The sequence below is a fragment of the Lycium ferocissimum genome, chromosome 9 (genome assembly GCF_029784015.1).
Source record: "Lycium ferocissimum isolate CSIRO_LF1 chromosome 9, AGI_CSIRO_Lferr_CH_V1, whole genome shotgun sequence".
NCBI classification, from domain to species: domain Eukaryota; kingdom Viridiplantae; phylum Streptophyta; class Magnoliopsida; order Solanales; family Solanaceae; genus Lycium; species Lycium ferocissimum.
The window spans coordinates 30,736,826-30,808,914 of NC_081350.1; the positions used below are offsets into that span (position 1 = coordinate 30,736,826).

At 34.5% G+C, this 72,089-nt stretch overlaps 5 protein-coding genes across 5 annotated transcripts; 2 read left to right on the forward strand and 3 right to left on the reverse strand.

The window, feature by feature from the left end:
• Positions 1–5,430: 5,430 nt before the first annotated feature.
• Positions 5,431–12,176, forward strand: LOC132030231 (ribose-phosphate pyrophosphokinase 1). The gene is made up of 8 exons (XM_059419762.1): positions 5,431–5,639; positions 7,142–7,306; positions 8,350–8,598; positions 8,843–8,986; positions 9,073–9,240; positions 10,255–10,324; positions 10,690–10,771; positions 11,380–12,176. Exons 1-8 carry the CDS (start codon positions 5,523–5,525, stop codon positions 11,558–11,560), a joined length of 1,176 nt encoding a protein of 391 aa, XP_059275745.1. The 5' UTR covers positions 5,431–5,522; the 3' UTR covers positions 11,561–12,176.
• Positions 12,177–13,137: 961 nt separating this feature from the next.
• LOC132030230 (type I inositol polyphosphate 5-phosphatase 2-like) lies at positions 13,138–18,065 on the reverse strand. Its single transcript, XM_059419761.1, has 11 exons — positions 17,552–18,065; positions 17,339–17,444; positions 17,163–17,249; positions 16,248–16,326; positions 16,042–16,146; positions 15,114–15,921; positions 14,756–14,946; positions 14,553–14,661; positions 14,316–14,464; positions 13,949–14,195; positions 13,138–13,682 (listed from the first exon to the last, which is right to left on the reverse strand). Exons 1-10 carry the CDS (start codon positions 17,585–17,587, stop codon positions 13,994–13,996), a joined length of 1,872 nt encoding a protein of 623 aa, XP_059275744.1. The 5' UTR covers positions 17,588–18,065; the 3' UTR covers positions 13,138–13,682; positions 13,949–13,993.
• A 15,526-nt stretch (positions 18,066–33,591) lies between these two features.
• LOC132030232 (tobamovirus multiplication protein 2A) lies at positions 33,592–44,083 on the reverse strand. Its single transcript, XM_059419763.1, has 7 exons — positions 43,968–44,083; positions 43,261–43,580; positions 35,510–35,609; positions 35,083–35,163; positions 34,901–35,005; positions 34,588–34,806; positions 33,592–33,890 (listed from the first exon to the last, which is right to left on the reverse strand). Exons 2-7 carry the CDS (start codon positions 43,503–43,505, stop codon positions 33,783–33,785), a joined length of 858 nt encoding a protein of 285 aa, XP_059275746.1. The 5' UTR covers positions 43,506–43,580; positions 43,968–44,083; the 3' UTR covers positions 33,592–33,782.
• Positions 44,084–64,024: 19,941 nt separating this feature from the next.
• LOC132069393 (nuatigenin 3-beta-glucosyltransferase-like) lies at positions 64,025–65,803 on the forward strand. The gene has a single exon (XM_059462750.1). It carries the CDS (start codon positions 64,168–64,170, stop codon positions 65,635–65,637), a length of 1,470 nt encoding a protein of 489 aa, XP_059318733.1. The 5' UTR covers positions 64,025–64,167; the 3' UTR covers positions 65,638–65,803.
• A 56-nt stretch (positions 65,804–65,859) lies between these two features.
• Positions 65,860–67,813, reverse strand: LOC132069394 (nuatigenin 3-beta-glucosyltransferase-like). Its single transcript, XM_059462751.1, has one exon. The coding sequence runs from the start codon at positions 67,545–67,547 to the stop codon at positions 66,012–66,014; it is 1,536 nt and encodes a 511-aa protein (XP_059318734.1). The 5' UTR covers positions 67,548–67,813; the 3' UTR covers positions 65,860–66,011.
• Between the last annotated feature and the right edge of the window lie 4,276 nt (positions 67,814–72,089).

Here is a 72,089-nt window from a genome sequence, read left to right on the forward strand (position 1 = left end):
ACAGGGTCATCCTAACCGGATGTTGACCGTGGTCAACTCTAACTTGCTAACTTAACTAGGTTCTCCCTCAAAGACTCAATTTACACTCAAACCTTACGGAGACCAACCCAATGACTTCATTAAGTCATAGATCATATTAACGGGACTTGGGGAAAGGGTTAACAAGGTTAAATGAGTCAAAACACTATAACGACTAAACGGGTCGTTACAAAGGGTTCATCACCACCTACCCTTCCTTCTAAACCTCTATTGTTAGGTTATGTTTCATCAAATCCTATGTCTTGCAACTTCACCTAAAGGTACATCATCAGGGTTAGGTTGCCCTTTTTTCTCTCTTCTAGTCCTTCTCTTATAAGCCCTCCTTTCAGCCCAAAATGTTCTAACTCCCTCATGTACATCAGATCCATTATCACCATCTGGACCATCAAATACTGCCACATGGTTAGATTCTACATCAGAATCTGTTGAGTGAGAGTCAACATGGTCACTACTTACTTGCTTTGCGTTTTTACCATCGGCAGGTTCAGTTTGTTTGGGTGAATTTTCAGCAGCTTCTATTCGTGGGGTTGAAGAATTAGTGGGAAATTGAGAGGGTGAAATAGTAGTGGCTGCAGTTTCAAGTGGTGTATTTTCAGTGGCTGGGTTCTTATTAGGGTTACTTTGAGAACCATTTATTTCACATTGGATACCCTCACCAACTTTATTAAAAGCATCACTATTTATTTGGTTGTTGGGAACAATATATTCCAAAGGCAATGGAGGCACATCTAGTTCATCTACCATGTGGCAGACAAAAATCTCCACAATGTTCCCATCTTTCAAACTTAGGGAAAGGTCAAAAATATCCTTGTCAGTAAGTATATCTACAAGAATGTCACTATTAGGGGGCTTCACCTTAAAACCACAACTTGGACTATATCCTAATTCCTTTATGTAGTCCCTAGGCTCAAAATATGACAACCTATCAACATCAACATCTAAGAATTCTGTACAATTACCATTCTCATATCTTGGCACACCACTACTTAAATCAAATACCCCACCATAAAACCATCTCAAAGTAACATAAATAAAGTCAGTCATACCTGAAAGTTACAAAGCAACAATACTTAACAAAACCCCTAAATTACAAAGCAACAATACTTAACACAAGCAACATCAAAGGGAAAGATATGATTTTTAACAAAATAGCAGCAATTAGTAACAAACCCCTAAAGTTACTTGTTCATTTAAGTTATTCTACTAAAAGAACCCTAAATTAACAAACAACCCGATTCAAAACCCTAGAATGCAAGCAAATAATTTAATGTGTCAAAACCCTAACAAGCAAACTATATCAGTAGAGAAATACACTACAAAATACACAAAACGAAAAAAAAAACCTGTAAAATCACGAATGATACCTTTCTTCAGCAAAACAAACTTCACCAAACTTGAGAATGCAAAAACGACCCTAGAAATCACTAAGTATTACGCGAATTAGTGTATATGGTGGAAGATAGCTTGAAAATTATCAAGGTTAATAGTGAAAATGCAGTGAAAATCGATATGAGAGAGAGAGAGGAGTGAAATTATTTTTGGTTTAAGTTTAAGGGGGTAAACGGAAAAGGGAGTTAAAATGCTGATTTGGAATTTTAAAAGTCGCGTGTACTACACGTGAGTTAAAAAAAATGGGGGTCACTAAACAATACCCACTTAAAGGTCACTAAAATACTGAAAAAATAAGACTGGGAGGGTTATAGGTCGCCCGCAAAGGTTGGGTGTATCATAATTAATCCGAGTAAACGTTGAGGGGGTATTTGACTTTTTTCTCTTCTATTAATAATAACCAAAATTAAAAACAGGAAAAGCTCGGCCGGAACAGCCATTTCCTTTTCTATCTGCAGAATGGACAGTCCCATTCTGCATTCAAAACAAAAAATACTAAGCCAGGTTCTATATAAAAACTACTCCCCTATTCTGATATACAAAAATATACAGAGAAGATACAAAATGTAAACTAATTCAGAAATTTGCTGGTCAAATAAATTTACTTTTCACAACCTTATGCCGGAAACTTGGCAAGTCTATAAGGGCCCCTTGCTTCTTTAGGTAAGTCCATGAAACTGGGAGTCATACAATACTAATTTTTAGCACACAGTTTGGACAGGGCATCTGCGACTTGATTACCTTCACGAAAGCAATGTCTAATTATGACTTGGTTTTGGATAGTAATCTGTTTTGTCTTTCATAACCTGACAAAGATGCCAAGGAGGTTTTGTTCTCCTTTTCAGCATATCAAGAACAACCATATAGTCGCTTTACAGAATTAGTTCATTAATGGAGTTGAACTGACACCACTTAAGTGTAAATAGAATTGCAGAGCCATGATCAATGGACTTGGACTGGCACCACTTAAACGCAAAGAGAGTTGGTGCCTTGATCCAGGTGAGTACTAAAAGCCATGATCAACTCCCCTTGATTATCAACTATAATTAAATTGAAAGACAAAATTAATGAACAAAAATCAATTAAACAAATTGCCTCCCGCAATAAAATCACTTTCTAAGTAAATTTTCAGAACTTGAAAATGCAATAGTCTTATGACGGGAAACTGATGGAGCATTAGAAATTTTGAGAAAGATGGCAGACTAAAGACAATCGGTTTAACATAGAGGAAGCCGTTTCTTGATAGAACTTTATGGCTTACTGCACAAAGCTTCTAATCTTGCCGATCATAGTATCCCATTAAAGCACCTAAGAGCTTTCCTTACACCACCAAAGTCTAAGTAAATTCCCAATTCAAATTCAAATGAAAATTTTCACTAATAACAAACTATGGCAACATCATACAGACTTAAAGTTCCAAAAAAGAATCAATTTCATTCGGGATCGATAGAGACATACATTCCAGAACGTGTTGCACCCAAACATACAAAGGTGAAAAGTAAACCTATATTGAAGGAGAAGCGGCAATTTTCATTCCAAGATCACGAGTTCTTAATTAAACCTTTATTCTTGTAAAAATGCAACCTATCAATCTACTAAATGGATGTAACTACTATTAAATCTGCAGGAAACTACTCCAACACTTTGCCATAACAAAGAGGTAAATCTCAGAAGAAACTTTAGAAAACAGTTGACAACCCGAACATAATGAACTCTACCTTTTCAATTTTCAATACCACATGTTTCTACTCAGGTGGGAGAAAAGGGAATATGACACTATATTTAAGACAAATGAACGATGTAAAAACAACACGCATTTGTAGTTAATTTCAAACTTTAGAATAATATGCAAAATTCCTAAAGTTCGAGCCTTATTAGGTCTTTGTCCTAAGAATTTCTAACTACTGCATATCATATCAATATTACAGTAAAATACTTAATGGAGATTGAGAACCAAAGAGAGTCAAAAATATTAAAAGAAAAAAAGAAATACTCAATAGAATACCAGCATATGGCATGCCTTCTTTCTGATGCACATAGGTTTTCTTCTTCTTATTATTATTTACTATTTGGTCACTTTTAATACGAAAATAAATTTTTGCCAGCTTTTTAAATTATTTACTATTTGGTCACTTTTAATACGAAAATAAAATCTTTAACAAGAATATCCCTAGTTAAACACAAAACAAAAATAATAGGAAATATTGAATTGACAAAGATTTGAACTCCATGAATTGTTCCTGGAGTTTAAATTTTGGGCAAAGTTCACGCTTAAATTGTACGAGTTTGAACCCATAAGCCATTCCTGAAATTTAAATTGATAAAGGTTTGAACTTCATGAGTCATTCATGAAGTTTGAGACGCTAATAAATATTCAAAATTAGAATATAATGTCTAAACTTCATGAGTCGGTCATGGAATTTGAAACTCCAGTAAATTTTTATGGAGTTGTTCCCTATTTTAGGAGGTGTATTTTTGTCCAGATATTATTTTCGCCTAAAAAACATTAGATATTTCTTAATCACACTTGATATTGTTACATAATGTATATAGACGCGATTCTTAGTAATGTACATAGCCACATTTAGGTAGCAAATTTCCAGGAATCCTTCTTTATTTCTTTCCTTTGTTATTACCTGATGTAGTGTACATACATTGCTTTCTAATTGGAATAATATAATTTCTTCCATTCAATTATATGGTATCAAAGTAAAGTCCTTCCCTATATGGATCCTCCATTAATTAGTGATTATTAGAATCTCACATTGACTGGGAACAAATTAGTGATCTTCTCATTTGAAATTAGGCAAGCCTCCACTCTTTAGTTAATTTTTGAAATTGAGTTAGGTCTAAAAATCATAAAATGATGACTAAATATTAGTAAGTGGTCCGAAAACTGATTATTGAAACTAGTTTTTACGAGAAACTTCTTCTCCTCAAAGTCAAATACTGACCAAGAAAACTGTTGCTCAACAACCTTTTGTGTGGACCCCTATATCCCAAAATTATGCACTTTTATTCCATGTGACTTCCCTCAACTAGTCTGATGTTAGATTGTTCACTAAATTGCAGCCAACCAAGAAAATAATTCTCAAAAACAAAACAAAAATAAAAAAGATATAGAACAACAGTTCCTAAAATGGAAAAAAGTAGAAGAATACAAAACCCAAAAAAGGTTTTCCTGTTTCCAGCTCACATTGAACCGCTATTCATTCACCTAAGAAACAAAATCGTAGAGAGCGCACACAAAAACAAAAGGGATAATTGCCTTTTTAGTCCCTTGATTATTGATGAATTTTAATTTTGGTTCTTATAATATTTTACTAAACACATTTAACCTTCAATTAACTGAAATATGTATTTTTTGGTCCCTTTATACAAGAAACATATGATTTTTAGACTATATCTCGAACTATGTTACTCTCAAATATGGTGTAACGTTACAAATTTCACACAATACATTGACAATTGAATGGTTTAAGGGCCCGTTTGGCCATGAGAATATTTCACTTTTTTTTCAAAAAAAAAAATTCACTTTATTTGAAAATCAGTGTTTGGCCATGAAAATATAAAATACAACTTGAAGTTGTATTTGGAATTTGAAACACACCACAAACCTTGTTTTCACTTTTTTTTTCACTTTCATTACATTCAAATAACCAAGTATTCTTTACAAAAATTATAATCAAACACAACTCCATCTTTAACTCCAACTTCAAAATTCCAAATAAAGTGAATAATTTTTTGTTTTCATGGCCAGACGCCTACTAAAATTTTGAGGATTCGTAGTCAAAGAGATCAAAACTGCATATATCGATTAATGTGCTTAACTAGAAATCACAACAACAACATACTCAATATAATCCTATAAGCTGGTCTGAAAAGGTATAGTGTACGCAGACCTTACCGAGGTAGAGAGACCGTTTCGTTTAACTAGAAATCGCAAAGACCAAAATCAAATTTTTTCAATATTTGAGGAACTACAAGTGCTAATTTCCCAAAACAAAAAAGGCAAACACAAAATAAAGCAGCACCATACAAATAGGCAAACAAAACAAAGCCATTTCCAAAACCTCTCAAATTCCTCATTTTCAATGGCTTCTTCTTTGGCTTTGCCTTACCCTTCTTCAACTTCAACTTCTTCTTCTCTATTTTCTTCATTCACTCACAAAAGCTTTGTTCCCAAACGAACCCGTTTTCCATGCTATGTTGTAAGTTCTTTTACACTCACTTTTCCCCCTTCATTCTTGAAATTTTGATTGGTTATGTTACACTGAACCCCTTTTAAATGAATTAATAATCTGGGTTCGACTTGTTTTTTTGTGTAATGGAAAATAATGGCTGGTCTATTATTTATAAAGGGGTTCAGAAAAATTGATTCTTTATATTCATTTTGCAGTTTAATGCACATAAATAATTGAATTTACATAATATTTCTATTCACTTTTTCCTTCATTATTTTAATTTTGCTGAATTTTTATTGGTTATGTTAAACTGAACCCCTTTTAAATGAATTAATCTGGGTGTAACTTCTTTTTTTTAATGGAAAATAATGGCTGGTCTATTTTTTATAAAGGGGTTCAGCAAAATTGATTTTGCAGTTTATTGCACATAAGGAATTGAGTTTACATAGTATTTCTATTCACTTTTTCCTTCATTCTTTTATTTATTTATAAGAAAACAATGGTTGGTCTATTTTTGATAAAGGGGTTCAGAAAAATTGAATCTTTATATTGATTTTGCAGTTTGTTGCTCATAAAGAATTGAATTTACATAGTATTTCTATTCATTTCCTGGTTAAAAGAAGTATTTCTTTTCTTTTATGATTCAGTTTTATCAGTTGAAACTTTGTTAAAGCTCCAATTTTGGTTGGTGAAATGTGTATGTTGCTTATGGGTATCTGTTTGTTTTATTAAGATGATATTACTATTAGTTTTTCTTTTTATAGAAGCTTTTATTGACATTAGCTGATAAGAATCAACTGCTGAAAATTATATTTAAGTGTTTAAACTGATTTGACAAATAAGAATTTACGTGTTTGGATAAAAGTGTTGGAGGTGATAATAAACCGTGACGTGTGTGGTTAACATGAGTAAAATTCTTTCAAAGCTATTTAATGTAAATTAAGAAGTGTCTTTACAAGGAGAAGGATGAATGTGGAAATGGAATGCTAAAGGAGTTAGGGGTTTGTTTTGGGAAGATTATTTCGGGGATTATAACTGTAGAAGTCTTGGTTAAACCAAAGTGCTTATACGCTAAAGAGTCATAAGTTGGCTCGGCCGACTTATGACTTTTTAACGGATTTTGATTTATTAGCGCTTTTGGTGTTTCCCAAAAACGTATAGATAAGCGAAAAGGTGCTTATAAGTTGGTTTAACCAGCTTATAAGTTATCCCGAACGCCCTCTTAGATATCTGTTTTAAGGGGTTGTAGTATTCTTGTACTGTTAAGTGAAGGAGAATCTGAAAAAGATAAAAGTGGCTCAGAAAAATTGACCCTTTATATGAATTTTACAAATTTGGCGCAAATTAGGAAATTGAGTTTGACCTGATAAAAGAAAAGGAAATTGAGTTTGCTCTGCCTTTCTGGCTTCAAGCTCCAATATTGGCTGCTGAAATGTTGATGGTACTTATTGCACTCCATACTTGCTTTCTTATTATAATACCTCTACAATTTGTTTTTCTTTATCTTATATCATTTGTTTGGGTATCAGAATTGTGAAATAAGTGAACCAGTTAATGGGAAGCCTCACGTGCCAATCATCAATGATGGAACACTTCCAAACTTCTTGCAAGCAAGGCGCCTACAGAATGCAGTTAGTAGAAACAATAATAGGCTGAAGATATTCACTGGAACTGCAAATCCTTCGCTTTCTCAGGTAAACCAGACGATTGTTGATGGAGTTATGTGTATATACTGTGTTTTCTTGAATGCTTTGCGACTGCCAAAGTCAGTTTAGTATATCTTTCCATCATATTTATTAAAATAACAATCAAGATCTTCTTATTTGTTTTGTACAGCGTGAACAATGGAATATTGAAATTTGCGTCCAGAATGAAACAGTTTTGTGCTTCCCCAACTTCAAAATAATAATTTAGTGGTTTAAATTTGTTATTAACTGATTACTGAAATTGGAACAGCCTTACTAGCAGGGAAAGAAAACAAGTCCTCTGGGGACTGCCTCCAGTTGTACATTGTTCTTGACTATTCTAGCCTGCTCAAGGATATAGTTTCGGGATTTGGGGTGGAGAATGGTTCGCTTTCAGGCTGGATATTTCAGCTTTAAATTTTCAGTACTGATCAATTATTCAGAATTTCTTCCTTTTAAGTATTGCATAAGAAGTGGGGATAGAATTTAATTCACTTATGTTCTTTCCTCTGTTTAGTCTTAATTTCTAGCATCTAACTGGTTGAATACCTGAAGAAGCATAGGAACAGAGAAAGATAGAAGATTAATGAGCATTTTCTTTTTGATAATCATGGTGTCCCGTGCACCTCGCCTAGTTCCAGGGTACCTACTACCTCCCACCAGCACAACTGCACAAGTACCGCATAACTCTATCCACGAAGACTTGGACAGATAGGAAGAAATTACCTAGAATTTTTGCCTCCGCTCGATTTGAACCTGAGACCTCATGGTTCCCAATCCACTTCATTAACCACTAGGCCACACCCTTGGGTGCATGAAAGATTAAGGAACATTTCTTTGTCTTCTCTGTTCTTGGGAAAGGGACACAATTACAAAGATATCTGAAACTTCCATTGTAAAGAATATCTTTTTAGTAATTATTCACTTTTCTCCTCAATCTTCAAAATATAAGAATCATTGCTACTTCTAGCCGTGAAACCCATCAGACTTCTTTTCAGTTTATTTATGCTAGCTTTCTCATTTCAACTGATGCAGCATTTTTTGTCACTTAGGAAATTGCTTGGTACATGGGCTTTGAGCTGGGAAAGGTGAACATCAAACGCTTTGCTGATGGTGAAATTTATGTCCAGTTGCAAGAGAGTGTTCGAGGCTGTGATGTCTACTTGATTCAATCCACCTGTCCTCCGGCCAATGAAAACCTTATGGAGCTTTTGGTAATGATAGATGCATGCCGAAGGGCTTCTGCCAAGACCATTACTGCAGTAATTCCATACTTTGGATATGCCAGAGCTGATAGAAAGGCAAGTTAGATTGTGTTGTAAAGTTTATGCTTGCAAGCTTCAAGTTTTTGTTGGTCAAGTTTCTCTGCCTCTTTGTTTGTTTCTACTCCACCTTGAGGTGGGAATGGGTGTGGCATTGACCTTTAGGACCTTGCAAATTCAGTCTCTCTGTGTCCTTTCAGTTGGCTCTAAGGAGTCACAGATAAGTAGACATTTTTAACTGCATTGTATTACGTTCTAAAAATCATAAATTTTCTTATCACAGACACAAGGTCGTGAATCCATTGGTGCCAAATTGGTTGCGAACCTTATAACTGAAGCAGGTGCGGATCGTGTTCTGGCCTGTGATCTGCACTCTGGGCAATCCATGGGTTACTTTGACATTCCAGTGGACCATGTGTACTGTCAGGTAATCTCTTCTGTACTGCTGAAAGTGGTTAAGTATTGCCCATTTTAAATTGGCAAATAAGCAGTCGCCATTCTTTGCATGCACAGCCTGTTGTCCTTGATTACCTTGCTAGCAAGAAGATTTCTTCTGATGATTTGGTAGTGGTCTCTCCTGATGTTGGCGGAGTTGCTAGAGCACGTGCCTTTGCAAAAAAATTATCTGATGCACCTTTAGCCATTGTGGACAAAAGGCGGCATGGACATAATGTCGCCGAGGTAGATACAAAGCTAAACCTTAGTACTGCAGTTTATTGCATTGATAAGCTCTTTTGAGGGTTTTCTTCTTCTTCTTTTTTCAATAAAAGTATGACCTAAAAATGGTCAATCACATAAATGCACTTGATTTTTCTTTTTTTCCTTGTGGAAACAATGTTTAAGTTCTGGTCTCGCAATATAGATGAAGTGAAGCTCTCTTTAAAAATTCTATGAAACTTAGCAATCTGTTGTCCTTATAGTTGTTTACCATCATTTAGCGACTTTATTTCTACTTAACGGTCAATTCCCCTCGTTGGCTGGACTACCCTACTCTTCAACAACCCCCCCCCCCCCCCTTCTTTTAATTTTTTGGTTTCTTTTTCCTTTCGTGTTCTTAAGGGAATGGTAGAAGGTGAAAAGGTCCTTTGAGAGTACTCCTGTCTTTCTGTCCAGGTTCAGGACTGTCTATTATGGCTTGCAAGTGACTAGCAGTCTCAGAAGTTTCTTTTCTGTATAGTAGGCTGTATTTCCGTGTTCAGTCTTAGTCTCATAGTTTAGAAGCATTCCTCCCAAGTCAAGTAAACTGTTACAGATTCTCTTCTTTGGGACAAGTAAGGTAATTCATTAACAGAGTATCAAGAAGGTACTGTAAATGTATTAGTTCTATGGACCTAACTCCTTTATGTTATGCTAAATATTGGCTATTTTCGTGGGTCACTGATTGTGTTGTGACGTGCATCTATCTGCGCTTCTTCTTTAGTCTACCTCAACATGATTTTGGTTCTGTTAAATATGGTTTCTTCTATGTGGGGATCATCTTTCTAATTATTCTTTTTAATTTATCACTTACATCTCTTGATTAAACATCCAACTAGAGGGGGAAAACCCATAGCAGATTTTCTTGAATGCAAATGAAACAGTGTTGTCGAGCTATTATACTACGCAAAGCATTAAACTGTGTTTGCGTTTCTTCTTGCAATATCGCTTTCAATGCATCCTATTGTGTCCTTGAGTCATTAATTTGTTGTGTTGTAGGTTATGAACCTGATAGGTGATGTTAAAGGAAAAGTTGCAGTTATGGTGGATGACATGATTGACACAGCAGGTTAGTTGGACGCATTAATCAAATAATCATGTCAATCAAAACCTGGATAACATAAATGGTTTATTAGTCCTCATTCTTTCTAATATCATGGGCACTAACTGAAGCAGTGAACTAAAACAACTGTGATGATCTACTGAGTATCCTCTACCTTTAGTTGTTCGCCCTGAAAACTTTTTAGTTTTTTATGTTTATCGTTCTTCCATTTCCGCATCTTCTTAAGATTATGAAATTTGCCTCAACTAGAACTTCCACTAGGTGCACACGTGCAATTTGGAGCTTCTTTTTTTTTTCGTTCGGCTCACTCTCTTGTTATGAAGAGGCCAGGTTTGAAAACTATTTGTTAACTTTCTGCTAATGGGTCTTAGGGACTATTGCCAAAGGCGCAGAACTTTTGCATCAGGAGGGCGCACGTGAAGTTTATGCATGCTGTACACATGCGGTTTTTAGGTAACATTTGCCATATAATTGACACGTTATACTGCATAAAGAACTCTATACGTATACACATTATACCCTTAGTAGAATGGTTAGCTGGGTAAATATGGATCTACTTCAATACAATCATCTTGTGCGAAACAGTTCTATTCTTTCGGCAGACCTTCAATCAATTCTTTTAAGGCTTACTATTCCATTTCTATTTTAAATGTTGTTTAAGGTTTATGGCACACCATTAAGAAAACCATTTAATAGCATTAATTATAAGGATTATTTGACTAGGCTACCCTCTACCTCTCTTCAAATTACCTTTTCTCTCTCCTCAGACCTTTTTAGATCATTAATTGGAGAAGGGTTGATTTGGAAAAGATAGTTAATGCCTTCTTGGTTTCCTAAAACAGCACTTATCATGGACCATATTTGAAAGGATAAACAATAAGTATTTAAAATGGACATGAGGTAGTATTAATTTGTACAATCATTGATTTTCAGACCCATAATGTGTTATTCTCTTAGCAACTGCTGTTCTTTTGTTCCTCTGGTTCCAACAATTTTACTCATATTGTGTTTGCTTGAGTTGCCTTTATATTAACTCACTTTTAATATTCCTGTTCTGACAGCCCCCCTGCAATTGAAAGGTTGTCAAGTGGCCTTTTCCAAGAGGTCATTGTCACAAACACAATTCCCGCGATAGAGAAAAACTATTTCCCGCAGCTGACTGTTCTTTCAGTTGCAAATCTTCTCGGTGAAACAATTTGGCGGGTGCATGATGATTGTTCTGTGAGTAGCATTTTCCAGTAGGTAGGAGAGATAGTGGCAATCCCTCAGGTGACCGGAGCTCTTGTTTAGCTTCTGTATTTTTTGTTCTTTTTTCTTTTGGTCCGAAAGGTATTTTTAATTCTTCAAAACATCTTAGCTTATTTCGCTCTTCCATCAGTTGACCCCTCCATTGGCATGCATCTTTCCTTTACTTAGAGGTGACTGGCATGCAGAGTGAACAAATTGTTCTCTTTTTTCACCTTGTTTTTTCATTGTAGCCAAACCACAGTAGGTCCTACATTTTTGGAATATTTTGTTCTTCTTTAAGTTATAAGTTAGACAGTTGGAAGGATAGGAAGATGGAGACCATGTGCTTATTTTTTCAGTTAGTATTGATTCATGCTCTGAAATCTGATGACTATCAAGGCACAGTATTAATCCAGAAAATGCTGCTGTGACATTGTCCCTCGTCTTCGCCAAAGGTCGATATGACACTCGTGTCGAGCTTCAGTTCCTGCCTGAATTTTGATTCTTGGACCCGTGTGGAGCTTCGTTTTATTATGACATTAATTTGTTTTAGTAGAAACTGGTCCATTTAGACCTATTGGAAGGAGGACAAGTTGATTGTAATATGATGTGCATGAATATTTGTTCAGAAGTTCTTGTTATTTTATTACTTAAATTATCCTGTAGGATATTTTATCAAATCGATAAAAGGACTTCGGAGATTATCATTGCTAGGTCTGGAAAAAAAAACAGATAGTATTTCAAGAAATCAGAAAAAGTTTCTTTTGAAACATTAAAAAAAAAAGCCCTCTAATGTACCGTAAAGAACTTTATTTTTAAACAACCAATCTAATTGTAAATACTTTTCCCCAAAAAACTCAATACTAGAACCTAAGACAGTTGTAACCTGGAAAAACTCCCCCCATTTTTTGGCTTGCATGATGGAGACAGCCAAAGGTAGGGGTAAGGTCCACATACATCTTACCCTCGTCAGACTCCACTTGTGGGATACACTGGGTATGTTGTTGCATGATGGAGACAGCCAAATCAAAATCTTAATATGTAATTATGGATTGAGAAAACCATATGTTTGATTAAGTCAATAACAAGGAATGTACATAATGGGGACTTGGCGAAGCTAAATTTCTGGCCTGATGTATCAAATGAGGATGTCTTTGAAGTGGTTTCCTCAGCTGGGATTGAATCGATTTCTTTATTCTACAAGAGGGCCATCTCAGACCAGTGAAGGTCGGAATTGACCCACTTAAGATTCCAATTCAAGGACGATTATCATTTATCATTAGTCTGTAAGTGTAACTAGCGCCCAAGCTGACCATCTCGATTGGAATGAAACCGATTAATACTGAACTGCTAAAGATGAAAAAAATGCAAGGTAGAAAGTGAGAAAGTCTCGTGACATTCAAATTTGATTTTCGAAATAAAAGATTGAGCAGCTGCTGAAGAGGAGTTGTAGAAAGTAGTTCTGGTAAGAGATAGAGTTTGACTGATAAGGGCATTCTGTGAATGAAGAAATTGACACAAACCTGTGCAGTGGGTGTCAGTCCATATGTGATGGACTTTGTGCTCTATATCATTTTATACAATGCTCTAAATTGGACTAAGAAATAAGCTCCAGCTAGAACTTTCCTTCATGAGTTAATGAAGGGAATGTAACTAGTAATTTTATTCAATATATTTATCTGTTCAATTAATCAGTTACAACCATAAAACTTCTTCTGTATATGTAAGAACTTTGAAATGGCTACCTAAACTGAATTTACTAAGCTATACAGCTATTCCCTTCTTTTCAATGGGAAATGTAAACAAACAAAGAAATAAGAAGAAAAATGAATACCTTTGGATGAACTAAAATTCACACTATGGGAAACAAGCCTATGAACTAATACAGTATAGGATGTCCCCGATCAAAACCAAATACAAGGGGAAAATCATTAGTAATTTTCTTTTTCCAATGACTATTTAGATTTAAACAACATTATACACATTCTGTCGTAGCCAGCTTTTCGTTGCTCGAGTATATGATGTTCATCCTTCAGAAGTTAACATTTTGGTCTTGATACAATAATTGCAGTCTTATCTTTTGTAGCTCTTCTCGTCCCGAGTTGTATTCAAGAAGTTTCTCCAATGAAATAATCATCTGTTAGAAAGAAAACCACATAACAAGGTAACTGTCAAAACTAATTTTTTTCAAAAAATATATGATGTTTAGGTAAACAAGAATTATCATTACTTTGTTTTTTCCAGTTGTGTGGTGTTAGTTAAGTGAAAGATAAAAAGTAGTTTAGACGAATACTCTTCTGATTAAGGATATTAAATGTTTCCTTTAAGGGGGTGTGCAAGAACGTTACTTTACAAATAATATGGACCAGAGGCAGTAATTTAATGGCATCAATGTTAACTCACCTAATTTCAAGTTTGATGACAAGTTATTTGCAGAAGCTTTAAGTCTTACTCTCCAATTTCTAGCAGAATGTCAGGATGAATTGCAGAACTTTTAACATTGAGAACTCTCTGGAGCTTTCTGTGGTCAAATATTTCCACTTCTACCGAGAACATTGAACTTACAGGCCGATGATCTGATAGTCTTAATTCTGCTCGCTTGTAAAAGAGCTGTTTTATACCTTTTCCCAACCATAGTATTCGATCACACCTGCATAACGTAAAGAAATACTCATTTCCATGTAACAATAAAATATCATGCATCTCGTGACCCTTGTTGACTCCAAGATTTTGCGAACTTGTTTGTTGAAAGCAATTTTTTTTCACTTACCATGCTGGTGATCTCTTCTTTTCCCCTTCTTTAGTAATTTCTCCGTTGTATCTATCACTGTTGAGTTCATACTTGTAAGTTGGTGCAAAGTTAATCAACCCTTCCTTCCAACCACCAAACACATGTCCATGTCTGAGTTCTTTGTTTAACTGTTCATGTGACGCAACACTATTAAGCTTAATTTTTCTAGGAGCTTATGCATACCAATGAAAAAGACAAATTTTAGTTATGACTCACCTGATCACTGTTGAGAAGTTCATCCCATTGCTTATTGGCAACAAGTTTCCGTACCTCAGCATCTGCCATACTGATTCGATAATTTAAATCTCCAAACCAGAATATCTGACTGTAGATATTAAAAGAAAAATATATATTAGTATACAAACTCTTAACAGTTAAAAATGTTAAATCCAACTTTAAAGTACAGCTCTAGTACTTACTCATGAGATGGAATTGTTTGTGGTTCATCTGTATCGGTGTCAAATAAGGATGAGAAACGAGTACGCCTCATGATTTCATTGACATCAGAGTTACGCCTTTGTTCAGCTCCATCCTTTTGTCCGGATGACAAATGAGAACAAACAAAGCATAGCCGCGACTGGAAAAGAGACATGCTCACAGAAACAGATCCCTGTACAGCAACATTAATAAGTCAGCTCTTAGTTTTATTCAGTGGCAGTAGCTTTAATTGGTTTGTGAATCATTTAAAATACTATGCAACTTGAACGACAAATGCATGCTGATATATTTGAGCATTGAATATATCTGTAAGACTGTAACTGAAAGAAGAAGTGATACCTTATTTCCCATGTATCCCATAAGTCCGATTCCAACAGCAGAGACTTGCAAGTTATTTATATGCCTCCTTAATCCTCTGCGTACCCAAACTGATACATATATACCAACCATCTGCTTGCTGACAATACGAACATACATTGGACGCGACTTCACTGCACAATCTAGAAGTGAACTTTCTTCTTTGACCTCTGGAAATTCTTCGAACAAGTCATTTTCCTCGTCACAAAATTGATCAGAGCCATCAGAAAGAGCATCAAGAACCACAGGTTCTTCTTGTTTATCCATCCACAGTAAACCTAAGTTTCCCGAGCTTTGATGCACCCTTTTTAACCCTCTACCGTCCAAACCATTGTCAAAAGCTAGAGGATTGTCTATGTTACCAAAGCCAACTCTCGCGGTACTACTCAACACTCTCCTCAACTTCAAATTAGAGGAAAGAATTTGAGGTGTTACATCCAGTGAACGTTCAGGCCAATCCAATCTACTGTCACAATCAATGCCATATATCCTCTTTAAATGGAGATTGTTTCCTAGTCTGATAGTATTATTTTCAAAAATCATAGCTGCGTTGAGTGATGCATCTGTCATTTGAGCCAGCGCAGGAGCATCAGCCACATCAGCAATTATGTCATCAGCCGAAGAAGTCCTTAAAACTGGAGAGGGTGGAGCACTATAACTCTTGAGCTTAGTTTCAGGTTCCTCCGTCCTGTTTAATGTTCTTCGGATGATCGCCTCCCATTTTGGAACTGGTCTTCGGTTTTCTGCTCCCAGTACATTTCCAGCACTCAGAGGGACCACCTCTTGGAATCTGTAAAGAGCAGACACAAATTCAATATAGGTTGAACTCATTTCTGTAATCTGATTCTCAACAACCAAAATATTTCAAGTCGTATAGAACTAATTATTAGCAAAAGCATTTTGTGCATACCCGAGAATATAGATATCTGCTGGTTCTTGCATACAAAGCCATTCATCGATGTCTAGATCCTCATCTGGAAGTCTTCCTGCCACATTCCAAGTACCTACGGTAACTCTGCAGAAAAATCAGGGCTCATGTAAATCTATAAACTCTTCCAACTGGATTTCAGGTCTCAAAAAGCCAACTAGCATGTAATTGATTGTATAAAGACAAACCTGACTTCTTTCGTGTTAATATACTGAGCTCTCAAAGTTTCTGATTTCCCTCTCCGGTGTCTCGGAGCTGAAGGTTTCCCTAAGAAATTAAAGTTCAACTAGTCAATATCATAATACAACTTTAAAAGTGGATTCCACAAAGATTGAAAGCACGGTGAATTAAACTAGTATATCCCATGCATAAGTATCCAACAAGTTAAGACCTTTCTAGCCATATATGAACAATACTTCAGATATTCATCTAATAAGGTCATTTAATTTTGGTTTATCACCAAGAAATGTAAGTAAGAGGAGGTTTTTTTATTCAGACAAAAATCCTTTAAAAAGAAATTGAAACTCTGCTTTTGTGGCGAAAATTGACATACTACTGATCTTTAGCCCAATGAAAAAGATTTTTGTCTGAACTATGCATATGAACATGAATGAAGAATTTCTCCAAGGAGTGAAACCGAGCTACAAATTAGGGAAGGAATTGATCTTTTCTCGAAGGATATAGGATTTAGGACACAAACTTAATGATCGAACTGGGGAGTCTCAGTTTAGTATAGTTTACTTGATAAGTCAAAGCTCAACTATAAGCAAAAATAGAAATTAAATATATGCAAAGGTTTTTTATTCAGACAAAAATCCTTTAAAAAGAAATCGAAACTCTGCTTTTGTGGCGAAAATTGACATACTACTGATCGTTAGCTCAATGAAAAAGATTTTAGTCTGAACTATGCATAAGAACACGAATGAAGAATTTCTCCATGGAGTGAAACCGAGCTAGAAATTAGGGAAGGAATTGATCTTTTCTCGAAGGATATAGGATTTAGGACACAAACTTAATGATCAAACTGATGAGTCTCAGTTTAGTATGTTTACTTGATAAGAAATATATGAAAAGGGGTATTCATTGGAAATTTTGATTAGTACCTGTAGTTTGAGTCTCACACTCGTTAAGCTTCCCCGGTTTTCTATGTTCATGATCTTCAATAATGCTTTCATCTTTGAGTGAGCAAGCTGGAAAATCACCAAGAGAACAATCAATCAATCCTAGAACATAAACCAAGAAACAAATTTTCATGTATAATTTATGAAAATTTGCATACCATCATCCTCACTCTCCGTTTCGGTGTCAACTTCATCTTCACTAAAATCATACACCTGAGGTGCAATATTTAGCCATTTCTTCATCACAATTGATGGCCAAAAGGCCTGTAACAAAACACCAACCTCAGCTTACCATTGAATTGAAATAAACTACTGAAAAAATACTAAGTACTAGTACTAGTACTAGTACTAGACGGAACATGAAAACACACCTGAGATCTCCTTCCCCTTCTTGCTTTCATTAGCATAGCACAAAAAATAAAGTTGAAAAATAAAGAGTAAAATGCTTCAAGATTTGTTCCTAAGAATGCCAACAGTGGCACAAAGGCTTAAACTGTTTGCAAGAGTTGTTGTGAGTTTAATATGTAGTACTATGTATTTAAGGGGATTGAAAACAGGTTGTCAATGGTCAGACTTCTCTACAAAGAAGATTCTTAGTAACAACAAATGGAAAGGACAGAAAAAATATTGGCCGAAAGGTTAACTGATATATGCTGTCCTCCAACTAGCATATCAAAATGTTTAAAAAAAAAAAATGGGAAGAAGAAAAAGAAAAATTGAATGGTCCTGAAGGTTGTCACTTTATGAAAAACAAAAGCTTGCTGTTAAATGTTAACTGAAGTAAACACAAATAATAAAAAGCATAAAATATTCAGGGAAGTTGGAAGTCACTGTCAATTACTACAAGAAATCTCCAGTACTAAAATATTGAAGTAATGGTTTGCACTCCTCAAAAATCTCAACAGGGAAAGTGGGCAAATATAAGCCATTGACACCAAAAGTTAGGACAGATTCTATACTAATAAAATATTCCATAGGCATATCAGTTGTTATTGCATGGTTGTAACTACAGGACAAAAATTAATCAAAAATTTCTAAATTAAACTGACCATATTAATGTGAAATATTTTAAAAAGAGTAGGATCTAGTTAAAAAATGTAGTTGATCCCTTGTTTAATTAAAGCCTTATTCAAATTCACTGTTGAGTGATCAAGCTACAGGTCTTGGCTCCTCACTGCACCTAGAGCTCAAGTTTGTTTGACCAACCAATTCTAATTAGGCTGCCAACCCCTTTTTCCTCTCCCTCATAATGACGGATTTAAGACTGGTTATGAGGGTTCAATTGAATTCTCGTTCATGTTAACAAAATAGCGGATCAAACTAAATCCATTACTTTTGACTTCGAAATTGTACACATATATGCAAGCAAAGACAGATCCAAAATCTTAAATTTATGGTTTTTAAAGTTATTATATGTATATATTTTAGTGGATTTCTATCGTGGTGAAGCCTTTTTTTTTTTTTTTCAAAGGGAGTCAAAATAAAAAGAAATAAACACACGAAAAAAAATAAAGAAAATTCAACATATAGTATATATATAGATAATATTTTTTACCTATCTACACAATGTAATTTTTCAGCAAAGGGATGTCAATTGGCACCCGTTTGAGCAAGGTAGCTCTGCTTGGATTTCTTAACACATATACAGAGCCTGGACCAAACCTATTGGATTCTGCCGAACCAATACTTCCTATGCTAGATACACCCTGGTATGCAATTAGAAAAATACTATACAAGTAAATTGATTAAACTCAATATTAAACCACGTACACTAGTTTGTGCAATTGCCTCAAACCCAATGTAGCCTTAACCAGAAACTTAAACATTTTTTAAAAAGGATTTCAATTCTTTTAAGTCAATTTGTTAAGTGAAGTTGTGACTGATAACGAGCAAAACCTAAAACATGAATTAAGAAGTGCAACTTGTAAAGAAAAGACACCGACTGAGTTGCAGAAATAAAGATAAGCAGTTAAATAATGACTTCATAGCCAAGATTCCAAGACCCCACGACCAAAAATATGTGGTTACCTTCTTATGAAAGGGAGGAAAAAAGAAAGAAATTCTCAGACTATAAAAATAACAGGATTAGTCAATGCGTCATTACTAATTTAAATAGTTTAGCGTTCACATTGAAACAGTTGTAGAGCTATAGGCTGGACGGAATAAAATACAAATAAACATACGTCCATATATACAAGTTACATAAATATGTATAAAATATTTGCATGGTGGATGGTAAACGTGACCAAAGGGATTAAATTTACAAGAAATGAATCATGAAATTAATCTGTGGATAAAGAAAACTGTGAAGGTACTATGCCAACTGTGTGGCTTAGTGGTCAGGAAATGAATAAAAATTATGAGCCAAAAGGAAACAGTATCTGACTTTTTCCTTTACATAGGTCTTTAACAGACTTAGGGGTCGTTGGTTAGGGAATAACTGGGATAAATTTTTATTTTCAATTTTAACATTATCTTTCTCCAAAAACTTTTGGAGAAAAGCTTCGAAGAAGGGTAAATTTATCAATTTGTTGTTTTAGCCCCGGATTGATAATTCCAAAATCATTATCCCACATAGTTAGCGGTCGGTGTAAAAATAGTACCACGATTAGGAGTCATTTGATTGGTTACAGAGTTACCTGGGGATTATAGTTCTAAAATTTTCATCCCCCATTATTCTATGTGGGATTAATAGTGCAGAGATTTTGAGTATAATAAATGGGTACCCAGAAAAATAATCTGAGACGCAGGGGGCGGCTTTTGGGTGAAGCCTCTAAAGCATAGCTTTAGGACCCCCTCATTTTTAGGGCCCCATTATTCATCAATATATGATTTTTTTGGAAAATTATAAAGTATTTTGAGTATTTTTTGTCATTAGAAGGAAATAGTTAATTAATTGACAGAAAATAAGGCCCTAAATCAGTAATAATAAGTAACGTATAGTATACAAATACTCAATCTACCCCTGATTGGTTTCTCTACAATACTCAATTGACTTTTACTCTCTAAACTTTAATTCAGTATGCTTCAACACATTTTTTATTCTCCTTTGTTTTCTTCAAGAGAGTCTTTGATTAAATTTCTATGAAAGACAAGAGCTACAACGTAAATAGCAATTTGCTATTTTTATTTTTTCTCGGCACCAAATCAAGTTATCAGTTTCTTGAATCAGGTTATATTATTTCAATTTTGTTAGTATTGTTTTCATCCAAAATTTGCTTGTTTTTGATATTTTACTACGTAATATATATTGTCTCTTTAACTATTTATTAGAATATAAAATATGTCAACTAGAAAATATGAATCCGATTGTTCAAAACTAGAATATAAAATATGTCAACTAGAAAATATGAATCCGATTGTTCAAAACTCAAAAGAGGAGAATTGAATCTTTGATACAATCTCAGAAAGGAGCTCTTGAAGTTAGTGAGATATCTGACATAGATCATCAAAAAGTAGACTTCAAATGAAAAAATAAATATGAATCTTTTTTCTATTCTCATTTTTGTTATTAAAAAAGAATAATAATAAGGTCCCTCATTGAAGTTTGGTTTTAGGCTCGTAACAGTATTGAGCCGCCCAGCTGAAACGTGACAAGATAACGCAGTCGACATAAATTGAAAAGTGTATATGTGGATAGTGGGACCAAATTAGAGGACACTAATTGCAAGAAATGATGCTATGGGTTGAAGGAGAGTACTGGAGATCAATATGGGTAGTGGGACAAAGTAGAGAGCACTAAATGTGGAGGTAAATGTAGAAGAATATCATGAAAAATAACAGTTGTCTTAGAAGGTGACTTTAGATTACAGCCATGGGAAGCCATAGAGTGGCCAGAAAGGTTATAGTGCTAGATAAGTAAAGATCTTTGGCCTTTGGGACCAAATAGGACATATGTACGAAAGGTGTACCTTTCCTTTAAAGAACAAAAAAGTGGCAGTAAGGAATCATTGGGTTGTAGCTGTTGTTATGGGACAAGACAAACACAGACTATTAAACCCTATTTCTTTATTTATTTGCTTAGATTTTCTGCATAAATATGCTGCTCTGAAATCTTAAATTTGTCAAAATTAGTTATTGGAATGATGTTGTAAAACGAAAAATGTGGGCGCCGAAATCAGAAACTATGTAGTCTTGTTGTATATCTGTCTGTTTTTTTTTTTTTTTGTAAATAAAATTAGAATTTTAATCTTAGTATAATTATATTGAGAGTAGAACATCAATAATATAACTCTTCTATTATTTAATCATTTTTACAGGTTAGTAAACATCAAATAACTAACGAAATTGTGTTGTAGAAGAAACATTAAATAATTGAAGAAGGGTTTATAAATTTAGTTATTTAGGCACAGGATACCTTATTAAACGCAGTCTCTCGTTGAGATGTTTGACCACAAGCTTTTCTGGAAAAGTTTGCAAGCTTTCTGCTTGTTTGTACTTTCTAAAAAATTTTTCCAGAAAATCAGTTGGAAAGACAGGGTCTAGGGACTTTTCTGAAAAGCTTTTGTTTGAAACTACAGACTTGACTACTTGTGGATACATTTTAAGGGTGTTTTAAGTACGAGAGAGGTTTTGTTAGAGAGCGCTTTGCTCCTAATGTACGATTTTCCGGCGCGAATTTGGATATAGTTTAGGTATCGAACACTGAATAGGAAAAACCAATTTTTCAAAAATTAAAATAATAATTCCGATAGGAAAATATTTTCTGGTGTTTGGTTATCATGAAAAACATTTTACTTTCCTTGCTTCTCGACGGAAGTCGTTTTCATTACGACTATCTTGACTTCTAACTTCATATTACTTGCTCCAACTAACACGTAGATATTATTATTAATCTTAGTTACTCAAAAACTTCATCGAAACACTCTCCGGATTGCCAATATTAATATATTTCTCTCTTTCTTTTCAAAAATATTTTACAGGCAATTGGTCATACAGAGTACACTTGAGTTTGTTAGACCAATGGTTCACAACTTGCCTGTAGTTTTAATGATAACAGAGTTTGAGAATTAAAGTTTTAAATCAAATTTAGAACAAAGGTAATTTTGTTGACTCAATTATAGGATTTAATATAACGAAGTCGTGTGACAAGAACTGCGATCAAATTTTATTTACTGTTTTTAGTGGGAACAAACTAGAAGAAAAAGAAAGTAAATTCTTTGACACTCATTCCTAATTTTCAAAAACAAAAACTTATCAAGAAATTGGAGGAAAAGAAGTAGGCATTTGGCCATGAAAATCAAATATTTTTTACTTTATTTGGAATTTTAAAGTTGGAGTTAAAGATGGATTTTGTGTTTGGTTATAAGTGTGGTAAAGAATATTTGAAATTTTCATTGTCAAACGTTAATTTTCAAATAAAGTGAAAAAATATCCCAAAAAAAGTGAAAATTTCTCAAGGCAAAACGGATGTGATAAAACTTCTAATTCAAAACAGCTTGTCCGGAAGACTTTCCGTAAAGGAAAATGGAAAACATGTGGATGTTAATCATAAAAGAGATGGTATATGAGGACAATTTGATCACAACAATATAATCGTAATAATTATGGTGTGGTTGAACATTACTGATGCATTTTACGAAAAGTAGCATAAGACTATTATCTAATCTATTCACAAGTAATATAAGATATTATTAGCTGTAGTCCACAACAATCTTAATAAATAAGTTGAAAAATATATAGGTCAAGTCTACATCAATGGATGGTTTTACAAGGAAAGATGAACGAGAACAAAACTCCTCTTCTCAAATATTAATCCTTCAAACACAAAATTAATTTTAATAATTAAGTTTTAAATTTTTCATTTTTTAAAATTACAAAATAGTAGGTTCAGTAGTAAGTTACTATTTAATTCTCACGACGGACCTTATTTTGATATATATATTTATCTTAGTGAGTAAAAAAAAGGCTAATCAAGAACTATAGTATTTCGTTAGGATTCAATTTCTCTTCACCGACTCCTTTTTTTTTTTTTTTTCCTTTTTCTACTAAAGCTCGTTTTAAAATTCTATTTGTCGTTTCCTCTTCTTGCTGTTTAAGTTATTTTTCTTTTTTCCATCCCTTTCGAAAGCCTTTTCCCCACTTTATTTATTTAATTAATAATACAATCATTTGGTTATTTCTTAGAATCGTAGTTGACTTTGCTTGTTATTAATTTCTTCGCATATCAAATCATTATCAAAGTTGAAGAATGCTTCTCACCGTGCCTTTCGCTTCTTTTGTTTTGTTTTGTTTTGTTTATCTTCATTTCCTTCCCTTTTTGGGATTGGGTGAATATTATAATGGTTACTATTTATGGAAAATTTACGTTTTTAGTCCCTAAAATATTAATAAATGTTGATTTTGATTTTCGCGGTATCTAAGCAGGCACATTTAACTTTTAATAAATTGAAATGCACATTTTTTATTCTTCTGCTCATGAAACTATCTTTAACAAATAACGAATTACTACCTCTTAAACGACCTAAGTACTGCCCATGCGTTATGTTAAATTTGTATTGTTATTTCATAATTGAAAGTAAAATGGTATAATTCTATCAATAAGGTAAATATAAAAATTTCATATTAAAGAAACCAAGACTTTAATTCATTCATGGTTAGATACGGTTAGTATTCATGGTTGGACATGTTTGAAACCATGAGATAAAATCATGATTTGAAATCATATTTGGACATGCAATTTGGATTTCTTAAGTTATATTTTTTCTTATAGACATAAAAAAACTCACAAATTGTGAAAATCATCAAAATATTCTCAATTCTTACACAATCTTACCAAATGAGTAAGTCATAGTTCATAACAAAATTAATACGCTACTAGAAGGCCTTTCTAAAAAATACAACATCAATTGATCAAACTTTAGTTCAATAAAAAAGAAATTTTAACATGAATAGTATTTTAACTACTCTTTAATATAATCCTTCCACATGATAGACATAAATAAAGCTTGGTGAGAGTAATTGTCAAAAATATCTACCAACTTATTAGTCTTTTTTAATAAAATATAAACTTATGCTGTCAAGTTTTATATTTAAATTTTTTGAAACCATGGTTTGAAACCCCAAATCATGCCTTTTTGGATGATTTGATATTTCAAACCATGGTTTCAAATCGCATGTCCAAACACTGATTTTATCTCATGGTTTCAAATCGCATGTCCAAATGCCTTCTAAATATCACAAGGACCAAAATTGTAACTTATCAATAACTCTGTGATCAAAAGTGCAATTATTCTGGAACTTGCAGTTGTGAAGTCATCTTCACTCTGCGACATAATTAATACTAGTAATTAAAATGAGCCATATCAAGCATCTAACTATTATTCACCTTAGTGATTAAAATAGCAAGGAGATGCATCCATGAAATCGCATGTTATTTAAAGTGATAAGCCTTATAGTTCTAGTAGTAATAATTTAGTAACTAAACCTCCTTAAATACAGTTGAGATGCATTCATCTTAATTTTATGTAGGTCGTTTTTCAACAATCTTAGGTCATCAAACCGAGAAGATAATTAAAAAAAATTATTTTATACGCTTACCTAATTACGCGTAATAGCAGTCACCAAAATTTCAGTTAATCTTCTTAATATTCATTGGTTTTGTAACATATATATAACCAGGGAAAAGAAGTAAAGTGGCTAAGGACTAAAGTGAAACGTGTCAGTTGCTAATAAATGATACAAAATTTTCCGAGTATACTGGCCAAAATGTGGAAAAGGGGTTGGTCAAAAGCTAAAAAATATACAAACATATGAGCGCAGTTTGCAGGATTGCCCTGCGCTAGGGGTGTTCTTAATTTTTGTCCCTCAAATCAGTAGTCTTTAATTTTGGCCTTTCGTTAAAAGTCTCTTGATTCCGGATTCGAATGCCTGCTCAATCAAAAATTTTAAAAAAAAAATTCAAGGCATAAGTTGAGTTTCAGACTCCTCTTTTAAGTTGAGTTTCAGACTCCTCTTTAAGGCAAAAAAAAAAAATTGTTGAAATTTTTCAAATCCTGCCTGAGGCCTAATTTTGGGTAAAAGTTGCTTTAGTTTGCCTTAAGGTATAAGTATGCCTTGCGAATCCCAACTTCTACCTTGCGAATCTCAACTTATACCTTACGACCTTTTTTTTTTCGACTGAGCCTCAATTCGAACCTAGGACTATTGAGTGTTAAGCGAAGGGCAAATATTAAAGACCACCAATTTGAGGGCCAAAAATTAAAGACCACCCCCAGTGCAGGCCAATTCTGCAAATTGCTCTCATATGTTTGTATACTCGAAAAATTTTGTATCATCTATTAGCAACTGACACGTTTCACTTTAGTCCTTAGCCTCTTTACTTCTTTTGAGGGGCAAAAATTAATCATTAAAATGAACCTCAAGAAATGACTTAGTTCTTCATATATATTTTATGATTAAAAAGATTACTTCTCGGTTACTCAAATTATTTTTTTTAAGATAATTTCATTGTTGACGTGTAACGGCTTCATTTTCAATTCTATAAGAAATTGCTCGTTAATGATTTCTGCTTTCATTATTTATAATACATCATTAGGTATTTGAAAAGAAATGAGTGAAATGATGAGAAGTAACAATTAGACGTAATAACAAAAATTTCTAAATGTATGTTTCCAAATAAATCTAATAATTTTATAAGAATATTATTAATAATAATAATAGTTCCAGAAAACTTATAAAATAATTTTCGTTTTGAATTATGCTTGAAAATGATTCATGAGAGATCTCTACAAGCACATGTATGGATTTAAAAAAAAAAAATTGAAAAAAACATGTATGGATGACGTGAGATATATTTAACTTATAATGACATTTGATAAATGGTTCAGTTAGAAAATAAGACTGGTAACATTGCCTAAATTTACGATAATGTACAAGGACAAACAAAGTAAAATGTTTATTCTTTTATGTGTCATCTTTATTAATGACAAAACTTTTACTACGGGTGAAATGGGAAAAAATAATTAATTTTATCTAGAACTTTTAAAACAACAAATAATTAGAGAGGATTATTTTCAATAACCATAACAAATAATTTGAAACGGAAGAGTAACAAAATAAGGGGCAAAGGTAGACCTACAAAAGGTTTCACTACACCAATAAAAAAGGGGAAAAGGGTCAAATATACCCCTCTACTTTGTTTTATTAGTTAAATATACTCTCCGTTAGTGAAAGTTAATAAAAATACCCCTGGCGTCTTCAAACTTCACACTTATGCCCCTATTTGAATGGAAATCCCCAAATCATTTCAAATTACCCAATTTCAAAAAAATTATCTACTTTTTTTGTTGACCCGCCCCGCCCAACCCGCCTATCATCATCATCAAGCTCTAACTTTATCTTCCTCCATGGAAAGAAAAAAAAAAAAAGGCAAGAACACATTCAAATGTGATAAAATCTCAAAACTCCCTCAAATTTAATCTTTAAATCCAACTCCAAATCTTGATGCAGCCAGTACTCTGGAGTTGGATTTAAAGAGTACTTTGGACGTGAGTTGAGTGTTTCTTCTTTGATGAAATGCATGTATTAACCTGTTGTCAACCTCGGAACTAGTCTAAAGCATCAATACAATTATGGCCTTTTTGCTCTGTGATTGTTATACTTTTCATAAATGATGTTGCAGTTCAAGATTTTTTGTGGTGTGTCTTTGTATACATTCCATACATCTTCTTTTCCTTATTTTTCATTTTAAAAGGAGGAGTAAAGGTTTGTGCTTCAAATATTCTGTGAGTGTTCTTGAGTTGGCTTAGTTTGGATTTGATTTCTGAATAGTTTTGGAAGAACTGTTTCCTCAAATTGATTTCCGAAAAACAATTGTACTTGTTTGGGTGGTTCTTGGGGAAAATGTTAGAAAACTCTAAAGTCTGAACGCCACTTTAAATCAAGTGCTGGCTGCACCAAGATTTGGAGTTGGATTTAAAGATTAAATTGGATTTAAAGATTAAATTTGAGGTGATTTTTGGGATTTATCATTTGAGTGTGTGTGTGTGTGTGTGTTTTTTTTTTTTGCTCCATGGAAGAAGATGAAGTTAGAGCTTAATGATGATGATAGGTGGGTTGGGCAGGGCGGATCAACAAAAAAACTAGATAATTTTTTTGAAATTGGGTAATTTGAGATGATTTGGGAATTTCCATCCAAATAGGGCATAAGTGTGAAGTTTGAAGATGACAGGGGTATTTTTATTAACTTTTACTAACGGAGAATATATTTAACTAATAAAAAAAAATAAAGGGGTATATTTGACCCTTTTCCCATAAAAAAAATGTCCAAATGGAAGCGCTCGGTTGTGTGAGGGTCTCTTTTGTGTGACAAGTGTCAATTGTGGGCCACACAGGTTGCACATTTCACCTGCTTTTTGCCTTCTTCCTTGGTGGTAGTATTGGGACCCAATGTCAGCCATGTGTAGCCACTTGATTGCATTAAAGAATCAAACAAAATTACTATCTCACTCTGTGAGGTCGACTGAAAACCCAATATCAGCGTTTATATATAGGAGTAAAGTAACTTCAAGTAGCTGTTTGTACCTGGCTGGCTATGAGCTTGTAAATACTGTTAGTTTTTTTTAAAAAAAAATCTTAAATTAAAATAATATTTAGAGATTATTTCAAATTAGATCGTTTATTAAACTTGAAATACGAAATTTGAAGTTTGAAAAACATATTATTTCAAGTTTTCACTCACAAATTCAGAAGTTAATTTTTTTTTTTTTTAGTAGTAATGGGTGTAGGCTTGCCAATACACTGCATACGGAGGCGTATGTAGCCTATAAGGTTGGGGTTCAATCGAACCCCAAACTTTGGACGCAGAGCCTATATTTGTGTGTAAAAAATTATTAAAATTGTAATAAATAGTAGATATGAACCCCTAACTTTAAAAATATAATGGGTTCAATGCTAAAAATCTATAGATTGAACTCATAAAATTTAAATTTTGGATTCGCCTCTGACTACATATGCCCCGTCTGCATGCGTGTGATATTAATAAGGCAACAATTAGGGATTCAACTTTAGCACTTAACTTTAGATTTTATAATACCTAACGCGAACAAGTAAAAACTTTAAATTTACATTAAATAGGGGTACATGGAATTCATTAATTATTTTTTTTCCCATTCATGTATGTGTTTACTTTTTCGCAAGGAAAAGCACCATATTAGCTTCATACATGCATCTAACGAAACGTTCTGAAATACTCCAATAATCTATCACCCTCTCTTATCAATTACTATGTATAACTAAATTTGGCATAAAGTTTGGCTTTGGTTTGCACATTTTCTGATTTTTTTTTTTTTGCCCAAATCTTCCTAGGGAACAAGCTGAATATATCCTTGTTAGCTAGGTTTTGATTCTTCTTGTTTTTTTTAGATTCTTTAATGCCTTTTTTTTTTTTTTTGTTCATTATTTAACATATGCTGCATTTATTTAACCTTAAATGTCGAAAAACACGTCTATGTTAAGCCCATACCGACTTTTCTGCTACTAGCTCCATTTTAGGCCAATCCTATTTCATAATATTAATTGGATCTGTCTATGAGTTTCTCCCAAATAAGGGACTGAATTAAAAGAGGCACATGATGACTGTTTTCTTTTGATGTTGAATGAGGTGCCGAGTTTCTGGTATCAACAGTAGTATTAGATTCCTAATAGAATTTTGTCATCACCTCCATTGAAAATAAAAGAAAGAATTTATTCAGCATATTTCACGAGAATTAAGTCAGCACATTTTACGTGAACGTCTTCAGCATAACAGAAATCCTATTTACTAAAAATAGAAATAGGATATATGTGATGAATCTAACTCGTGGTGCCAAAAAATGATTTCGTCGATAAGAGCTCTTGGCCGTCGTAGGCATATTATTCTTGGTGTATTTCTGATTTGTTGATAATGGTTCTTTTACACGAGACTTTCAGGTCATTATAGTTGAGCATTTTCTCTGTTTGGCTAGTCGGTCACACAATCAAAATACGCTTTATACCACTACGCTCACAAGCATAAATAGAGCCCGGTATTCACAAAGGTGGAATGAATCATCGTGATTCTGAGTTTGTCCAATCCAATAAATTTCTTGTTCTCTATGTATGAATATGTTAAAAGATCCCCTAAATTATAAGAAATAAAAATCGAACCTAGTAAATCCAATAGATATAATAGAATCCTGAACTTGTACCCATAAAATTCAATTCGTTGATCTGTCTCTACCTTTTCCACACGTCCTTCCACTACTTAGGAAACGTCACTTCAGATAAACTACTCACCTTTCAGTGTCCGGCCTCGCTCGAACAATCAGTGCAAGTACTGAAACGTCTAAATTTCTTTTTCCGTGTTGTTTCTCATTTTGTCCATTTCCAATTTCCACCAAAATGATAAGAGGGTCATAGCTGTTTCTCACATTGAACGATTTATCCAGAAAAAAAAAGGGTTCCACTCTAAGAATAATGTAGCTGGATTTCTGTCTATATTCTGCAGCGTTTTTGTCAAACTGATAGTAGTATTCTTCATGTAAGGTGTCACATCATTTCAAAAAGCAAAATAGGGAAAGGTAAACCAATCAAAACGAAACAGAGCGTTTGGTATTCTCAAGTTACATGAATAGTACGCAAATTCACCTATATTGGAACTGTATGGTACATCAACGTCCGTCCTTTCGATTAATACATAAAATGATAGAACAAGGACCAAAAAAGTACGAGAGCCACCTCCATGATAGCGATCTTCTCAAGGAATAGTGTTCGCTTGAATTATAGCACGATGCGCTGCTTCAATGGCTTTATATGAAAGACAACTGGCTCTACAACTTTTAGTGTCATATCTTCCAAAACTTTCCTACAAGATTAATAGGGAAAATGATGAAATGTGTCCTTTGAAACTGCTCTATTTTGTCCTCCGTTATGCTTGTATCATTGTTGCAGGCTTGCCATTAATGTGTGGACTTGATGTGTGGAATTTTCGGAGAAAAAAGGTTCAATTTGCACCTTCATTTTTTTTTTATTATGATTTAAAATAACCTTCAGGTTGAGCTCCATTTGGGTCGAGGACACCAACGAAATTGTATTCTAATGGTGAGAGTACTACATGCAAGACAAATTAAATATTTAATAAAGGCAAAATTATTCAATTTCGAATAGTATAGAAGCAAATTTCACCATTTTTTAAAAAAATAGCCCAAATCCATTCGCCATTATCAAACTTAGGAAAAAGGAAAAAGGGCAATATTGCCTCTTTTTCATCCTTTTTCCTTAACCCTTTTCTTTCAAAAGAGACAGCAGCTACTTTGAAACATTTCAAAGAACCCCTCAAAGTTCTTAATCCTGAGTGAGTCATCTAATTTTTGAATGAAAATTTATACACGATTTCTATTTTCTTTTCTGTTTTGGAAACATCTTTACAGATTTTGACAACATATAAAGCGCTACAAATTTCAAATACTTATAGTATAAGATATACTATATTTGAAAAACTCATAATACAAGAAAAGATTGTTGGCTTATTCATATTGTACGTAATTGAGTCGAATAAGAGTTGGTAGTGGACGTGTAGGATAAGGGTTGTTTAGCATATAGTCCAATTACTTTGGTGCATGTATAGGATTATTAAATTAATTATGTTCAAGCTAGAAATTTGTCTTTAAAAAAAAAAAAAAAAAAAAAAAAAAAAATCCTTTTTTGGGGGTATATGAAACTAGAGAAAGATGACTATAACAATTGTACGCTTGGCTCGAGTAGAATTTCACCGATTTACCAATTCATATTGTTAAAATATGATACTATTGTATTTTGCAGCCAATTATATTCTTCATTTTTGTGCCTATTTTCAAGAACCAACCATTTGTAGGTTAAATGTGCTTAGTGAGCTATCATAAAGACCAAAATTAGAATGTATCAACAATTAATGGATCAAAAGTAGTATTAACCCTTTTATTATTTATCAATTTCCCTAAAGAAAATTAAGAGGTTTCTTAGGAAGAGCAGTGTTCAACAATTTCAAATTGATGCTGAGACAAAAATTGGTAGGACCACAGATTCATTATTCTGGATAGTGCATGGATATGAATAGTCTATTTAAAGAGATTAATCATAGATTATTTTTCATGCATTAAAAAAATAGTGGAGATATGAAGGATGATGTTGGGCTAATGGAAGAGCTGGTACGTTGAAGACACCAATTAAAAACCATTAAAAAAAAAGTGAAAATGACATGCAATTGTGAAATTTGCCAGAAAGGACAGAGATTCACACGTCTACACTTTCAATTCGAATATGATATAACAATTACAGTAATAATTCTAATTATTACTTATACCATTAATAGTAACTCTCCTAATATTGAATTCATGTCTTAAACTCAGTTTGAGAGTTCTCAATTATTAGAGAAGGAAAGCTACTCCAAGTACGGAATAAATATTAAAAAGGGAGCTGTGTTAAATTTAATTTAACTTTGTCCTCTCTCTCTTTTAGAGTTTTCGATAAATTTTACCCATGTCATTAGGAAAAGTCTTGTTTTTATCCTTAACCCCCTAACAGAACTCCAACCTTAGGATAATTTTAAACCATAGTCTAAAGTTGAGATATAAATTTGAATTTTTTTCTGGAAAAGTGTTGAAGACGTGTGTAGTCCACCCATTTCACGCTAGACCTCCGTTAATGGCAAGGGTAAATACGAAACAATGTGATACCAAATATGTCCGGATCAAAAGTCTAACATAGAGCAAAATTGAGCAACTTCAAATAATACAAGAGCAAATTTAGACATTTTTCCTATTGCATATGGATGTTATAAAGTACTAGATATATACATTTTGTGCTACCTTTTTCCTTTTCGTTAAAGAAAAAAATAAAGAACGATATTCTTACTTGCTAACGCCAAGAAAAGGTCAAGAATCATCAGATTTAACATCACATCACGAAATTTATGTGTCAATTACTACATCATTTTGTAATGATAGATGCAACGGTTCATCTTCAAGTTAATGTACCCTCCAATCAAACAAGTCTCTCTCGATGCTGTTGAAGAAGTTCTTGAAGCAGACAGTTTTGATATGAAAATATGAAATAATATAATAATAATAATAATAATAATATCATGGTTATTTGGACCTGAATTCGAGTGACAACTGACAAGGTTTAAATTTTGATATGAGATTATTAATACAGAAATATCCCTCCCTCTCAACCTGTCCTAAAGTTCCAACTGCACACCTAACAGTTAAGGGCTATTTTGTTTAAAAACTACACGCATTAGAGAAAATTTCGTGTATTACTTTTGGCCCTCGGTAATTTAAACCAAATTGTTGACTTTGCATGGAGAGAGCTTGGGCATCAGTGCATTTGTTTACTTTCAGGTACTCTATACGAGACGACAGGATATATATATACTATTAATTAATTTTCAATCGTGAATACACACTACAAGAAAAAGTATACTCCTATTTGGCAACAAAATTATTTTTGTTGTCATAGATTAATTATTGTTGCAAAAAATACTTTTGACCAAAAAAAAAAAATTATTTTGTTGCATAGACTTTTCCAACGGTTATTATAACGACAACAACGTGCAACAACTTTTTTTTTTGTTGCCAAAGTCTTTTTTTTGCAACAACAATCAATACTATAGCAACAAAATTAAATTCTTTGGCAACAAAAATGTTCTTTGCCAACAATAAAACTAAGTTGTTGCCAAATATTAAATTTTTTGTTGCTATTTCTATACTTTCTTGTAGTGACATATGTATCTTAAGTTATTGAAACGGCAATCATTATTAGTATCAAACCAATAACGGTCCATACAAGCTAAATATTCTAAGTGATAACTAGGCCAAAGAAAAAACTTAAATTTAGTTAATTCTTTTTTCTCTTTATAAAGAGGTTCCTTTCATCCAATGATTAACTAGTTTTTTACATTGTTTTCATTGCAAAATACAGTACTGAATTTGTAAAGACATTATCCCAATTCAAAGAAGTAAAGAGCTATTGTTATGCTAATGAGGAGCATTTCATAAGCAAAATGCACCAAGCATATCCCACCAGGAGAAGACTTAAGTCTGGCATACAATTCCAGAGTTTTCAGTTCAAAATATATCTCGACAGAATATTGGTTACGACATACTTATTACTTCACCATAACGAGAGTTCACTTCTATTCCAATTTTGATTTGATGTACATGGTTGCATTATGCCATTTTCACTTTAATACTACAAACTTAAAAGAATGATGACTGAAATTCAAATGTACACTAAAACACATCTTCCACTATATGACCATCCGAGGGCAACCGGAATATGATATTTTAGGCACTATCTAGAACATGGTAATATCCCAGATATAGACAACTACTTCCCCCAAGTTTTTCATCTTCTTTACATGATTCTATCAAGAACCCCACACTGTCACTAATCATGTTAAGTCTTCAAAGAATGGACATGAAGAGTAATTATCCTTCAAAATGTACTGTTAACAAGTGAAGATCCTGAAAACTGTGTTTTGTACATAAGAAGACTCCACAAAGAGAAAAGGCTTACAAAAGACAACAAATACTTCACACCAGACTAAATTACACAGACGAGCACAATCATCAGTCCTCCCAAAATTACAAGAAAGACCCATCATCACATTATGGCACAACCCTTCCTTTCCTCTTGCGGCTGTGCGGCAGTTTGCGGATATCTGTTTGACTCCGACGGGTTGTAAGTGAACTCCGATGTATCAAGCCCATACTGGGGTTACAGCCATTCAGGAATTCAAGTCAGAAAAAAACTTAATAGCCGGTACTATCAAACGCACCAGACTCCGAAAAATCTAAGTGCACTTGCAAGCAGGATTGGCAAAATTAGCCCATGAAAACATGACCCAGCCAACCCACCCATTTATTTACTCAGCCCATCAAAAATTGGGCTGATATGTAGCCCAAATTGACCATGAGAGATCTTGTCAAAATATTTTCAAAAGATATTTTTTTATTTGCTATGTTATATATAGCCATAATAAAGAAAAGAAATAGTTTTATATGGTACTAAAAATTTATAAACGAGATAAAAACCATACCAAAATGTACCACAAACCAACTGAAACAATAATCCCATATGCTGTCACAAGAAAGCTTTCATTTGAAAAACTAAAAAGGAAATTCAATCTTCTCATTATCTAAAAAAGTCATGAACGATGCAAAAAGGTCTTGCTGTGATCGGATTTTTTGAGAACTTAGCGAAAGAAAAGAAAAAGCATCTCTGTGAAGTCTCGCAAAAAGGTCAAAAGAAATAGAGCACCACAAACAAGCACTAATTTTTAAAAAATCATAATGGTGAGTACAAAGTAACTGAAAAGACACTGTAGTTAGTAACGAGCAGTCGACCAAGAAGTTAAACATCATGATCCACATCAACATGCAAGAAGAGCAATTAACAGAGAGCAAACCTTTTCCCTCATACGCATACTCCACGCATCATTTCTGCTTGGACGATTATCAACGGTACCAGTAACAGGGACACCGGTTGCAGGAGCTGGTGTAGGCCTATTGTTGATCAGTGGCTGTCGAATTTGTTGCCTGGGACCACCTATGTACTCATCATCACTATCATAGTCTGCTGGTCTGTTTGCTGCCCTTACTACGAGGGCCAATAAGAATATAAGAGCCTGCAATTCACGTCAACGCTGAAATTGAGAAATACTGAGAGAAGACAAATGATTTTTGGGAACAAAAAATCATATATATCGTTCTTAACCTCACCTCCAAAATAACAGCACCAAGGGCAACCCACTTGATAATCTTCCAGTGGTCATCCAGAAAATCATAGATTGCATCAAAGTTACCCGTTTTGTCAGTTGGAATTTCCTGCCAAAGACTTTCATCACTTTTCTGACAACAAATGTATAGTTTGAAAGTGAAGTCGTGAGTTAGAAAACACTTACCTCTCTCCAGCTTTTATCAAAGAATATAAACCCAGCAGCAGCTAGCTCTATCAAGATCACCAAGAAAATCAACGCAGAGTACTGTTTCTAGTTAAGGTGCCAAAAATATGCTTCCTAGAAGACTGAGAAGAGAAATCAGATGAAAACTCTAGTAACTTGGACAGTCTAAAAGTCCAAAACGCCTATTGGAAATAAGGGTTCGGGGGAGTGTAGTGCAACAAGGGTAAGAGGAGAAACTGAAAAGGCGATTAATAGGAAAACAAAATTGGAAGCTATTGAAGATTTCGAAAATCTTAAAGAAAATGTTCCTATTGATCATAACGTTTTATCATTTCTACATATTGCTGAAAGAAGTATATCTCTTCAAAAATATATTAGGTTTTCCACAAATAATAAATCATGAAGACTGAACAAATGATAAGGATACACAACTCAGGCAGCAACCGTTCCTTGTTGCCGCTCCAATGCAACCACAACAAGATACAATTACAAGAACTGCTCCAATACCAATAAACAAATATATGAACCTGCAATATCAAATAGGTCAAGTTAGTTTTCCGGAGAACAAGTTCAAATGCAACAACTGAACATTGAGGGAAAATATATTTCTTATCCAAATATTGGAGAGGCAGCAGAATACCAGATATGAGTCATCCTTCCCAGCAAAACTTTATCTAAGCAATAAAAGGAAGAATAATCTTTGCATTTTATAATCTTTATAAATCATGTACTCAAGTTCTGAGAATTCAAACCCACACAAAACTAAGACATATTAAATGACAAAAAGGTTCTTGTCTCTGTTTATAATGTAATAACGGACACAAACAAACAGGTGCAGACCATATATAGTTCATTTTCTTAATTTGTACTTCCACGTTTCTTTCATTCTACACCTAGGAAACAGCCAATTCAACCTTTGCATATACTTTCTTCAAAAAAAAAAAAAAAAAAAAATTGCAAGTTTTCTTCCAGAGAATGCCAACAGCACACAAGAGGTATAATACTATTGATAGACTGGTTGTCAGAGGAGAAGCAGTGACAAATCCTGGTAACATTAAGAGGGCTATGGAGGATTTCTATAAGAACCTATATTATGAAACAGAAACTTGGAGGCCAAGTTTTGATTACATAGGTTGCCCAAAGATCTCTCAAGAAGAACAATCATGGTTACGAAGACCTTTTTCTGAAGCTGAAGTATTACAGATAAAGCAAAGTGCTCTGCACAAGGCTCCAGGTCCCGATGGTTTTTCTATGGGTTTCTTTAAAACATGTTGGGACACTATCAAAGAAGATATGCTGCAGACTAGCCATAACTTTCACCAAAAGGAATATTTTGAGAGATTCCTAAATGCCACTTTCATTGCTTTAATCCCAAAGAAGAATGGAGCTGAAGAGTTGAAGGATTATAGACCTATAAGCCTAATAGGAGGAGTTCACAAAATCATCTCCAAACTCATTACAGAAAGGCTAAAAACTGTCATGGAGAAATTGGTCAATGATCATCAGTTGGCTTTCATTAAAGAGAGGCAGATCCTAGATGCAGCCTTGCTAGCTAATGAGTTGGTAGATTCCAGGTCTAAACAAAACAGACCTGGAATCTTATGTAAATTTGATGTCGCAAAAGGCTTTTGATCATGTTAACTGGTCCTTTCTTCTGAAGATTTTAAGGGATATGGGATTTGGAGGAAAATGGATAAACTGGATATCTTTTTGCATTTCAACCGTAAGGTTCTCAATACTAATCAATGGAAGCCATGAAGGTTTCTTTCAGTCGAGTTAAGACGGGATCCTCTATCTCCTTTTCTCTTTTTACTAGCAATGGAAGGACTCAACCACATGTTAAGAACTGCCAACTCTAACAAATGGGTTAAGGGTTTTGGTTCCTTGAACAATCCTGGCAACAATCTGCCACCTACTGTATGCTGATGACTCTTTAATTTTTTGTGATGCTGAAGTGATTCAAATAAGGCATAATGTGAGTAAGAGTTGTCTCTATCCAGTTAATCAGGTTGTTGGGCTCACTACACTAGCTAGAAACCTAGGCTGTCAGTTGGGATCTCTAGCAACTAGATACCTAGGAATGCCACTTGGTGCTAAGAGCAAATCTGTGGAGATTTGGAATGAGGTCATTGAAAGATGTGACAAAAAACTAGCAAGATGGAAAAGCCATTATTTGTCATTAGGGGTAGAGTAACTCTAATCAGTTCAGTACTTGATGCCCTTCCAACTTATCTGATGGGTTTGTTTCCTATTCCTGTGAGTGTGGAAGAAAAAATTGATAAGCTGACAAGAGATTTTCTTTGGCAAGGCAACAAGGACAGAAGAAGCAAGAACCTGGTGAAATGGGAGAAAGTAACTCTCAACAAGAAGCAAGGAGGTTTGGGCATTAGAAATCTCATATTCCACAATCAGAGTCTGCTCCAAAAATGGTTATGGAGATTCAATTTTGAAGACAACACAATCTGGAGAAAGTTCATCTCCCAAAAGTATGGTATGACAAGGCAATGGACAACAGAAGTAGTCACATCCACTTATGGTACCAGCTTATGGAGAACAATCAGGAATCAATGGCCAACTTTTTTAATAAACACATATGCATCAAGGTCGGGAATGGTCAAAAACCTGATTTCTGGAATGATATTTGGACAGCCAAAGCCACCTAAAGAACCTCTTTGCTGAACTTTACTCATCAGTTTGCAACAACAAGCAAGGTTAACCAGATATGGGAGCAACATGGATGGAACCTGATTTTTAGGAGAGCTCTAAATGACAGGGAAAGTGATATAATGTAGCAAACTTGCTACAGACTCTGGAAGCTTTCAAGATCACCCCCAAAATCACTGATAAACTAAGTTGGAAGCTCAATAGCAAAGAAATTCTCACTGTTAAATCTGCCTACTGGAATCTGAATCATAATACCTTCATAACAGTGTTGGGGCCCTGGAAACTCATATGGAAAGTCAAGATTTCTCCCAAGGTCTCTTGTTTTACATGGCTTGTGGTTAGGAGAGCATGTTTAACACATGAGTCACTACAGCGAAGAGGTTTCCAGATTTGCTCTATATGCTCTTTATGTGGACTGGATGGGGAGACCAATGAACATTTATTCATTCATTGCAAGACAGCAACAAATCTGTGGAACATGTTCTTTTGTATCGTAGGCATCAGTTGGGTCATGCCTAGAACCACTTTTGATCTACTTAGTAACTGGAAGGAGATTGGGAAAAGACATGGAAGAGAAAACTGGAGGCAATTGATACCAGCCTGCATATGGTGGATAGTATGGGAAGAAAGAAACTCAAGAGTCTTTGAAAATACAAGCAATTCCATACACAAAACTAGGATGAAGTGCCTCAGTCTTTTCTATATTTGGTGAAAGCACAATCGTTTGGGGGATGCAGGGGATTTGATAGACCTAATTGGCAAATTGTAATATCTGGACAGTTTCCTTTTGTCTCTTATATGAGCATGTAAGTACCCTTTTCAGCACTACCCAAGTGCTGCCAGTGTTATTAAAAGCGAAAAGCGCAAAAAAGCTCTAAGGTCAGCTGGGGCTTTAAGCGCAAAGCACAAATAAAGCGTGGGCTTTAATGAAAAAAGGCGCAATGGTGAAAAGATACAAATATATATATATATGTGTGTGTGTAGTCCAAGACTACTAATAATAAGCATGAAAAACAAATATATGGACAAAGAAATTGCAAAAACATTACGATAAAGTGAAATATCAATTATCTAGTGTCACCTCTTCAAGAGAGGCTCATTGTCAAGGAAAAGTATGTCTTAGAGTCTTGTTGATGACACTGAAGCGCAAACAAAGCGAGGCGAAGTGCTCAACATGTTTTGAGCCTCGCTTCAGGGCTTAAGCGCACCTTTGACAACACTAAGTGCTGCCTTTTGCAATACATACAAGATTGTTACCTTTCTCAAAAAAAAAAAAAAAAAAAAAAATGCAAGTTTTCTCAAACTTATCAGCAGAAAGAGTAAAACAAAAATAATTGGTTATCATTTTAAAAGGATTGCAGCACAATTGACTAATCCATCCTCCTAGATGACAGAAACATTTAAGCCGTCAATAATCTCAAAAGGGTCCCAGATATCTTCATTTCAAAAGATGAAAGTTGCGGAGATGAAGATGCTGCAATGGATGTGTGGGCATGCTAGGAGAGATAAGATTAGAAATGAAGATATCCGGGACAAGGTGGGCATTGCCTCGGTGAGGACAAGATGTGGAAAGCAAGGCTGAGATGGTTCAGGCATGTGAATAGGAGATAACACGGATGCCCCGGTGCGGATGTGTGATAGGTTGGCTATGGACGATTTCAGAAAAGGTAGAGGTAGACCGAAGAAGTATTGGGGAGAGGTGATTAGAGAGGACATCGCACGGTTCTAGCTTACCAAGGACATGACCTTAGATAGGAGGGGTAGAAGGCTAGTAGGTAGTTGAGCGTTGTCACGCGTATTCTAGCATACTAGTAGTTGTAGTATTACTCTTGTAGTTTTTTGTCCATCGATTTTTGCTATTATTTGATCTTTCTGGTACTTCGATTATCGTATTAATTTGTGGTAGTTACTGTTCCTTTTTATCCGGACTGCTCTATCATGTGTTTAATAGTGTTTTGTCATGGTTTATTTCCTCTCGCTATCTTCTTTTTTTTACTGCTTTGAATTGCTTGTCCTTGTGCCAAGTGTCTACCGGAAACCTCTCTACTTCCCAAGGTAGGGGTAAGGTCTGCGTTTCACTTTACCCTCCCTAGACCCCTAGACCCCACCTTGTGGGATTTCACTGGGTATGTTGTTGTTGTTGTTGGTCATGACTAGTTTTAAATAAATACTCCCAACCAAAAAATCATGGAAGTATTAAAATATAATAGTTGTTCCTTATCCTTTTTAAAAAATTTAAATTTTGACTTATGAAGTCGGAGGTAATTTTTCCTTTTTGTTAGGGACATAATTTAATCCAAACTAAGCTAAAATCAACAAAAATAAAGTACACAGAATCGAAAATTCATTATACGACTTCTTCAACATAGTTCGGTTTTATAGTAGCTCCTTAAATAAAGTAGAACAGGGGCATGCTACTTCCTTGAGGAAAAAAGTCTCAATCATTTCCACAAAAACTAAAATTTCCCAATACAAAACAAACCCCTACCCAATAACACCACCGAAATTTGAAAGTGGAGAGAGTAGGGGGAGGGGGGTGGGGTAAGTAAAACAAAGTCCTAAACTCCAAGTGACCATTATTCCTGACATGAAGAGTAGAGTTTGAAGCTTATCAAGGGACGGATATAAACCTTGCGTACTTAGTCAAGACACTGAAGATGGAGAGAGAAGTTTGCAGTTCATATTCCAGCGTGAATACCCCAACTCTGCCACTTTAGATGTTAGAGATCTAAAATCCTTGAATATGAGAAGCACAGAAGCAGAGGAAATCTATTTCCTATTTGTATACGGTAAAAAAAGGGATATCATCAAAGTGGCGTTAAGAGTGTGGGGGCAGGTTTGGTTAGATTGGGACCATGACTAAAATGGTTACGAGTGCATGTAAAGAGAGATGAGTTAATACGACACAATCGTAAACGTTAAGGAAAATGCAGGACGGATCATTATACTATGGGATGAAAGAAAGATGGAAATGTTGGATAATAAGGAGTTTTAAGCAACATGGAGTGAGGTTACAGAGAAATGTACAAGCTAGTGGGTGAGGGATCAAAGCGGAAGTTATAGACTGAACTCTCAAAATTTTTGTCCAGTTGAAGACTACTTTGGGAGATTCAAATTTTTTTTTTTTTAACTCAACAAGGTTCCTAGGGAAAAAGATGGGGTGTGATTCTTTCTCTAGAGTAATGGAGGAGTTATCGGAGCTTTTATTGATAATCATCATTTTGAAGTAACTTGAATCTATTTGCTAAACACATGCGTGTAACTACTCGTTGTGGAGTTAAATTTCCTGTCAGTCACAATTGGATTACTTATTAGATCTTCTGGTGATTGGTAATAGGTTTACATCGTCCAAAACAAGGGGTCGAAGTCAAGATCTAAAATAGATTAGACAGATTCTTAGTGGCCGTTTGGCTATGAATATATTTTGCTTTTTTCTGGAGTTGAATTCTGGAATTTGAAAAACACCAAAAAGCTGTTTTCACTCTTTTCACTCCAAATCACTCACAAAAATTCAAAAGCAACTTCAATTTGTATTCATGGCCAAAGCAACTCCAATTTCCAAATACCATTTTTCACTTTGAAACAAAAACTACTTTTTCAAATTTCTCAATTTTCATGGCCAAACTTGCTTCAGATCATTTGCCTATTCTATTAGAAACAGCAAAACTAAGAAGACTACAAGCACCTTTTAAATATGAGAATATCAACCACTTTTTTGGCAAATAGGTGAGACAGTGGCGCAGTTACCAGGTTCAAGAAAATCTTTAGTTCAACCAAGTAAAGAAACGACGAAATGTAAAAGGGATCGCAGCCAATGGAAGCAGGATGTACCTGGAAGTGTAGAAAAGTCGAGATGTTAGTTTTTTCTTTTTGATAGGTAAGTTGAGATGTCAGAGTTGATGAACAGTTGGGGGATAGAAGGAAGGGAGGGGGTTGGAACTAGATGATCACTAAAAATGAGGAAACATGAAAGAGCTAACTTTAACGGCTATAGCAAAAGAAATCAGTCGGAGACAAAAGTCTAGGGTATTACGGTTGAAGGAAGGGGATTGCGATACAAGTTCTCCTACTGCAGGTTATAGTGAATGAAAGGAGAAACTTTGTAGAAAAATAGAAGTGGGATAATCAATCACAATGGAAGGAAATGGGTGGAAGACACAATTATGAATTTCTGAACACAATTATCAGTTGTAGAGGCCTGGACTTGGCAAGTAAGAATTTAGCCAAACAACAGCGAAGATAGGAATGGTCCAATGTTTGGACATGGTCTCGAAAAAGGAAGTGCGGTAAGCAGTTGAGACTTATAGAGGAGATAATGTAGAACCTAACAGCTTTACTTTACCCTTATTTCAACAGTGTTTGGACATGGTCAAGATCTTGCAGCGACGATTCAGGGTTTTCATCAGACTGAAATTTTTGAGAGCACCACCTCCTCTCATATAGCAATCACACCAAGAAGGGTGGTGCAGAAAATACTAAGGACTACAAACATATTAGTCTAGTGGAAAGTACATATTAGATTATTGCGAAGATGACATAGTAACCTCCCAGAACATATTTGTGAAAAGAAAAAGCAAGCAAATTTTAGACACAACACTTGTCTCATATAAGGGGTTGGACTCTAGAAGAAAGGAAGGAGCTACAGGAATTTTGTGCAAGTTCGGCTTTGGAAATGCTTGCGATCACGTCAATTGAGATATTTTGGACTTTGTAATGATGCAAGATGTGGTCGGAAGGAAAAAAGGAAACTTTCTTTAAGAAAGAGAAAGTGAAAAGGGTTTTGTCTATCAACAGTGAAATTCTTAGTACTGATAAACGGGATTCCAATTGGTTTCTTTGACAGCTCTAAAGAGTTGACGGAAGGGATCCACTATCTCCCACACTATTCATTTTGGCCAAAGCACTAAGAAGATAACGGATGAAGCAGGCATGGAGGCATGGAAATTTGTTATACCTGCCATGAAGAAAGACAAAAAGGAAGTAATATGCACTTGTAGTTCAATGAGGAGAAACAAATCCCATTGATACGCACAAAGTATAAAAAGAAACAAACCCAATGCTTAGAATTGGAGATCAACAATTGCATCTTCTCATAAAACAAAGTAAGAAGATATAGAGATCCTTACAGAAAGCAAGAGATGCTTCCCAAATTCAGTTCACGTTTATTTCATCTAAATGAAAAATACTCTTCTTTGTGGAAGAGAAATTTCTCAGTTTTCGTAAACAGAAATGCAACTGATTTTATCTTTTAAGTCTCTAAGTTTTTTGCCCTTATCCTTTTTAACTGTGACATTCCTCTAAAAAACAATAGAAAAACTAGCTAACAAGTACACAACATTACCAATTAGCAATACAACTTCACAATCATCTCAAAGGAAACTTCTAGGGTAACATGAAACAGTCAAATAAGATAAGCGTTAACGCGAACACAACATTACCAAATAGCAAATACAGTTAGCAATACAGCTTCACAATCAAATTAAATAAGCATTAACGCGAAAAGGGTATTCATACCAAGGTTTCGGAAGTTTATCAAAGATGTTTCCAGCCAACGAAACAGCCATCAGCATTGGACGACCGAACTCTAACACTTCAGACCTTGTAGGTGGCGCAACTGGGTAATCATCATCCCCGGAGGACGAATGATTTTTGTACTCAACAAATAAATAAATACCATACCCCACCATTGCCAAACCAACAAGGGTCAACAAGAAGTTCAAAAGCTTCAACAAACACTCCCAAAAACCTTTACACGCCATTTTCTACTGTTCCTTCACAAACCCTTTTAAAACAACAGCTCCTTTTGAAAATTCTCAGCTATTTCATCAAATTCCCTAAAATACCAACATACACAAACCCACTCATCAATACTTCAGTTTGTCCAAAAACACATAAAAATCTAAACTTTACACAAAAAAGACATAAAAAAACAACAATACATATGCATAATCATATTTAACAAAACATAAACCAGCTTTAAAGGGATTATCAAGATAATTCAACCAGGGAATATTCATATTCATATTCAATTATGATAAATATGAAATTTTGATTATGTATGGATCTGGGAAAACAATTAAAAGGGGTTAAAATTAACATGAAATTAAAACTCTTGGTGCAAGAATCTTGAAAATTTAATTACTATATACCAAAAATTGGGATTATCAATTGAGCTTATACAAAAAAGAAAATTAAGATAAATGGGTTGAAAAAATACTTACAAAAAAGGCAGAATAATGGAAGATTTGAGATCAGAAAGACTGAAAGGTTCGAAGATAGGTATATTTGGTTAGAGGAAAAGAAAAAAGGAAAAAAGGGCCAAGAAGGTTAGCTGGCTTTTAGTAATATTAATTTTTTTTAAAAAAAATTATCAACAAGTGTCGTGGTTCGTGGTAGAGTAATAAATACTTTTAACCAGAAGTTTTGGTTTGAGTTGTAGATATAGAATCACTTTTGTTAGGAGATATTTTAGCTCCAATATAAATTTTTGACGGAGCAAATTCAAATTTAATCTGATCCGATACATGTATGTGCAAAACCAATTTTTTTTTCATTTTTGCCTTTTTTTTTTTAGGGGGGGAGGAGTAGCTTAACTGTAAAGTTGTCTTACGAACCTATAGGTGTCACGTGTTCGAAATGGGCATGGAAAGCGATCAGTTTACATACTTTGCGTTAGACAGTAGATCCACACGACGCCTGCACGACCCTTCCTCGACCCTTGTTGTCCTTTTTCTTTTCTCTTCTTTTTTTTGGGTAGCGGGAGATTTTGATTTGTTATGGAGATCAAAATTCATTCTTTATCGTTTTAGATTTTAGAATTGAAAATTTTATTTTAATATGATTAAGATTAGATGTATTCCTGACCTTTTTTTTTCTTCAAATTCAATACGATTTACATAAAACTCTTTATGGATCACAACCTTTTTCTTTTTTTTTCTTTCTTAGACTATGAACTTGTTATATAAACAACATTACAAGAAAAGAAGGGCGAGGGAGATATTTGTCATGCTAAATTAAAATTAATAAAGACGTGAACAAAAATAACTTTAGCTTAAGATACATAATATATGATGGTTGGGAAAAAGATGACACAAAAAAAAATGTGTTTTTTGATCCTGATAAATGTCACAAGTTGGTATTATCTTGGATTTATATTATTTATTTGTTAAAGTTCTCGACTTTCTTTAACAGAGATATTTAATTAGTTATGTTTTCTTAAACATATCTTACTTAATAAACACTTCACTACTTGTCATAGTCAAGACGAATTTAAGAAAAAAAATTAATAATATCTTTCTTTATAAACATCAAATACATTGAGACAAATTTAGGTTATTCAAATTTATTAATATTTGGAATGAGAGATAATATATGTACTCTGATCAATTCACTTGAGTTAAACAGTGTCAGTGCGTAACTAATCCCGAGCAAAACCGAACCCACTATTCTTTGACAGGAATATTTTTATTAGGTGTTGGTGAATTGGCAATTATTTATTTGAATGCCCAAATAGAAACTTTAAGCACCACTAACAAGTAGCGACATCACCCTTTTTTCGAATGAATATATTACAGCAAATAAAAGATCATTGACTTTAAGCATTCACCCTTTAAATAAATAAATCATTGTCGACTTAATCCTTAGTTTGTTTATTTTTAATTAGTCCTATAATAAAAAAAAACAATGAAATATAGTAATCGTAGTACAAGTATATCCTTATCACCGTCCCATTGTTGCTGTTTTCTTCTGGCTCAACTCTGCCGTCCTTACTAGCATTTGCAATTTGTTTTTTGCACCTTAAAATTTTAATTCTGCACTCCACTCGTTTTCTAATGGAGATCCAGCTTGAAACTCGAATTTTTTTATTAAGAATGAAAAAATACTTACCACTTCTATTATGAGTGTTTGAATACGTATAAAACTAATATAACATTGTGATTTGGATTTAGAGGTGGATTCAGGATTTAAAAACGATGGACCACGTGTCTTGTTTAAAATTTTTATTAAACACCCGTAAAAACCAATGTGCTAATGTGTATAAATATATTAAATGGCACAATTGGATGAAGCTCGCTCCGCTAACTGGTGGTTCCGGCACCACTTTCGTATATATGGTATAGTCAAGACTCGAACTCAAGTTGCGCACCCGCACTCAAGGGCCAAAGGGGCACGCTGACCAAATGACCCAATCCAACAAATATGTTTGGAATTTTTTTTTAATATATATTATAGTTATTCAAGATATATACATGCACGTGCACTCCACCCTTCAACATGGGTCCGCCACAGCAGTGGATCTTGAGTAGTTGTAGTTTTGTGTAAAAAGTGGCGAGCATAGCAAAGAGTGACAAGCTGTACTCTACAAAAAAAGTGGGGTAGGACACCACCGTCCTCGTTGCCATATTTATGACCCTAACACTTCTCCTTTTGTGCTTTTGTTTGGTAGAGCTTGGAATGCCTTCTTTTTATATATATATATATATATATATATATAAGTAAAGTAAATAAGACTTTAAATTTATTAGCTCGATTAATTCAAATTCATATTACATAATATTTATTAAGGAAAGCTTTTCCTCTCAAAGATTTTTCTATGATTAGTAGGTGTTTGTCCATGAAAACCAAATAATTTTCACTTTATTTGGAGTTTTGAAGTTGGAGTTGAAGATTGAGTGGTGTTTGGTTATAGTTTTTGCAAAAAAAAAAAAAAAATTGGTTGTTTGAATGTACTGAAAGTGAAAACAAGGTTTGAAGTGTTTTTTAAATTTCAAATACAACTGGAATTTTCATGGCCAAATGCTGATTTTCAAATAAAGTGAAAAAAAAATCCGGAGAAAGTGAAAAATTCTCATGGCCAAACGCGTTAGAAGGATCTCATTCAACCCAACTATATCCTTAATGTTACCCAATCTGGAATAACTTCGCTTAAATTAATTAATTTAATCTTAAGTGTCACCGATTATTATGAAAGTATGTATTGTTAATTATTGTTAAGTGATTAAATGTTTATATAATAAATACATATGTTACATTTATTTATATGGTGTAAACACTGGATATAAATATAAAAAAAATTCCCATTTGCTATCACCCTCTCTCTATAAAAGGACGGATTATGTTAAATCTTTATTCGATTGTCTTTTTTCAATGTATCCTTACCATAGCTAATCATTACCAAAGCACTACTCACATTACCACCTGCATAATACCCCGCTTACATTAACTTATTTCATGATTGCAGGTACCTTCTCGTGCAATTGGATCATAAACTATTGTTACTACGTCCAGGTCCAGCCCTTAGTGAGATTATAAGGACTGCAGTAACGACTCAATAAAAAGCCACCCCTTAGTGTAGGAACTATTGTTACGACATCCAAGACCTACCCTTTGCTAACAGAATAATGACTTTCGATCTATCATTTTTTTGGAAATTTAAAGAAAATCCTCACCGCTACTCTTTCTTTGGATCTTGTTTTGGTCAAGCCACTATCAAGGTCTGCAAATTTCCTTGAATAAGCGGAGATGTAGTATAATTAGTGTTTTCCTTTGGATCACAAATAACCATTTTGATCATCTTTTATTATTTAATTAAGCCAACAAGTTCTTTTGAAATGCAAGGGACGTGGGAGTAGTTTCTTTGCCGCCTTCATTTTTGTTCATTAGATCTTGAAATCTTCTACCGATGCAAGATACAATTAGCAATTCAGCTATTATAATTTATGTCATCAACTAGTAAAATGATCGAGAAACCAACTACGTATATAATCACATATCAAGAGAAGATTTACTACGCACTAAATAAGAAAACATATCGCCTTTGGTTTCGAGTCGTAAATAATATCTTTTTGTTTCAATTTATGTGATACTTTTTGCTTCTCGGGATGCAGTTAGAGTCGTAAATAACACTCTCTTTATTTCAATTTATGTAATACTTTTTGCTTCTCGAGATTCAAACTGTGCATGAACTTTGACCAATATTTTAAGATATATTTTTTCACCAAATTTTTATGACAAAAATTGCAACTGATAATACTTTTCATTTAGTTTTCAAATATATATATTTTAATCTTAAATATTAAGTTAATCTAATCCAATTTAGCTTCAAAATTTAGTCAAATAAACTCTTAAAAAGTGAAAAGTATAACATGAATTGAGACCGAGGGTGTAGCAAGATCAAACTAGGAAAGGACCCCATTGATGGGTCAAGATTAATTTTTTTGACGGGTGAGAAATTTGAAATTAAAGTCAAATCAAAAGTTTGAAAATGAATAAACATTTCTCAATCATTGAATAACTCCGACCATGTTATGACAACCTAATCAATCGAGGCCAATAGTGAATGTTTTTCCTACAAATATATCAATTAATGCAACTCGTTTCTAGTGGACCAAGCAATGTTCCTTTTTTTTAACTAGTGTTTGGCTCTCCTCACTTGGCATATTCCAAGAATTTCTAGAAATCATATGCACAAAGAATTCAAGAACTTCTTTTAATTTTCCAAATGGAACTATTTTTATTATGTTACTATGATATTATTTTGATAAATGAATTACGAGGATAACGCTAAGAGAGTACAATTTTTTTAGAAACAAAATCTAGGAATATATTACATAAATAAATTATAGAGGTGTCAAAAACGCCAACTACTCAGTAGTCAGTAATCTTGCTGGCATATCATTTTTCTGTAGTTTGAATTTTAAGTTGGTGTGAGATTTCAAAATTTAAAGACTCATAAGGGAGTTTTTTAAAAATAAATAAAAAAATCTAAGGGGTTTTATTCGAAAGTTTAAATCATGTGAACTCTATTCACCAATTATATGGTACTCTATTCATGAATTATATGGTATAAGATATACTCCCTCCGGATAAAAAAAATGTGTCCACTTAATTTATTTTTTTCTGAATAAAAAAGAGTGTTCATTTATTAAATTAAGAAAGAATTAACCTTATTTTTTCAGAATTGCCCCTATTAAGTGTTATATGATCAAATTCCAATGCCTATTTAATTAGGGGTCGTTTAGTCAAACTACTTATTTTTGTCTAGGAGTTAATATTTTCTTAAGGGGTGTGCAAATAATTAAGTGAATATTTTTTTTTATTTGGAGGGAGTAGTAGATAGTAGATACTATATTCTTACGCCAACTACTACAATTATTTTATTATCACTCAGTTATCAAAAGAGTAAGAAAGATCCAATCAAGTAACAGTATATAAAATTTCAGATCTCTGTATTCTATGATTTGAATTGTGACATCTTCACTAGTATTTAAATATCTCCTTTCGAGAGATAAAGATCGAATTATAATACTTTATGGCATATTTAGTGTTCCACAATTTCATATACCTTCTATTTTGTTTGGGTCAACTATGAGGACTCTCGTGAACAAGTACAAGTATGCCACATAGCAGATCCCCAAAATGGCCCAATCCATTAATTATCAAAACCAATCAACAGCCCAAACTTCCAAAATTGGGCTAGAGAAAAGGAAAACCCACTTCATCTGAAGGAAAATTAAGCGTCTGGACGGAGATGTGGGCCGGGGTGGGCATTCGATATATTCATATTTTGGTATCGGTGATTCGGTACTCGGTATTGGAAAGTAATTACCAATTACCGAATCAAAGTAATCTGGTTCGGTAACTCGGTGTACGGTAATTTAAACTTCGGTTTTGGTAATAATTTTCGGTAATTCAATAATCATAAAATATCTGCCAATTTATATACAAAATAGATCGTCTAGAGTTTGAGTACGACTTTCATGATACTTGAGAGTTAAACTATCATACTTTCCTTCTCCAGTTCAGAGGGCCTGAGTATGACTTTCATGATACTTGAGAGTTAATCATACTTTCCTTCTCCATTTCAGAGGACCTTTATTATGTAGCAAACATTAGCTATGAGCAGTTTGGGGGTCTAGTTCCTAGTGAAGCTCACGGATCTTTGAAGATTGAATAAGTTTGTAAGGAGGAGTTCCTTTATTTTTTAGGGAAATAAATGAGGTGGCTATCACGATCATTCATCCTCTCATCTTGTCTCTGGTTATACCATGGCTTACTCCAAACAATTTATTCATAACTAAGTAGGCGTTTGGACATGTGATGATTTAAATGCATATTAAATCGAGCGTTTGATATGCGATTTCATCTCTGATTTCATCTCATTAGATCAAATCTCAAATCATTCAAAAAGGCATGATTTGGGATTTGAAATCATGATTTCAAAAAATATAAATGTAAAATTTGACCTATTCGTTTATATTTTATAAAAAAAAGACCCATAAGTTGGTAGATATATTCACCAATCATGTTTACTAACCATTTGTATTAAATATTAATCTGCAAGTTGGTAAAATATATTTACCAATCATGTTTACCATGTGGGAGGATTATATTAAAGAGTAGTTACATTACTATTCATGTTAAATTTTCCTTTTTATTGAACAAAAATTTGATCAATTGATGTTGTATTTTTAAGAAAGGTCTTCTAGTAGCGTGTTAATTTTATTATGAACTATGAATTACTCATTTGGTAAGATTGTATAAGAATTGAAAATTTTTTGATGGTTTTCACAACTTGTGGGGTTTTTGTGTTTATAAAAAAAAAAAACTGCAACTTAAGAAATCCAAATTGCATGTCCAAACATGATTTCATCTCATGAGATGAAATCATGTCCAAACGGCTACTAAGTGATATAGTAGTTAACTTTCTTGTTAGTTAATGCTTGTGTAAAATCGAAAAAGCATGATAGACAAAGAAAAAGACTAATATGATAGAGATTTCAATTATGCAAGTCGTCTTGGAATGGGTTTAGTATGGTGAAACAGAGTGCATTAATAAAACTTCGGGATTCGGTATTACCGAAGTAACAAATAGCATTTCTCGAATACCGATCCCAATAACCGAAATTATAGAAATCACTCCCGAATACCATACCAAATTATCGAAATTCTCCATTCGCTTTGATAATTCGGTTTTCGGTAATTTATGCTAGCCCATGTCGCGGTCGGGCATGAGACGGCGGTCATTGTCGATGGAGGATTGAAAAGGAGGGCGTTAAAGTTAAGTTGATTCTAGTGATAAAAAAATAACAATTTTTTAGACCGACTAAAACAAAGTGTCATATAAATTGAGACGGAAGGAGAAGTATTTTATAAGCTATGCAACTTGTAGCTACCTACAGGGAGATACATTGAATCATGGTCTAAAGAAAGTTACTACTCCCTCCATTCACTTTTATTTATCCATTATATTTAAAATAAATTTTCACTTTTATTTGTCATTTTTAACATATCAAAGAAAAAATTAATTACTTATTCCCCAAATCGATTCCCAAGATTTAAGATTAAACATCAATTTAATATGGTTATTGTGGTAAAATATTCGTATCAATTATTATTTCTTAAAGATGTGCAAAGTCCAAACTGGACAAGTAAGAGTAACAGAGGGAGTACTGAATTAGTATAGAAATTCATTAGCTCCCTATGTTCCAAAATAAGCGTCGTTTTAGCTCTCTTTTCACGCCTCGTAAGAAAACAATAAATTATAACGACCCGCTAGGTCGTTATGGGGGTGACTTAGAAAATTAGACCTCCATTGGGAATTCCGAGACCGCGGGTGAGTCCATAGCATGATTTTATGTGTCTGTGCATGGTTTGGTTGCGTCTGTAGGGCCTTGGATTGGTGTTGGATTTTTGAGTGAAAATTAGTGCAAAAATTCGAGCTACTGGTCAAAATAGACCGCTGCAGCGGGTCCGTCGAAGCGGGTAGGGGGTCACCGCCGCGGGTAGGAGGGACTTTAATGAGGTCCGCCATAGCAGGAGCTTTCCCGCTATAACCAGACCGCTGCAGTGAGGCTTTGACCGCTACAGCAGTCGACGGGAGGCAGAATCCGTGTTTTATGTTCTTTATTCCGAACCCATTCCCCTCCAAGAACTGCTGTGGCGAATATTTAAGGCTAGGGCTAAAGTACTATTGAAAGGTATGTCTCAACCCTTGACCTTATTAAGTCTCAGATTTTAGGGACAAATAATTGCTTTTAACGCTAGATGAGCTTTAGGCACGTTTCAAGATGTTTGTTTCGATTTAACAATGCGGTTACGCATCTTATTTCAAGACCCTTTAAACAACTCAAGGATGCGGCTACCCACCTTAACCAATCTCGTTTTAATAATTAATCTTGTTTCGATTGAGAATGCAGTTACGCGTCTTATTTTGAGACACTTAAAAGATCCGGAATGCGGTTACGCATCCGGGTTAAGACTAATAAAAGTTCAACAATAAAAAGTATGAGCAAATCAAGGCTCGGGAACGTAATTTATCCAAAATAGATTAAGCTAAGTATAAGCCGATAAAGTGACTGTGCTAGAACCACGGGACTCGGGGAATGCCTAACACCTTCTCCCTGCACAATAGAATTTCTTACTCGATCTTTTATTTTGGCGGACCAATAATTCATTTCCTTTTGATTAGGGATTCATAAGATGGCTTGGAACACCAAAACTCAATTCCAAGTGGCGATTCTGAATAAATAAATAGTCCCTTTTCAAAACGTCACTTCAATTGGAAAAACCCTTTAACACTAAAAACCTTTGTGCGTTCATTCGCGCAGGGCCCAAAAAGGGGTGTGACAAAGGGTTGGAATGATTAGAAAATTCATGAACGGATAGAATATGATTAGTGGGGCTGATATTATGATGAAATAACGCTTAGTGATAGTTCCCCCATTTGAAAGAGGTAGATGTAGTTGGATTCTTTTCCCCAAAGTGTTGTATTGTTTGAGTAGACGATTTGAATACTCATATAGCTCTACATTTCAAGACTTTGAATGATCGGAAGCTTTGAGAAATGGGAAAGCTATTGCGGAGTGATTACATTGTTCCAGTTCTGCTTTGAGATAGGTTACAGTCTACTTGAGTTAGACTTTAATTAGTTGATTGTATGTGATACGAAATTGATAGGAGCAACACGATTAGCCCTTCAGACATAAAGTATGGTTGATAATTCCTACAGTTTGATATGGATTGATTAATTACATGATGAATTGATATTAAATGATAAAGAAGGAGTTCATATATATTCTTCTTGCTGACTTGGAGTAATCCCTTATTCGTGATTATTGATGAATTGATTTTGAGTCTTGATATGACTTGTGATATGGTGACTTGTGTTTCCCGATATTGATTCTTGATTGTTCACATTCCTTATTGATTGTGGAACGGAAATACATTGTGATGAGAAAGATATATAATTATGAAAAGGCTAGTGATCCGAGGTAAGATTCCGAAGTGAGGATACATGGACACCGTGGGTCCCCTGCAGGTCATGGCTAATGGGTCAAACACTGTCATTTAGCATGTGTGTACGTATATATGACAGAGTTAAGATAATTTGTGATTTACGATTGTGTTTGGTGATTACGTGGATTGAGTTACTCTTATTAATTTCTGTTTGTGTGGGTTTACCTTATCCCTGTGTTGGCTGATATTTCGGTGTTGAATGATTTTTGTTGATAGTTCTTGAGATTATGTGTTGTTGTTCCTATTTGTCTATTTTATTGATTTTGTGATTATATGCATGATACTAATCTTAGTCGGCTTATGATTCCACCGGTACATAGTGTTTGTAGTGATACCACTTTGCTGCATTCTTTGAGTGCAGATTGTGATCCAAAGACTTCTACGAGACCTTATATTTAGCTTGAGGCCAGTTCCAACAGATTCGATGGTGAGCTATTATCCATGCCAGGACGCCTGAAGATCTTTTCTATTTTAGATGTCTATTTCATTTCAGACATTTGTGTTATTTGTTGACAGTGGTTCTTTCTTAGACAGTTGTGTTAGAGTCCTTGTACGATGACTTTCAGATTTTGGGGTTGTAATAGTTTAGACTTTTGCAGATTTTATTTAATTATGGCATGACTAGACTTTTGGAGATATTTATACTTGTTATATCCTTGAATTATTAAAATTTGGATAAGTAATTTGATAATGGTTTGGATGGTTGGTTAAGTAGATGGTTCGCCCACTAGGGGATTTGGGTAGGTGCCACTCATGACTGTTTGGGCGGTGACATAAATATAAGGTATCACTCACTAAGTTCCCCTATTTATTAGACGTTTCTTGAGAATTGAGCACTATTTAGAAAAAGTTTTGTAACATAAGGGTACAGTTGGAAACAATTACTAAATATTGTCTGGAATTCCTAAAACGACAATTATTTTGACATAATATTTTTTTTGCTAAAATTAACTACACTTATTTTGAGACGAAGGACATAGTATTGTTTGGGAATGTGAACCTCACCAATTACCAATCATTCTCCCTCACAATTCGCCTATTACAACTCAAAATATAAATCCAAAGCAATGGAAAAGGTTTATTCCACGAAGAACGAAAAGTTATGTATATATTGTCAATGTAAAGTTTTTTGTTCGCTATCTGGTCATTCAAAGAATATATATATAGGCATATCTCTTTAAACTATGAATTTGATAGATGATATGCTACAACAAATAAATATAACCTGATGATATAAAAATTTCTTATGCTTAGGGGTCGTTTGATATAAGTGGGAATAAGACAAATAAGGATATTCAAGAGGTTATTTTATCCCACCTTCTATATGGGATATTAGTCCCACCATTTAATTAGTATGTGATAATATAAGCCAAGACTAAATAATACCTATAACCAAACACAGGATAAAATAATCCTGCATTTTATTCTGAAATTAATATCCTTATTCCACCAACTAAACAACCATATATATTACTACTTAATATAAGAGATGATCTGCTCTTTTTGTCGTTCTCACATGTACCTAATTGGGATATTGAAAATAATTTCAATTCTTTGATGACTTGCACGTGGCTGACTGGCTGCTGCTGCAATTGGCTTTGCTGCCGCCAACGTTAATTTTCGAATACTACTGTTTAAGGATTTCTTCTTTCCCTTCATTTGATCTCTTTCTCCAATAGTATTATTTCGTGTTTTTAATTTTTACATCTGGTCTAAAATTTTCTTTTAAATTTACTCTTATTTTAATACGTGAGTTTTTACATAATCAACAAATCATACTCCCTCCATTCCATAATAAGGCCTCATTTGTTTTCATTAAGATTAAGACATCTAAATCTGAAAGCACATCTGAATGATTAAGATGTTGTCTTTAGATCTGAACACCGAATGATTTAGACTGTTTATTTTCTCAACATCTGAATGTGCACAATGTATTTATTTAAACACAATAAATATAGAATTCAAATAAAATCGGATATAAAAATTATAAAATAAATACAAATTTAATAAAATAAGAATATTATTTGATAAAAATATGAAACATTTATGTTTTGCTAGTAATGATGGAGATGTTTGTAGTGATGACGGGGTTTTCTTTCTTTGGCGTCTAGGGGGAGGGGGGGGAGGGGGAGCCAAGGGGTTGGGTAGGTGGGATGGGGGTGCGGTAGTGGTGGTGGGGTGGGTCCGGGGGTGGCGACGGGTGGTGGTGGGAGGTTAGAAGGCGAGCGGTGGGGTGGTGGTGAGGGGGTTGGGGGTGAGGTAGGCGGGGTGGTGGTGATGGGTGGGTTTGTGGAGTGGGGGTGGAGGTTGGGGTGGTGTTGGTGGTGAGTGGGGGGTAGGGTTGGGGTATGGATGGTGGGTAGTGGAGGGTTGGGGTTGGTAGTGGGGTTGGTAGTGGTGGACGTTTGAAGTTGTCGATATGTTTGCTTACCCCACCCAACCCAACCCTAAAGGCGAAAGAATTAAATGAGGCTGTGACGGGGTGGCCGCCTTTAATCGGGGAAAGACTGCAAAATGGCAAAACGAGCTACTAATGTGTCATGCGGTTAGGGCCAAATTTCAAGCTTTTTTTTGTTATTCCGAAATAATATTTTCTAAGTGATTTTTTGTACAATTTGAACATGAAACTTTTTCTTATTGAATAATCTTCTACCACACCATTCTTGCGCAAATTCATATCATAGAAGACAAAAATTTAAGAGAACAAATATAAATTATTATTTTTGACCACTAATTCAGATCACGTTCAAAAGAAATTAAACATAATATAAATTCTAAGACTAAAAAGTATTACTCTAGTTTCTAATTTACTACTTAGTAGTTAGTACATTCTTTTTTTATCATTACTTTTTATCTTTTTGTTTAATTTGCTTATATTTTTAAAAAAATTAATTAATTTATTATTCTTTTCTGGCCTCGCTGTCGGCCTCACCAACCCTCGAGGCGGCGGACCAAGAGAGGTCGGGCTTTTGAGCCTCACTATACGGGCCAAAGAAATCCTAGCCCAACCCTACTTAAATGAAAGGTTGAGTTGGGCCTAAGCTCGCGGGCCAAGCCCATATTGACAGCTCTAGTGGGCGTGGGTAGGTGGGTGGTTGGGTGGGGGAGGGGGGGTAAGTAGAGGGTAGGTGGTGGGAGTGAAGGGATGGGGGGAGATGGAGCCAGTGATAAAAATTATCCATACAAAATACCTCTTAATGATATTAAGACTTTGTTTAAGATCTTAATGATTACGACCTATTCAGACCAAATAAGTACTTAGATCTTAATGTAAATAAATGCACTTAATGGTCTAAAGTCTAAATCATTCAGATTCAGACCTTCTTTAAGTGCAAACAAATGAGGCCTAAGTGTTGTTTTAAGCTCATGAACACCCCTTAAGAAATTGTTCACTCCTAAAAAATTAATAGTGTTTTTACTAACTTACCCCTAATCAAGTTTTACTACTTTCTAGAAAAAGAAAAGATAGTTAATGAATCTTGACTATTTACATAAGGGTAATCTTGAAAAAATTTGCCCAAAGTCTTCTTGGAATCCTAAACCATCACTTATTTTGAAAAAACTGAAAAGCCTAAAACACCACTTATTATGGAACGGAGGGAGTATTAAATAGGTACTTCCTTCGGTCCAAAATAATTGAGGTTTTAGACCTAGACAAGTATGTTAAAAAATTCACTTACTCCTACAAATTAAGAGGTGTATTGACTAAAATATCCTTAATTAAGAGGGGCTTTGAAACTATAACAAGCATTAAATGTGTTTATTGAATTACGAACGTGTCAAGGGTAAATTTGAAAAAAGAATAAAACACCTTCTTGGTAGACTAAAATCTCAATTATTTTTTACCAACTTTTAGAGAATATATCCTCAGTTATTTTAGACCGGAAGAAGTACTATTTAATTAAAACACCTCTTACTTTCTTGGGCAAGTGAACTACTTAAAAGGTTTGCCCCAAGACCAGAGGGACTACCTTTTAGATTATTTTTTCCTCATACATTTTGGTAGAATTTAGAGAATTTTGAACCCATATTTTTTCCAACTGAAGCATTTATTAGATCTTACCACATTTAACTATATTTCACGTCATATTTTACTCTTTATATTTTTCTCTCTACTTATTTTAAACCTCCAAAATCGTACTTCTTTAGTAAGCTCATATGTGCTTAAATCCGTTCTGGAATTATTTTCAGGTATAATTTCAAATTATTTTTACTTTATTGATGTTCTTGAATTATTAACCTGTGTAAAGACATTAAAATAAGGTTATAAATATGAAGTTATTGAAAATTTTATTTGTTGTATAGATGATTCTATAAGATGAAAATATAAATCTCTTTCTAATGCATGTTAAAATAAAATATATTATTAAAATCATAAATAAGTTCAAGATAGGCATAGAAGAGTTTGAAGTAAATAATTCTATTAACATTCAGAGTTAAAATTTTAAAGGAATAAAACAAAGTTTTCTTTTTATGAAATAAGGTTTTCTTTTTATGAAATATATATACTTCTTTGAAATTTTGATTAATTTGTTAAATTGTTGCTTTATATGAATTTGAAGTGTTTATCTTATCTACCACTAACTTTATTTACGTTATTTCAGGTTCTTCTTCAAAGAACATCAAAATCTATTCTTTTATTGGTCTAATAAAAATATACTAGATAATAATTGAAATCACTTAGGATATATTTTATTGATAACTGTTATTTAAATAAAAACTTATATTTTCAGATCAGATTTTGGTTTGAGCTTTGATTCCTTTGCATGCACAAGTTATATTTTATAAAATAGAAAAACTCTTTCTTTTCGTGGAAATTGTATTAAATCTTATTTTTCTATGAAAAATATTGGGGCAATGACTTTTAATAGATAACCTAGAGTGTATAGTATATTTTGAAGAATTAATAAATAAGCATCTTTTGAAGGGAAAAAGCAAACTAGAACCTTTTAATTTTTTTAAAATTTCTTTCAATTATATTAATTATTGGGAAATAGGAAACAATCTCTTTACCTCCTAAGGTAGAGCTAAGATTTGCGTACACTCTATCCTTCGTAAACCCACTTTTGTGAGATAAACTGGGTATGTTGTTGTTGTTGGGAGATAAAGAAGAGGAAAAAGGAGAAGAGATTAAAACCGTCCTAAATTGGTGATTATACGAGGTTATATATTATCTGTTTTGAACCAAGTACGATTCCAAATAATTAGTTCCTTTTTCCTAACTTATTATTTTGGAACTGAACAGAAATTTTATAGGGATAATTTTCTATGTTGTTTTTGAAACATCTATGATGTATTACAAATATGATAAATAAAAATTATTGAATGGTGCCATATAGTATTGAAAACAAATAGTATTATAATCAAGATTGGAATGTCTTTAGAATCTCTTGTTCGATGAACTAATATTTTTTTTTCTTTATATAAAGTATATATAAAGAACTGAATTAATTTTTGATGTTCATTTTAATGAATATAGGTTATTTCTTGAATTTCGTCTAAAACTAAGATTAAATATTGCACTTAACTAGATAAAGCTTTGACACATAAAAGAATGAGTGAAAATTAATAAACATCAAATGAAACTATTTTTATCTGTAAATAAAAATCACGCGCTCCCAAATTCATAAAATACGAAAATATTTTTCAATCTATGATCTTCATCAAATTGTTAATTATCATACTTTATCATGTTAGTTTAAATGATATCAAATAACTTGTGTCCATTGGGATTTGTTAATTTTCCTACTTTACTTTCTTTCTCATAAGTAATTTTTCCTTTAATAATAATCCAATTATATGAAGAAGAATTTTAATAATTATAAAAACTTATCAATAAGATATGGTTAACTTGCAATTACATTAAATTAATTATACGGTAAGAAAATATGACGCATATTATACTTATTTAATAAAAATATTATTTTTATATTTTAAGCAGGTGGCCGGGCTTAAGACGGGCTCTTGTGACTAGTATATATATAAGGGAGAATATGCAAGTTTTGTAGTTCTCACATTTTAAATTGACCATTCATATTGCACCAAGTGTGTTCCAATTGTTGCATTTTGGTTGGTTATTCCCAATTCTTAACACCAATTATTTTTCTTAAGTTCATTCCCTCTTTAATTTGTATATTGATGTTGTAATAATTTTTTGTGTTTTTTTTTCCTCTTTACTCCCTCAGTTTTATATTATAGAGCAATATTTTTAAATTTTATACTTAGTTCAAAATAAATATTACTATTATATATAGGGGACAACTAAAATATGCAAGTTTTGTAGTCCTCACATTTTAAATTGACCATTCATATTGCACCTAGTGTGTTCCAATTGTTGCATTTTAGTTCGTTATTCCCAATTCTTAACACCAATTATTTTTCTTAAGTTCATTCCCTCTTTAATTTGTACATTGATCTTGTAATAATTTTTTGTGGTTTTTTTTTCTCTTTACTCCCTCAGTTTTATATTATAGAGCAATATTTTTAACTTTTATACTTAGTTCAAAATAAATATTACTATTATATATAAGGAACAACTAAGAGGCTTCTGTAGTCCTCACAAAAGCTTTCAATAAAATGTCAAAATTTTCAATTAATAATTTCTAGATCCTAATCTTATTTTTTAAAATCAAATTTACTTTTTGTTCTTAAGGTCTACTTTTCGAAAACTGTCGAACCTTCTGCCTTATTTTTCCTGTTTTTTGGGTTTCTATCCGATGCCCGGTATCCGCATTTGAGCCCAATTAATCCAGACAATTCGCATTGTGTAGCGCCTATTCGGGGAAAGCGCTCCCTCCAAAGATTTTTTCATACCCAAGCTCGAACTCGTGACCCCTAATTAAGGGATGAGTAGCCCCATCTGCTGTACAAATTTTGTATTTGTCTTAAAATTTCATTAACTATGTATAGATTATAAATGAACAAAATAACTTTAAAAAAATTAGGATCCTGAACTCATGACCGTCAAATTCTGACTCCGCATTTCATTTGAAGTAAATAATTTCATAAAAATGAAAGTTAAAATATTAAAGGAGTGAAATGAAAGTTTTGCTTTTATATATTGAAAATATACTTATATGAGATTTAAATATTACTAACATAAATTATATTTCTTTAATTAAAATATCTACTTTTATATATTAGGTAAGCCCGGGCCTCACAAAACTAGGGCTGGGGATATTTTTACAAAATTTGATAACGGTAGGGGCAGGAGTAAAAAGTTTAATGTATTAAGGATAAATTTGCCCTTTAATTCAAAGTACAGAGATAAATTTGACCCTTTTCCCAAAAATTAAAGACCACCCCAAAATAAGGGTAACAACAACAACATATCCAATAGAATCTCACAAATGCTGAAGTACGGAGGGGGAGTGATAAAATATACGGGGTACTTTACCCCGGAAAATATTGTTTCCGAATAAGGGTATTCCTGCGAATTGGCCGTGTGCAATTGGGTCCCCTAATGTCGCTACTCATGTGGCAGCTGGAATGGTTGGTTTATTTTGACTGGATTTACTTAAAGTTAAAGCTGACTCAATTTTGGATAAGATCTACATCTTCGTTCTAGCAAATCTTAATTGGACAATTGGTTTTATAACTCTTTATAATTTATTTTTAAATTTATGACTTTCTTATAAGTTTTTCTTATTTATCACATAAAGATCAGAAAATAAATACAAAATCTAAGGTAGGGTTTATTTTATTGGTTAAATTATAAGGGGTCGCTTTGGTATGGTATAGTGAGGATGTCCCAAGACTACTTATACCACGTTGGTAGAAAGTATAAATTTATCCAGTGATAAATTTATACCTACTTGGCAAACATGACAAAAAAAAATTAAATCGATCTTATACCTTCTTATCCCACTTATGCTGGGATTATTTTATACCATCTTTTAGATGGTATAAAATAATCCCAATAAATGGGATAAATTAGTCCCGGGATTATAATCCCAGGGTAATTTCGACTATCTACCAAACGAACCCTAAGAGTTATGCTCCCCTTGCGGGATTAAAGTGGCTTGAAATTGGAATTAGTAGTTCACAATTTTATCCTATACCCTATTTAGGTGGAGTGTTCAAATCGTACTTACACATTATTACTCTCTTTTCTTCACTTCCAATTTGTAATTGAATACAAAGTGATCACGGTCTAACCGAATTGAGTTGTTGATCACGTTAAAAAAGAATAAGAATTAACATAAAAATCACCTACCCAACCACTTAAATTGAAAATAGCCGGTGAATGTATGATATAGGTATAATTCTTGTAAAATATTTGTAGTACCGTATATTATTTATACTAGTATCTGTGGTCGTCATGAAGTCCTAAAACTATAATCAAAGTTGTAGTTTATCCTTTTTACTATATAATAATTAAAGTTAAAATAACTATATTTTATACAAAAGCAAACCCCAATACATTTTGTATGCATATACTAGAATAACATGATAAAAATAAAAAATTATATCCAATTTGAAGCGATCTCAATTGATCCCTCGTCACTGCTCCTTTGAGCAGTAATAGGTAGGGATGATAGGATTTGAACCTGTGAACTTAACCTTTTTGATATAATAACGGATACGCGGAAATGAGAAATTAAGAAGATAAACAAAAGGAAAAGAAAAGATAGATAGATTGACATAAAAATAGGCACAATTAGGCAACCAAGGTTCTTCAATAACCAAGACATCCTAATTACACTCTGTATTAAAGACCAACCTCTTAGTATGACCTCAAGGGAATTGAATTCGCTGAACCAATCCTCTCAACAAACAATAATCAACGAAGAGTACAAAGGCGCCTCTGAAAAGTTTCTCTCTCTAGAGACAACTCTCAAAATCACTCATAAATTTATCAATTCATCAAAATCTCAGTATTGAAATGTTTAGTCTACTATTTATACTAAGAAAATAAGGAAGACAACTAGCTCTATTATAATTATACCCTTAGTGAAGTAAGGGCCTTGTTTGGATGTCTCCTTTGGAAATGAAACTTGAAAAAGGCTTGCATTTAAGTATTAGCCTCTTTTGCATGCATAGACTCCTTCTCCAAATAACCTTATTTCACAAACAGCCTCCCAAGCTATCTTCCATATCTTGAATGTCATCATCTTGAAGCCTTCCATCCAAGCTATCTCCCATATCTTGAAGGCCATCCTATATTGACCTCCCATGATCTTCAAAGGCTCCATCTTCGTGAAGCTCGATGGAGTTGGGCTTGCACCACTTTTCGACAAAGTACGGAAAAAAAAAAAAAGATTCTGATTCCACAAATTATGTTCAATGGATCGCAGCAGTTAGGTGAACATCCTGCTGTGCGTCACAACTCACAAGCACTACTAAACAAGTGCATGTGATATGAAACTTACATTTATTAGTAAGCTACATATATTCATCTGATAAAATACTAATCATTCTCATTTTAATAAATAAAAAATGTGAAACATACTTCATAACAGCTTGTTTGGATGGTTGTTACCTATTGTATTTTATTGTGTTATTAGTTTAAATACAAAGTTTGTTTTGAATGTTACTTTAATTTTATTGTATCAACAACAATAATAACAACATACCCAGTGTAATCTCATAAAAGTGGGGTCTGGGAGGATAGAATTACGCAGACCTTACCTCTACCTTGGAGTTAGAGAGACTGTTTCAGATAGACTCTCGTCACAAGAACAAATAATTCAAAACGGTATGAAAAAGGATATAACGAAAGCCAAAAAATCATCGTTAACGACGAAAAATCTAATTTTATGCAACGACCACTTTGATGTGATCGCGCCGTTACCTTATTTATTTTTTATCATTTTGTCTTTATTTATTGCCCAATAATCATATTTTATCCTTTATTATAGTACCTTTTTATGATAGCTCTACACCGTATCTTACTTTTTTCGTAGGTTTAGCCTTCAAATTGTTGATTTCTAACAATTTAACGACGGAAAATGATAAAATCTATCCAAATATTGTATTCCTCAATACAATACAACATAACACAATACGATATAATACAACAACAACAACAACCCAGTGAAATCCCTCAGCGTGGGGTCTGGGGAGGGTAGAGTGTAAGCAGACCTTACTCCTACCAAGGTAGGACGGTTGTTTCCGAAAGACCCTCGGTTCAATAGAAAGTATAAAAAGAGGTCAGATAAGGCCAAGAAATTCAAAGCGATACGAAAATGAAAATAACAAAAGCGACTAAGCCATGATGAAACAGTTTGCAAAGGGACAGTAGCCGTCACAGATAAAATAAGATAATCAAAGAACAGGAAATAACAGATAGTAGCAGAAATCAAAGCACAAGAAACTATAATGCGATAATATGACTACTAATATGAAAGGATAAACGAGACTATCTACTAGCCTTCTACCCTAATCTGAGTCCTCCATACACTCATATCTAAGGTCATGTCCTCTGTAAGTTGTAACTGTGTTATGTCATGTCTAATAACCTCTCTCCAATATTTCTTCGGCCAACCTTTACCTCTTCTAAAACCATCCATGGCCAACCTGTCACACCTCCTCACTGGGGCATCTGTGTCTCTCCTCTTCACATGCTCAAACCATCTCAGTCTCGCTTTCCGCAACTTGTCTTCCACCGAGGCCACTCCCACCTTATCCCGGATAGCCTCATTCCTAATCTTGTCCCTCTCAGTGTGTCCACACATCCATCTCAACATTCTCATCTCGGCAACTTTCATCTTTTGAATGTGAGATCTTAACTGGCCAACACTCCGCCCCATACAACATAGTCGGTCTAACCACCACTTTGTAGAACTTGCCCTTAAGTTGTGGTAGCACCTTCTTATCACATAGCACTCTCAAGAAAGCCTCCATTTCATTCACCCTGCCCCAATATATGTGACATCATCATCAATCTCCCCGTTGCCTTATATAATAGACCCAAGATACACAATGCGATATAATGCATTATATAAAATACTCCGAACAAAGTGTAAGCTACTCAAAATGTTTCTTAAATGTAGTTCTTACCATTTGCCTCGAAGTGCTCACTTCTCTGTTCTTTTTTCTCCTTGAGTAGTTGTGTTGTTCCTATATTGCTCCCTCTATCATTTATATCCAAATAAAGTCCCATTTTTATCAACAGCTTTAGGCATGGCAGCCATAGATAACGGCAAGCGACTACACGTCCTCTTCCTTCCTTACTTCGCCACAGGTCATATCATCCCATTAGTCAACGCTGCCAGGCTATTCGCCTATCGCGGCGTTAACGTCACTATCCTCACTACCCATCACAACGCCTCCCTCTTCCGATCTTCCATTGACAATGACGACAACCATTCCATAATTTTTATCGATACTCTCAGGTTCCCTTCCACCCAAGTTGGCTTGCCTGAAGGAATCGAGAACTTCAGCATTGCTCCTTCCTCTGAAATGTCCGGTAAAATATTTCACGCCATTTATCTTCTCCAAAAACCAATGGAAGACAAAATTCGCGAAATTCGTCCTGATTGTATCTTCTCTGATATGTACTTCCCTTGGACCGTCGATATTGCTAAGGAGCTAAACATCCCCAGGCTCTTGTTCAACCAATCCAGCTATATGTACCACAGCATTTTGCACAATCTTAAGCTTTACAAACCTCACAAGCAAATCAGTACTAGTAGCAGTAGTACTAATTTCTTAGTTCCTGGTTTACCAGATAAGATCAAGTTCAAGCTATCTCAACTTACAGAGGATCTGGTTAAGCCCGAGGATGAGAGGAGTCCTTATGACGAATTGCTCGATCAAATTCAAGATGTCGAAGATCAAAGCTATGGCATTGTTCACGACACTTTTTACGAGCTAGAACCTGCCTACGCTGACTACTATCAGAAGATCAAGAAAATCAAATGTTGGCATATTGGTCCCATCTCCCATTTTTCTTCCAAATTAATCCCAAAAAAAGAAGTAACTAATGCCGCTGCTGACAAAAACTCATGTGCCATTGTAGAGTGGTTGAATGAGCAAAAGCCCAAATCAGTTCTCTATGTCTCTTTCGGGAGCATAGTTATACTTCCAGAAGGCCAACTCACAGAAATCGCGAAAGCTCTGGCAGCGTCGACCCTCCCTTTCATTTGGGTAGTGCGGAAGGACCAATCAGAACAAGTCATGTGGCTACCTGACGGTTTCGAAGAACGGAAAAACGGTTTGATTATTAAAGGGTGGGCCCCGCAGCTGACAATCTTGGACCATTCAGCTCTAGGAGGATTCATGACTCACTGTGGTTGGAATTCGGTTCTTGAAGCTATTGTTGCCGGCGTGCCGATGCTGACGTGGCCGCTTTCTGCCGAGCAATTCTACAACGAGAAGCTTGTGGAGGTTGTGGGGTTGGGAGTCAAAGTGGGGTCAGAGATATGTAACTTGCAAGGTGGTGAGATCTTGAGTCCTATAATAGGGAGTAAAAAGATTAAAGAAGCAATAGAGCGATTGATGAGTGATGGTTCAAAAGAAAGTCAGGAAATTAGGGAGAAAGCAATAGCTGTGAGTGAAATGGCTAAAAATGCAATTGGTGAAGGTGGATCTTCATGGAACAGTCTCACGGCGCTCATTGACGATATCAAGAATTTTACTTCTTCGTCGTAGACAATATTTAGCTGACCCTAACTTATTTGTGACTGAGCTTAACAGTTCAAATATTGCTGTAGAGGAATGTGCTGGCTGTGGTTCCTCTTAATTAATCCTTTTCGTTATTTTCCTATGTGTTGTCACTTTTGTTGTTAGACTGAAATAAAATCTGAAGATTTTTTTTGTTGCATAACCTCAAAGAGAAACGTTCCTGTGGGGTCTGTCTTTTATTTTTAAAAATCTGTTCCTCCATAAACAAGCAAGTTATTACATGTACTCAATATTTTTTCAAGAACAAGTGTGACCAAACTCACATTATTCCAAATCTCAGAAATAACTTTGAAATCGAAAGAAAAAAAAAGAAGCAATTATGGAATTAAAAAACTAAAGTTTCAGGTGGAGCTGTTGAAAGTAGCACAATGCTTGATTTCCTCAATCAATGCGATGAGGTGTGAATGAGAGGAACCCCCTTCTTCAGCGGAACTCTTCACTTTCTCTGCCATCAACTTAGCATTTGCTCGTATTTTCTTCCTTTCCTCTGAATCATACATCAAACGCTCGATGGCCAACTCTATCTTTTCTCTCGATACCACTGGACTTGACACTATGAACCCCGAGTTCCACACATCTGATCCGACTTCAATTGCAAGCCCAAGTAGCACCAAAAGCTTCTGGTTGTAAAATTGCTCAGCAAATAGGGGCCAGGTGATCAATGGTATGCCCATAGTCAGAGCTTCAAGTACAGAATTCCAACCACAATGAGTCAAGAACCCACCAATTGCTCGATGTTCTAGAATTAATACTTGTGGGGCCCACCCTTTGACGATAAAGCACCTCTTGTTATTGACAACCAATTCCTTAAAACTATCAAGCTGCCACCAATCACCATAATTGTTGTCATCTTTTTCTTCTAACTGGTTTTTGTTCCCCTGCTCTTTAGCTACCAAAATAAATGGGCATTTGGCTGCATTCAAAGCTAATGCGATTTCCTTAAGTTGATCATTTGAAAATCTTACGCTACTCCCAAAGCAAACAAATAGAACAGAGTTAGGCTCTTGATCTTCAAGCCAATTCAAACAATCACCGCACTTTTTCCAAGGATCATCAAAACAAGTCGGATTGGAATTTTGCGATTTTTCTAATTCATTGATAAATAGAAAAGTCGGACCTACATGCCAGCCTTTTACCCCTCTAATGTTTTCATAGATGTCAACGTATTCGGGTTCCAGCTCTGAGCAAGTGTTATGAATGATGCCCTGGCTACGAAGCTCAGCTTCTCTGACCGCCTTATATGTCTGGCGGGAAAAGTTGTCCTCAAAAAAGAAATCTTCAATCTCGGAGAGTTTCATTTTGATCTCATGAGGCAGGCCGGGGATCAAAAAGCTCTGATCATCGGAATCCAACGCCACTTTCTCATGAGGTGCGTATTCCCTAAGACAATGCCAGACGCACTGAAAGAAGAAATTGGCAGTCTGAAAGGAAAACCTCGGAATATTTAGCTCCTCAGCCAAATCAATGGTCCAAGGAAAGAACATGTCAGAAACAATGCATTGAGGTTTGAGATTGCGAATTAACTGCTCCATGGGTTTTTGGAGCAGAACAAAGAAGCCATAGTGAACTTTGCCAGCTATTTCCAAAGAAGGGCAGGCCGAAAAATTTTCAACTCCGTCGGGTAACCCCATTTCATATGATGGAAACTTAAGTGTTTGGACAGAAATGTTGCAGCCTGGCACAAGACAACGATCATTGTCGATTGAAGATTGAAAAATGAGGGCATTATGGGGAGTGGTAATGATGGTGACCCTGAGGCCGTGGTAAGCAAAGAGTCGAGCAATATGTACCAATGGAGTTATATGACTCGTCATGGCGTATGGAAGGAACACCACATGGGGTGGTATTGTTGTTTGTTTCTTCAGTACTGCTGCCATGGCTGATCAGAAAGCTAATCAAATGGCCTTAATTATATCTTTAACACAACGGCTGGATAGTACTGCTAGCTATAGTGGGTTTAATTTGATTCTTATTTGAGAGTTTGTAGCTATACTAATGTATATGCAGTTTCATAGTTACCTGCAAATACTGTTATTCCAATTGAGCACAGATCTCAATGAGTTTGCATCATTAAAGAAAATGTTTGGATGAATTTTTAAAGTAGCTTACTGAATGTCCAATGCTTAATGCTGACACAAATGAAGCTGTACGACAAATTTTATATCGCGCATGTGCTGCAGCACACAATATGGAGTCCGGAACCAAAATGACCCATTAAAAGAGGGGTTGAACTAAAATACTCCTTAAAAAAAAAGTGACAAAAGTACTTTTAACGCACATTTTTCAAGCGTTAAAGACACTAATCGTAACGGCGGGGTTAAGTTAACAGCGCAAAATACTGCGTTAAAGGAGCTCTTCCTTTTTTTTTTTTTTGGTTTTGGTTAAACTCCTCTTTCTTTTACATTTTCACACTTTTTTACGTACTTTAGCCATAAATTAATCATGTTTCGAGACTCCGAAACTTGAATATTTTATATAGAACCCTACTTATTTTTGTGCAATTAATAAGGTAGGCTCAATACATCAAGGATAAGCAAAACTCCGGATTGTCGTTTTAGTGGTTAAAAAGTGCTCGACGTCCATTTTTGTTTGAAGACTTGTTGTCATTAGCTTTAAGTTATTTATGTTTTAGGGTTTAGATTTAAGCGTGTTATTTTTTAATCAAAATTGCATCATTCGTACCAATCTCAAAATAATTAAATTGCATCATTCATAACAATATGAAAATACTTAAACTTGTTCATTAATAACAAACCCAAACTTGTTAAAATACAATCATCAAAGAAAGAAAAAACTTAAAATACATTCATCAATTCATGCCCTTGAGTTGATCTTTTGCCACCACCGCGAGATGTGCCGCCACCACCACAAAAGTTTCCTCCGCCACGAGAGGTACTTCCACCGCGAGATGTATTTTGACCACCATGCCGTAAGGGACACTTACACTTATCATGACCAAGATAATTGCAAAATGAGCATTTATGAGTGTATCTCCCTGGCGGAACATCCATTTCATTAGGAATACGGGAGTATGCTTTCTTTTTGAATTTACGGACAAGCGCTTTATTTGCAACCATGGAAAATGGCTCCAGTGTCCAATAACTCTCACTACCAAGTGCGTAGAACCTTCTAGCATACTTTTTTGCATAATATTCAAGTGTATATTCCTTAGCCACGTACGTTGAGGCGTTCTTTCCCATTTTGATAAAACACTTGAAGGCATGAGAACATGGCATGTGATATGATTGCCACTTGCCACATGTGCATGTTCTTCGAATCTCACAAATTGTGTGACGTTACCTCCTTTACCTTGGTGCACACTTATTGTGAGTTCAAATATGCACTCTGCATAGTTGTACTCCATCAGGTCGTGTTGCTGTGCCTTAAATTTGTGATACTCGAACAAGTATGACGGTTTTGGCATCCATTTTAGACCGTCTGCCGCAAGTCCTTTGGCCTCTTTTGATCTAGTGACGAGCCACTCCACAACCTGCTTAAAAGTCATTCTCACCATTGCGGTGATGGGTAGTTCCCGTGCAGATCTCAACAAGCCATTGAATGACTCAGAGCTGTTTGTTATCAGCATCCCCAATCGCCTACCTTCCTCCTAGTGTAATGTCCATTTGTCTTTATCAATTTTATTCAACCAGTGGAAGGTTTCCTCATCCGCCCGCCTAATAATCTCCATCTGCAGGTGAAACATCTTCTCCTGATGCTCTGTTGCAGCTGCCCACATCCAATTGCAAAGTGCTGGGCTTCAATATGCCTTTTGGAAGTTTTCCTTCAAATGCCTTAAACAAAACGATAGTAGGCAAAGGGCGGCTGCCATCCATGCAAATTAAACATATTGCTCAATATGCCAGCATTTTTATCTGATATAACACATATGCCCATACGATCCTTAATAACGTGTTGCCGCAAGTAGTTCAAAAATAGACCCCACGTATTAGTGCTCTTATTAGCTGCAATTGCAAAAGCTAGAGGGGATATAGATCCATTTGCATCCATTCCAACTGCAATTAGCAGTTTTATGTCGTATACCCCCTACACATGTGTTCCATCTATGGATATTACAGGTCAACAATGAGCAAAACCATCAGTGCATGGTTTGAATGCCCAAAACACAAACTCAAAATATCACCGGGCACATCAAGCTTCAATTTGAGCTTCCATTCAACAACAGTACCAGGATTAAAGTGTTGTAGAGCCGCCATGTATCTCGGCAACGTCTTGAAAGAGCCCTCCCAATTGCCGTAGACTATCTCATGTGCACGCCTACGCCCAAGATACGCCTTCCGCCTACTAATGGTTTTTCGATATACTTTCAGGACGGTACGTAATACAATCTTTAATTTTGTACCTGGAGAAATTGAAATATCAGCATATAGCAACGAAGAACATCGAGTTAACATCAAAATTAAAATAAACGTAGGCGAAGGGGATACCTTGGGCTTTTTGCAATGGGGATACCTTGGGCTTTTTGCAATGTCGCCAACTAACACAGCGACTATCATATTGGTATCTAGATTGCAATGATCATTTGGGAGGTCACCCATATCACAAGTATGCCTTGTGTAGAACTTTGAAGTAGTCCACATCTTTTCAGCAGTCTCCTTACCACAGAGCATCTATTGACAACCTTGATTTTTTCGCTTGCAGACCAATCACCAAAGTTTTCGAGTGGAATCGTCAGCTTTGAACTCCCTCATCCCCTGGATGCAATAAATCTTAACAGCCCTTTGCAATGACTATTTCGAGTTGAAAATCATGCCTTTTTTATATGAACCATCTGTCCTGGTGATTCCTCAACCGATAACGGTGAATTCGTGCTAGACGATTTCAAGCCCCACCTTTTAATAGAGCGTAATGACGATTTTCGCGAGTTGAAATATTCAAATGCACGTGAATATTATTGTGGTTTACGTCGCGAATGGGCATATTGATACGCCGAATCACAATGTCTTATTCGTGACTTGGAAAATCTCAACGCTCCAATCCTAAAAAGATTTTCATTGAGCATGCCTCGAATTGATCGAGATTCTTGCGAGGTTGCGGTGCAAAGAATTAGGAAAGAGAACAACTGAATGCTAGCACGACGTTGTAGATTTTACATGGTTAAGTTGGCTGAAGAACAAGCATCATCAACCGGTAGGGAACTAACATCTACAGAAAGAAGATCTGTCTTAAGAAACCCAAGATATTTATCTGAGGACGATATTCAAGACTTCAATTCTGATGATGATTAAGAATATTATGATTTTAGCTATATGTCTAATTTATGATAATGTTGTTAATTTGAAGAATATTAGCATGTTTAGTTTTGCATCAACTCAAGGGCATGAACTGATGAATGTATTTTAAGTTTTCTCTTTCTTTGATAATTGTATTTTAACAAGTTTGGGTTTGTTATTAATGAAAAAGTTTAAGTATTTTCATATTGTTATGAATGATGCTATTTAATTATTTTGAGATTGGTATGTATGATGCAATTTTAACTAAAAAATAACACGCTTAAATCTAAACTCTCGAACATAAATAACTTAAAGCTAATGACAACATGTCTTCAAACAAAAATGGACTTCGAGTACTTTTCAACCACTAAAACGACAATCCGAAGTTTTGCGTATCCTTGATGTATTGAGCCTACCTTATTAATCGTACAAAACTAAGTCGGGTTCTATATAAAATATTGAAGTTCCGGAGTCCCCAAGCTTAATTAATCTATGGCTAAAGTACATAAAAAAGTAAAAGAAAGAGGAGTTTTACCAAAAAGAAAGAAAAAAAAAAGGAAGAACTCCTTTAACGCAGTAAAATACTGCGTTAAGTCCTTTAACGCAAAGAAAATATGCGCGTTGAAAGTACTATTGTACCATTTTTTTTTTTGGGATATTTTGGTTCGCGTTTTTATTGGCTCATTTTGGTTCCGATTAAATGTGGACCCCACCAATCACCCTCACCGTTCACCTACTGTTTCTCCTCAATATATCCGAAGCAATGAGAAAGGTCAATTTGGCCAACTATGAAGGAAGAAAAAATAATTGAGCAGTGAATCACTTTGGCTTGACAAAATAAGTGACTTAGCTTTTACCGTATACCTTAAGAAAATGCTAATTCCTAAAAAAAAAATAGGTATTTTTATTAAACCACTCTTAATTAAAATTTGAATATTACTATTTACTTGACATATTGGATCTAGTCTCTTAGCATTTGATAAGGACAAATCTGAATTTTTTTTTTAATTATTTCTTGATTATGTAAGTGGACACTTACTTTGAGCCAAAATAAAAAGGCTAAGTTGACACTTATTATGAATCCGAAGGAGGAATCCACAAGGGTTGGCTGAGTTGGTTGGGTGAGTGATTTCCCACATGAGAGAACTGAGATCGATTTCCCTCACCAACAACCTTCTCAGTGAGAGC

Coding starts and splice junctions, on each gene's coding strand:
- LOC132030231 (XM_059419762.1), top strand. CDS start 5,523: ATGGCTTCTTCTTTGGCTTTGCCTTACCCTTCTTCAACTTCAACTTCT. Junction 8,987..9,072: donor TGGACCATGTGTACTGTCAG/GTAATCTCTTCT, acceptor TTGCATGCACAG/CCTGTTGTCCTTGATTACCT. Junction 9,241..10,254: donor ATGGACATAATGTCGCCGAG/GTAGATACAAAG, acceptor GTTGTGTTGTAG/GTTATGAACCTGATAGGTGA.
- LOC132030230 (XM_059419761.1), bottom strand. CDS start 17,587: ATGCTAATGAAAGCAAGAAGGGGAAGGAGATCTCAG. Junction 17,445..17,551: donor GAAGGGGAAGGAGATCTCAG/GTGTGTTTTCAT, acceptor GTTTTGTTACAG/GCCTTTTGGCCATCAATTGT. Junction 15,922..16,041: donor GCAGATATCTATATTCTCGG/GTATGCACAAAA, acceptor TGCTCTTTACAG/ATTCCAAGAGGTGGTCCCTC.
- LOC132030232 (XM_059419763.1), bottom strand. CDS start 43,505: ATGGCGTGTAAAGGTTTTTGGGAGTGTTTGTTGAAGCTTTTGAACTTC. Junction 35,610..43,260: donor GATAAACTTCCGAAACCTTG/GTATGAATACCC, acceptor TTGATATTGCAG/GTTCATATATTTGTTTATTG. Junction 35,006..35,082: donor TTGATAAAAGCTGGAGAGAG/GTAAGTGTTTTC, acceptor AGTCTTTGGCAG/GAAATTCCAACTGACAAAAC.
- LOC132069393 (XM_059462750.1), top strand. CDS start 64,168: ATGGCAGCCATAGATAACGGCAAGCGACTACACGTCCTCTTCCTTCCT.
- LOC132069394 (XM_059462751.1), bottom strand. CDS start 67,547: ATGGCAGCAGTACTGAAGAAACAAACAACAATACCACCCCATGTGGTG.